Here is a 72089-nt window from a genome sequence, read left to right on the forward strand (position 1 = left end):
AAACCGGCAAGGTGTTACAGCAGCGAAGCCAACCCCCTGAGCTGAAAGTTTTCTAATACAAACAATCTTTTTTTTTATGGTTCTGGACATGCTACAGAGCTGAAACTTCACATGTACACTTTTTAGACCCCCCAGATCTGAAATCCAAAGTAAAAATCAAAAAATCTCTTTTTTTTTTTTTAAATTTTTCAATAATTGGCTTTTTTATCAAAAATGACAATTTTTAAGAACTTTTTTTGTGTGATTTTGTGTCTGGGGGGTCTAAAAGGTGTACCTGTGAAGTTTCAGCTCTGTAGCATGTCCAGAACCACAAAAAAAAAAGGATTGTATGTATTAGAAAACTTTCAGCTCAGGGGGTTAGCTTCTCTCCTCGGTTTTCACACCTTGCCGGTTTCAAAGCAGGCATTTTCTTGGGTTCTTTGCAGTCAGGAAAAACATCTGAACTTGTGTATAGTGGTACTGTGCACAAGTTCTGATGTTTTGCCTGCCTCCAAAAACTCCCAAAAAATGCCAGCAAAAACACACCTGGGCATTTGCTACAGAGCTGAAACTTCACATGTACACTTTTTAGACCCCCCCCCCCCCTCCCGATACTAAATCCAAAGTCAAAATCAAAAAATCTCTTTTTTTTTTTTTTTTTCAATAATTGGCTTTTTTATCAAAAATGACAATTTTTAAGAACTTTTTTTGTGTTATTAATAGTTAATGGGGCATGACCCAGAACCCTAGGCACTTTTTAGTGGCATTTATTGGGTTTTAGGGCTTAAAAATTGTGTTTTTTGATTACCGAAGTTCGGGTCCCATTGATTTCAAAGGGGTTCTGAAATCCGAACCGAACTTTTGGGAAATTCGGGTGTTCTGGTCGAACCGAACTTTTCAAAAGTTCGATCATCCCTAGTTGGCGTCAGGAAAATGGAAAATTGTATCAAATACTAACCGTAATTTTCCTTTCCTGACGCCAATACATGGCAGCATACGGATCCTCCCTCTTGATCTTTATGCTTTTTACGAAGAATGGGGAGGTTGCTCTCAGTCACACTTTTATAGATTTAAACAGGTCCTGTGGGTGGATATAGGGGCGGAGCTATATCATGTGTATGCTGCCATGTATTGGTGTCAGGAAAGGAAAATTACGATAAGTATTTGATACAATTTTCCATTTTTACCACCCTTCAACCACTCCTCCTGTTGCTACTGAGGCAGTGGCCAGGGGTGTACACATGTGGTGGCTGCAATGCTTTTCTTGAATGGGGCAGTGCTGAAACTGCTACCACAACTACACACAACATCTGGCAATTAGGGGGTTAAAACAGGTGGTGAGGAGGTAATACAATGCCCCCTTACTGTCTACTGCTGTCTGAAATATGAACACAGAACATGCTTTAGGTAGTAAAGCAAGCCTAAGCAAGTCCATAGACTTCTATGGGGGCTTTAAAATATAGCAAAGTGTGCAGAAAGCAAAATGGGGTATAAATTTTGAGCACAGCAAAGCAGCATAAACTCACCTTTGGGTACAGAAATGTAAGCTAACTATTTTATTTAATGATAGCTGATTTGCTTGGTAAAACGACACATTTTGAAGCAAGTTTAAATGAGGCCTAACTGATGTCATATGTAGATCAAAAGATTACAACATCAATCTGCTTTTGAATGAAATAATAAATACAATGAATGTTATGTTGTATTTGCTCAATGACACTTGCAGACATGTACAAATGTCATTAAACACGAGAGTGGCTGCATTTTGACAGCCGCTCTTGCTACGCATGTTATAAAAAACGTTTTTGACTGTCATTATGGCATCTATTAATTATTTGTTATAGCGCCGGGGGAAATGTGGCAGGGGATACTTTGTAAGTACTTAGAGGCCTTTCACACCGGCCAAACACAAACGAATAAATAGTAAGCGAATCAAAGCTTCGCTGCCATATAGGTAAAACTAGTAATGATTGACGCGGGGCCTTGGAAACATGCTGTGGCCCGCCCCCTCTCTGTGTGCGTTCTCGGTCTCCTGTCAGTCCACTGCCAGGGGCGCAAGTGAGAACTGGAGATGCCGCCGTTTGTACATCTTCCTCAGCAGGTCCCTGCCTGTGCCCTGCTGCAGCTCACCAGTCCAACCAGTTTGCTGACTTTAGCATTGCACACCACTACAGCCATGCACACTGTTCCAGGAGTTTTTAATGTAAGTGTGTCTGCAATAAATCAAGTGTTGCTTTTTTTTTTTTTTTTTGAAAAGCAGAGATTTTATTGAGAAAAAAAAAAAAGGATAAACCAACATGGTACAGGTAGAAATCCAAATTCGAACAAGAACTTTCGGTAAAGTGCAATCACAAATTAACAGGAGAACAGGTTTACATACATGCAGAGGGATGGAGCAGTACGGACAATGAAGCACTACAGGGTGCAGTCCACATGCCAGCAGAGCAGTGCAGAGAATGAAACAAAATAAATAAGTAAAATAAAACATTAGGTACATGTGGCCGAATTCTGGAGCCATCTGTCCCAAATCTTGTTGTATTTAGTGGGGCATCCCCGGTTCTTATACATAATTCTATGGTACGGCAGGACAGAGTTTACTTCCCTCAGCCAATGTTGGAAATCTGGAGGGCTCTCCCTCATCCACCGTCTAGCCACCAGCTTCCTGGCTATAAAGAGCGTGTGCTGCAGAAAGGTTTTCGTGCATTTATTCATGTCTTCATCTGGGTAAATACCCAGTAAGCACTGTTTGGGGTCTAGCTGGAGGGGGGATCCCATAGTATCATGAAGGAAGGCCACTATCTGTTTCCAGTAGGCCTGTATGCGGGGACAGTGCCAGAGTAGATGGAAAAACGTACCCGGGGATGCGTGACACATGGGGCAGTCCCGGGAGAGGCCAGGCCTGTATCTGGCCAGCCTGATCGGGGTGAGGTAAGTACGGTGGACTATGAACAGTTGGGTTAGCCTGTCAGACAACCTGGGTGACACTTTCTGGCAGGTTTCAAGGGCCTCACACCAATCCTCATCCTCCATTTCGCCCACCTCCGGTTCCCAGCCAGCCTTAACAGCGTACGCAATGGCAGTGGAGGAAGGCAAGTGTAGTGCCGAGTACAAAATAGAAATCAGGTGGCTGGGCTCAGTACTCTGGACTATCTCCAGGATTGGCAGGGATTCCAGAGGGGTCATAGCTGTCTGGATCTGGGCCTGGAAAGCATGCCTAAGCTGGTAATATCGAAACAACATGTAGTCCGGGAGTGAGTGGGAGGCTCTCAATTCTTCAAAGGTGCCTAGGGTGGACCCCCGTACAATATGTGAAAGGTAATATACACCCCTACCACCCCATATCTCCGAGTCCGGCACCGAGCGGAGCTCCTGGAGATTCTCATTGTGCCACAGAGGGGTAAGGGTATGCAACGGGGGGTAACCCATTTTATCCATCACCACCGCCCAAATGCGGCTATAATGGTGCAACATAGAGTTGGAGTCTCCCCTTGTTCCCACGCCCCTGCAGCCCCTCAGGATGACCGACAGAGGGTCACCTGTCGTGTGAGACCAGGCAGGGCAGAGCAACAAAAGGAAGCGGGTTCTGTCAGTTTTGTCAAGGTGAAATAGCTGAGATAGTTGTGCAGCTAGGTAATAAGAGTTGAAATCGGGCAACGCCACACCCCCGAGGTTGGCAGGGTTCTGTAGTTTACGCCAGGAAAGCTTGTGCCTACTGTTACCCCACACGAACGCTTTCAGGAGTGAGTCCATTTGCTTAAAATATTTTAGTGGGAGGTAGATCGGGGAATGCCAGAGAATATACAGGATCTTTGGCAGTAGGACCATTTTTATAAGGTTCACCCTGCCCATGACTCCCAATGGCAGTCTGGACCAAATTTGAATCTTGTTTTTAATCATGGGGTAGAGAGGTTGAACATTGTCCCGAATGTAATCTCGTGGGCGCGCCATGACCCGCACCCCAAGGTATTTAAAGTTATCTACCCGCTGTAGGGGTCCCGTCGCGAGAGCCGCCGCAGGCACTGGGGTGTCGATAGAAAGGACCTGGGATTTGTCCCAATTAATTTGTAGTCCGGAATAGGAGCCGTACTGTTCGATAAGGGAGAGAGCCGTGGTCAGCGAATTCCCAGGGTCTGCCAGGTACAAAAGAGTATCGTCAGCATACATGCTTATTTTTTCGACTAAGGGTCCCATACAGAGCCCATGTATGTCCGGGTGGGCTCTGATGGCAATAGCCAGTGGCTCCGCCGCCAGAGCGTATAGCAGGGGGGAAAGCGGGCACCCCTGCCTGGTCCCACTGGCCAGTGGGAATTCTTCAGAGGCCCACCCATTGGCCAGCACCCGTGCAGTCGGGGGGCTATAGAGGAGCTGAACCCATTTAAGAAAATTGGGACCAAAACCAAAACGCCGAAGGCATTCCCACAAGAAGCCCCACTCCACAGAATCGAAGGCTTTGGCCGTGTCCAGTGTCACGACCACTCTCTCCCCGGTGTTGTCATGCGTAGCCTGCAAGTTCATAAAGAGCCTACGGAGGTTAAATGACGTGTTCCTGCCAGGCATGAATCCGGATTGATCCTCATGAATTAGGGACAAAATCACCCTATTCAGGCAGATGGATAGGATTTTGGCCAGGAGCTTAACATCCACCTGCAGGAGAGAGATAGGGCGATATGATTCCGGGCACTGAGGGTCCTTACCAGGCTTCGGTATCAAGACAATCAGGGCCCTCCTCATAGTTGCAGGCATACTGAAGTCCTTAAACATAGCATTAAACAATTCAAGCAGTTTCGGTATAAGGAGTTCAGAATACTGAGCATAGAATTCGATCGGGAGACCGTCAGTGCCCGGCGACTTCGACCTGGGGAATCTGGACATAGCTTTGGCTATTTCAGCCTCCGTGAGGGGAGCCTCTAGGGGAAGCAGCTGTTCCTCCGTTAGCGTGGGAAATTTCACTGTGTCTAAAAATGAATACATGTCGGTGGTGTCCGTGGGGGCCCTAGAGGAGTATAATTGACTGAAGAAGTGGCGGAACCGCTCCGTCACCTCTCCCGGGTATGTCATCAGGGTCCCTGAGTCAGTCCGCAGGGTGATCACCACCGGCGGCCTGTCTTCGCAGTGTACCAAGTAAGCTAGCAGGCGTCCTGCCCGCTCCCCTTGTTCGAATATTCTCTGCTTCTGGAAAAGCAACTTAGTCTTGGCCCGTTCGTATTCCACCTGAGAGACCGCCCGCGACAGAAGTCCAAGTCGGGAGGCATTCGCCGGCGAGGGGTCTGTCAGGTATGCGCTATCAGCCTCTTGCAACTCAGTCACTGCCCGAGAGTACGCCTCACCGGAGCTGGCCCTAAACCTTTTTATGTGCGACTGTAGGGATGACCTAGCATGCATTTTAAACGCCTCCCACACCGCTAGAGGAGAGGCAGTCCCCCCATTTTCAGTAAAAAACTGGGCCCAGCAGGTATCCAACGATGCCTCCTCAGGTAGCAGGGTTAGCCAAATGGGGTTGAGACGCCAAGCCGGGGGCGGCCTGTCCAGGCCGAGCCTGACCACCGCCCAGTAGGGGCTGTGGTCCGACAGCGACCGAGGGGAAAATCCAACAGTCATCAACCTCGGGGTCAGGACCCGGGAGAGCAAAATAAGGTCAATGCGGGACATGGTATGGTGCGTCGGGGAATAACAGGAGTACGCCCTCTGGTGAGGAAACATAGTCCGCCAGGAATCCACCAGGCCCGCTGCCCCAAGCAACCGGGCAAATCTAGTGCTGGTCGCCTGCGACGGAGCCTGGGGGAGAGGCTGCAGCCTGTCTAGGGAAGGGTCAAGGACAGTATTGAAATCACCCAACCAAATTGCTGGTATACTTGGAAATTGGGACATATACAATAGGCCTGCTGCTATCACTGTCATGGAGAAAGGGGGAGGAACATAGAAGGCCAAAATTAAAAATGGTTCCCCAAAAATCAAACCTGTAAGAATATAAACCTACCCTGCGGATCCGTCTGGGAGTCCCGGAGCTGAAAATGTACCGTTTTGGCCACTAGGATCGCCACCCCCCTAGAGTGGGAGGTGAACATGGAGTGGTATGCCCAGCCCACCCAAGGTCTTTTTAAGGAAAGGTGCATATGGCCATCTAGGTGGGTCTCCAGGAGTACTAGTATATCCACTCGTTGTTTTTTGAGGAAGGCAAACGCTGCAGACCGTTTAAGTTTGTCTCTAAGGCCCCGGACATTCCAGGTCATTAATTTCAAGGTGGCCATCTAACCGAACAGAAAGGTTCAGGCTGCAACAGCTCCAGGCTCCCAAACTTCACCACATGATATACCTGCCCCGCAGACCGTACATCCTCCACAGCCATAATAAAAGTAACATATATAAGCGTACCGCACCATCCCTGCTCACACAAAAAGGAAAAACACAACATAAAAGTAATTATAAAACATATCATGAAGAGCACTTCCTGAAAAACAGTAACCCCCCCACCCCGCCCTGCACCAACCCCAACTCGTGCGGGCATAAAGTCCCAAAAAAACACAACCCAAGGTCCCCAGGAAATATTGTGGCTTATAAACATAAAGGGCTCGACCATACAAAATCCTGAGTAACACAACGGACACGTTAGGACCGTGTAGATAAGTAGCTAGCCACAGGCATATACAATGTATAAAAAAAGAAAGGAAAAAAATAAAGAAATCCTCGGGGACCCGGCACCCGAGCTGATCGGGTGCAGGAGGCGAAAAATCGCTGGATGGCAGATTGGGCCGTGGATGCAGCCCCAGTAGCAGAGTGGGCATCGGTGAATCCGATACCCTCCGCCGGGTTGAAAACTGGTTAAGTCTCCTCGCTGAAGTGGGTAGGAAGTCATGGTGGGAGCAGCTGTCCAAGTCGGGCAGGAAAGCAGCCCCCCCTCTGTACCCCATGCGGCAGTCTCTCATACAAGTCGCCTGACCGGATGTCCGTGCATAGGGGAGGGGGGGAAGATGAAAGGAGGGTCGCCAGGAGGGGGTAACCAGCTGCATGAAGCAATGGGGGGAAGGAGGACCAAGGAGTGTGAGGGGATAAGTCACAGCAGTGATAGGAAAAAAAGGGGGGTTGGCCACCGACCTCTAACCACGGGTGTCAAGGTGCTCCAACCAGGAGATAACCGCCTCAGGATCATCAAAAAAGTGGACGCGGTCCTCACCTTCCACCCGGAGACGAGCAGGATACATCATGGCGTATTTGATGTTCTTGACCCGAAGCCTCCGTTTAGCCTCCATGAAGCCCTTGCGGCGTTTTTGTACCTCCGCCGAGAAGTCCGGGAACACCGCCACTCTCCCATTCCCAAGCGGAATATTCCCTTTCACTCTAGCCAGGCGAAGGATGGTATCCCTGTCGCGATAATTAAGAAATTTCGCTATGAACGTGCGCGGCGGGGCTCCCTGAGGCGGCGGGCGACCCGACAGGCGGTGTGCCCTTTCAACAACGAATGTTGGCGACAGCGATTCCCTGCCATAAGTTTGAATGAGGAGCTGTTCCAGATAATTAGAGGGGTCTGAACCCTCCACTCCTTCTGGCAACCCGATGAACCTCAGATTACATCTGCGCAGCCTGTTTTCCAGATCATCCTGCTTTTGTAGGATCTGGTGGACTTGCTGCTGAAGATGGTCAGTGGAGTGTTGGAGTGGGGGGAGGGAGTCCTCCACGCTGCTGATCCTGTTCTCAGCCTCGGTCACCCTGTCCCGCAGCTGCCTCATGTCCTGCCTAATCAAGGAGATATCAACCTTTACTTCATCAATCTTTGTAGTCAGGGTCGCTTGGCATGCTGATATGGCTTCCAGGACTGTTGCTGTGTCTGCACCCGCCGCAGCTCCGACAGCCTGGGACTTCCCGGCGCCATCTTGGGAGGAGGACTCTCCGTCCTGGCGGCGGAATTTATCGAGCTTGGCGGCCGCCTCGGACGTTTTTCTCGGCGGGGACATAGCAGGTCAGGCTCCGGAGTGTCCCGGGGAGCAGCGGGTCTCGGTAAGCCGTCGCGGGGAGACAGGATAGATGATGCAGGATACAATTCCGGCGGAGCTCCAGCTACTCACGTCCTATCTCATGCCGAGCCAGGCCACGCCCCCCAAGTGTTGCTTTTAACTCATACTGACCTGGTGCCCTTTCCATTTTCTTGTTTGCCTTTCACACTGGTGTGCCTTAAAACATGGTATGTGTTTTAAAAAAATGTGTTTTTGGTGCATATCCTAGTTTGCTTGACTCTCAGCATGCACCTGTGAAACATGGACATGCGACTCAAAAAACACCAAAAATGCAACCACATGCATTTTTTATGTGTTTCCCATTGATTCCAATAGGAGGTGAGTTTATGGTGTGCTTTTAAAACAGGGCATCAAAGATGCAGCATGCACCACACCTGCAGCGCACTGATGTAAAGAGTTCCATAGGATTTAAATTGAAATATTTTTACTGAATTTTTGTGCATTTTAACCACTTCAATACAGGGCACTTTCACCCCCTTCCTGCCCAGGCCAATTTTCAGCTTTTAGTGCTGTTGCATTTTGAATGACAATTGCGCGGTCATGCAACACTGTACCTAAACCAAATTTATGCCATTTTTTCCCACAAATAGAGATTTCTTTTGGTGGTATTTGATCACCGCAAGGTTTTTTCTTTTTTGCTAAACAAATAAAAAAAGACCGAAAAGTTTTTTTGTTTATGTTAAACAATTTTGTAAATAGATACGTTTTTTCCTGCACTGATGAGGCTGCACTGACAGGCACTGATGAGGAGGCACTGATGGGGTGGCACTGATGGGGTGGCACTAATATGCGGCACTTATAGGTAGCACTAATGGGCACTGATATGTGGCACTGATAGGTAGCACTGATATGCAGCATTGGTGGGCACTGATAGGCGGCACTGTTGGGCACTGATAGGTGGCACTGATGGGCACTGATAGGTGGCTATGATGGGCACTGATAGGAGGCACTGATGGGCACTGATGGGCACTAATGGACACTGATAGGTGGCACTGGTGGGCAATAATAGGCACTGGTGGGCGGCACTGATAGATGGCAATGATGGGCACTGGTGGGCAGCACTGATGGGGAGGGCACTGGTGGGCAGCACTGGTGGGGAGGGCACTGGCAGGCTCCCTGAGCCCTAATTGCCATCCCTGGTGGCCATGGTGGGCATCCCTGGGGTCATGGGTGGGCATCCCTTGGGTCATGGGTGGGCATCCTTGGTGGTTTTAGTGGCACCCCCCAAGGGTCTTCACTGGTAATCAATGATCTGATTACCAGTGAAGACCCCCCTGTCAGGAGAGCCACAGATCGGCTCTCCTCTACTCATGCCTGTCAGGCACGAACTAAGGAAAGCTGAACAATGGCTCTTCCTGTGTACTATGTGACCAGCTGTGATTGGACACAGCTGGTCACATGGTAAAGAGTCTACGTCAGTAGGCTCTTTACCGAGACCGGATATGCGGTATGTCAGAGTGACACACCGCATCACTGATCGCCGCTCTGCTCGTCCCCGGGGGCGCATTATCCCACCGCCGTCATATGACGTCTGGTCAAGATAATGCAACCACCTTCCCACCGTCAATCGCCTATAGGGCGGGCGGGAAGTGGTTAAGCTGTATTTTTAGTGTGGCAAAAGTGCCCCAGTGTGAAAGGGGCCTAAGTTAAAGATTTAGGAGGCATCTCCTACTTTCATCCTAAAGTGGTATACATTTTTGTCAGTTTCTGTACAGCCCGTGTTGAAATTTAAAGTTATTGTAAAGTCTTGTTTTTTTATAATAACAAACATGTTATACATATCGGCCCTGTGTAATGGTTTTGCACATGGCAGCCCAGATCCTCCTCTTCTCAGGTCCATGGCCCCTCCTTCCTGTTGAGTGCCCCCCATAACAAGTAGCTTGCTATGGGGGCAACTGAGCCAGGCCCCAGCTCCGTGTATCCATTCAGACACGGAGCTGCTGTTCGGCACCGCCCCTCTTTCTCCTGATTGGCTAACTGATTTTGATTGACATCAGTGGGAGCCAATGGCACCCAGTGGCGGCTGGTGAAGTTTTAAGATGGGGGGGCGCAAGACCCCGCCCTTCTATTTTGGCCCCTCCCATTTCTCAGAAGCCACACCCCTTATAGACCCCACCCATTTTGTCCCCTGTATTTTGCTTGCGTGAACCAATTCTCCCAATATATCACATATTAAGGGCTCCATCAGTACTAGTACTACATAATAGGGAGCAGGGGCCCTATTATGGGATACACTGACAGAGTGGCACAAACCCCACAGTACAGACCCCCTAGCACAGACCACACAGTACATGCCCCTTTTCAATGTAGTGACCAGCATACATGCCCCCTTTCAATGTAGTGACCAGCGTACATGCCCCCTTTCAATGCAGTGACCAGCGTACATACCCCCTTTCAATGCAGTGACCAGCGTACATGCCCCCTTTCAATGTAGTGACCAGCGTACATGCCCCCTTTCAATGCAGTGACCAGCATACATGCCCCCTTTCAATGTAGTGACCAGCGTACATGCCCCCTTTCAATGTAGTGACCAGCGTACATACCCCCTTTCAATGCAGTGACCAGCGTACATACCCCCTTTCAATGTAGTGACCAGTATACATGCCCCCTTTCAATACAGTGACCAGCGTACATGCCCCCTTTCAATGTAGTGACCAGCGTACATACCCCCTTTCAATGTAGTGACCAGTATACATGCCCCCTTTCAATACAGTGACCAGCGTACATGCCCCCTTTCAATGCAGTGACCAGCGTACATGCCCCCTTTCAATGCAGTGACCAGCGTACATGCCCCCTTTCAATGTAGTGACCAGCGTACATACCCCCTTTCAATGCAGTGACCAGCGTACATACCCCCTTTCAATGTAGTGACCAGTATACATGCCCCCTTTCAATACAGTGACCAGCGTACATACCCCCTTTCAATGCAGTGACCAGCGTACATGCCCCCTTTCAATGTAGTGACCAGCGTACATGCCCCCTTTCAATGCAGTGACCAGCGTACATGCCCCCTTTCAATGCAGTGACCAGCGTACATGCCCCCTTTCAATGTAGTGACCAGCGTACATACCCCCTTTCAATGTAGTGACCAGCGTACATGCCCCCTTTCAATGCAGTGATCAGCGTACATGCCCCCTTTCAATGCAGTGACCAGCGTACATGCCCCCTTTCAATGCAGTGACCAGCGTACATGCCCCCTTTCAATGTAGTGACCAGCGTACATGCCCCCTTTCAATGTAGTGACCAGCGTACATGCCCCCTTTCAATGCAGTGACCAGCGTACATGCCCCCTTTCAATGCAGTGACCAGCGTACATGCCCCCTTTCAATGCAGTGACCAGCGTACATGCCCCCTTTCAATGCAGTGACCAGCGTACATGCCCCCTTTCAATGCAGTGACCAGCGTACATGCCCCCTTTCAATGTAGTGACCAGCGTACATGCCCCCTTTCAATGCAGTGACCAGCGTACATGCCCCCTTTCAATGCAGTGACCAGCGTACATGCCCCCTGCAGAGGTATGGCAGTGGGAGAGATGGGATCAGGCAGAGGGATGGTGGTGGGAGGGATGAGGGCATGAGGCAGAGAGGGATGGCAGTGGGATGGATGGTCATGGGATGAGGCAGAGCAGAGGGGGATGGCGGTGGAAAGGCTGGATGGATGGATGGTCATGGCCCATGATGACCATCCATCCAGCCTTTCCACCGCCATCCCCCTCTGCTCTGCCTCATCCCATGACCATCCATCCATCCAGCCTTTCCACCGCCATCCCCCTCTGCTCTGCCTCATCCCATGACTCATGGGATGAGGCAGAGCATAGGGGGATGGCGGTGGAAAAGCTGGATGGATGGTCATGGAGGACTGACAGGAGGACCACGAGGACTCACCGGTGGTGATGTCTTCTTCCAGCAGATGACCTCCGGTGGTCTGGTCTCCTCTCCGGTGCCGCCGTCACTCCCGTCCGGTGTCCACCCGACTCCATTGCCCGCGGTCCGGTCCACTGCTGCGAGTGACGTCAGCGGGGTCAGCGTTGGATGTCCTGGATGCTGTGATTGGTCCAGGCTGGAGGCTGGACCAATCACAGCCAGGAATCCACGAAGTGGGGGTTTCCAAGGAATCTGCCTTGCGCCCAGGTTACGCCCCCCACGCCCCCCAGAAGGCAGCCAATCGGCGCCTCTTCTGGGTGGTAACCCCACCCCCCCACCCCCTTCACATCGGCTGGCGGCGGCGGCGGCGAACGCAATTTTTTTTTTTTTTTCAAACTTTATTGCTCGTTTTGCAATCTTTTTTTTTTTTTTTATCTTTTTTTTTTTTCTTCCTTTTTTCAGGGGGGGCGGCGCCCTGGCGCCCCCTATGCACCGGCCGCCACTGATGGCACCACTGCTGTGTCTCAGCCAAACAAGAGAGAGAGTCCCGGATGGCCAAGGTACTCGTGGACATCACTGGAAAGAGAGAGGGTTCAGGCAAGTATTAGAGGAACTGAGGGGAGCTGTTGCACACAAAATACTTTTTATCTTAATGCATAGAATGGAATAATAAAAAACCTTCTGACTTTTTAACCCCTTTAATTAATTGATTTTTTTTTATGCCACTCTATAGGCTTTGTGCTCGACATACACTATTATTACAATTTTGTCAATGATTTTATGTACAGTTACTATATTAAAACACCTAATTTCTTGAGTAAAATATTTTGATCTTTCAGACAGTATCAATGCTTATATTATATCACATATAATAAATATTTCACTTATTTCATACTTCGATCAAATTATAAAAGAAAGATTAATTAATATTCTGTCTTAAACACAGCAGTACATTTTGTTTTCTCATTAGTCCAAAAGATGTTTATGTGTAAAACATAATAAATATGATATAAAATGTATAGAGTGATGAATGCATTATATTTGATAATATCCATGAAAACATAACATGTAATGGTTGACTAAAATAAATTGGGAATCCTAAGGGCTTCTAGATCATTTAATTTCAATTTCCATTGGAAGGAAAGCAACTGCTATGCAAATAAGTTCCCTTACAAATCTGCTTGATTTTTAGATCTCTCCCAAAAATTCATTAACTTTAAATTATGTCTTATATTTCCAAGCTTGCATAGAGATAATTAGTGTCTGGATGTATTAACTAGCTAAAGCAAAATTAATTTTGATTATGTGAATGTGAATTAAATCCCAGCCTATAAATATTTTCTGATGTTTCCCCAATTGTCTGATAGCTCTTGATCTTCTTGTAGATTTGTGTTTGTACAAATACTTGTCTGTTAAAGCTAAACTCCAGCCAAACAGCTAAATATACAGATGAAATACATATAAAGCAGTTGTTTAAGCCGCTAAAAGGGATTGTAGCTCTTTCCATCCACCCCTAAAACTTGCCATAATTAATCCTTTGTTTTTTGTTTCTCAGCGGGTTGATTGAAAAATATTTGGCAATTCCTCCATCCACACATTTGAGGTGGATGAGGAAATTAACTACCTCTGTTCTATTGCATTCTGACAGCCTTCCCCACTGTAGGGGAAACCCCAAAACTCATTGGTTTCAGTAATATTTTGACTGTTGAAGCCAGATTGAAAATGTAATTTATTAGACAAACATGTAGGTACACAAACATGATTGGAGAGCAATTCAGTTACATAAATTCTGTTGGCTTGATAAACATTGCTCTAGCTGGCTAGGGCACCTAATACAATGTATACATTCTGAAGTGGGTGGCACCTATCTATCTAAAGTTTCTATGAAGTCACATATTGATTGAAATGCGGAATAGTTGTTCACAAAGGCTTGTTAGACAAACATGTAGGTACACAAACATGTTTGGAGAGCAATTCAGTTACATACATTCTGTTGGCTTGATAAACATTGCTCTAGCTGGCTAGGGCACCTAATACAATTTATACATTCTGAAGTGGGTGGCACCTATCTATCTAAAGTTTCTATGAAGTCACATCTTGATTGAAATGCGGAATAGTTGTACACAAAGGCTTGTTTACTTACAGTAAACAACTGGACAGGTCTTCAAAAGCCTAGATAGCAATCTAACAGCTGGAGGTGTAAATGACTTTAGAAAACAACAGCTGTTATACAATATGACTTCTCACAACATATACATCCAATATGTCTGCATAATCATAAATACATGTTTGATAATCATAAATAAATGTTTAATAAATAAAATGGCTGTTCCCTTTTCCCCATCACCACCATCAGAATATAATGATCGGTGCTGCCAACTGCCGGTGGCACTAATCATTTGGGAAAAACCCAACAGGCTTGTTGTACATAAGTCGCTCGATAGATTGACTTGTATACAACCAGCCTGCCCATACATGCATCAAAATTTGGCCGGTCCCGCAAGGACCTGCCAAATTTCGATCCATGTATGGCTGGCTCAAAGCAGAGTTCCAACCAAAAGTGGAACTTCCTCTCATGTCCCTTGGAAGTTTGGCCACCTTCTCCTTCCCACCGCCAACAGGCCAATCTGAATGTGCAGCGTGCTTCACAAATGCGCAGTAGGGACCCGCTAGTGAAGCTGCAAGGCTTCACTGTCCCTTACCGGCAATGGCGGCAGCAGCACTCTGCAATGCCGTCATCGGTGGACTCTAAGACAGATAAGTGTCCTAATATTAAAAGTCAGCAGCTGCAGTATGTGTAGCTGCTGACTTTTACTTTTTGGAGAGGGAGGCTGGAACACCGCTTTAAGATTTACCCACTCCCCTCACACAGGTGGCTTACACCATTTACAGGTAATAAATGCAGCAGCATCCTCTTTAGCCAGTAGAAGAGCATCAGACTGATAATATAATCTTTAAAAACATTTACCTGCTGTATACCTGATTAGCTCCTAATCTTGCCCCTCTCCTTTCCAGAGTTTTCCTAACAATGTTTGGGAGTAAAAAGCATTTTATTTGATAAAGGGGTTTTCATCCTGAAATGGCATTAGGTTTTTTTCACCTCCACCACAGCTACTGGTTGTCTAGGTTTGCTTTCTACTCTTTTTTGGTACTTTTACTGCTACTTTCCTTTGCTGTGTATATGTTTATATGTATAGATTTTGTCAGGACTACGATGAAGGAATAAATACATTCCCATAATTTCATATGGATGTTTCAAACTGTAAGGGTCAAAGAGACAATGGTTAGATTTAGGACACATCACATACATTGTGTAAGGCATCCTGTGGTTATATTACTCTGTTGGAGGTATGTAAACAGGCTGTTTGCAGAACTGGGAATATACAAACCAAGAATAACTATATTCTATGGTAGCTATATAGAATGTATTTGATGAGCCTTGGACCCGTAATAAAAATCTGAAACACAGCAAACTCAACTGTTTCCAGGGTGAGAATACACCATCTTCAAACAAGGTCTAACGAGAAAGCCTTGGGGGGATGTTTACCAAGCTCACACAACACTACACTACACTTCATTTACACTGGGACTTCACTTCATCCATAATTCATACCCTCATCATCACGTCTCAGAATCTGACACTTTAAAGGCAGCCATCTTAGGGGACTCTAGTAATGATCATTGTAAGCCAGGAGCCATTTGGAAGGGTAAATATGTTATATTGATGTTTCCTGATTCATTGATTATTTGAAAATACAGATTCATAATTTCTTGAAATATTTTGATTTGTCTTCCCCTGATGAAATCACCATATTAGATTTTTCTTTAGCTTTATGTTTGTTTTTCCAATTTTTATCATCTTTTTGTGTGGCACTATCATAGTGTAAATAAATATATAGTGCCGTGCAATTAAAGTGCTCCCAATACAAAAATAAATAAATTAATAAATAAATATGAATATATAGGTATTAAATAAATAAATATATATGGCATTTACCATAAATACCAAAGTGATAAGAGCATGCTAAGAGCATGCAAAACAGTGATCAAAATAGTGAATAAATATGCGTAACCACTAAATTAATATAATAAGTCCAAGTGTTTTAAAAACCATCTGGTAAACAATATACACTCATATAAATTGATAATAGTGCTGATAATAGTGCTGAAAATGATTTCTTCCCTGATCGATTAAATGTTACATTTCCCAGTGAAAATGTGATCAAATAAACAGTCCACTTCAAATGTGACAAAAGTGTGTCAAAACATATCCTCTGTAGTGAATCACGTCTTCATCTCAAGTGAAGCACTATTCAGCACTATTATCACTTTATATAAGTGTATATTGTTTACCAGATGGTTTTTGAAACACTTGGACTTATTATATTAATTTAGTGGTTAGTTACACATTTTTATTCACTATTCTATCACTGTTTTGCATGCTCTTATCACCTTGGTAGTTATGGTAAATGCCATATATATTTTTTAATTTAATACCTATACATTCATATTTATTTATTTATTTTTGTATTGGGAGCACTTTAACCACTTTACCACCGGAGGATTTTGCTGTCTTCCGTCCAGGCCACTTTTTGCGATTCGGCGCTGTGCGACTTCAACTGACAATTGCGCGGTCGTGCGACGCCGTACCCAAACGAAATTTACGTCCTTTTTTTCCCCTAGGCAGAGCTTTCTTTTGGTGGTATTTGATCACCTGTGCGATTTTTACTTTTTGCGCTATAAACAAAAAAAGAGCGTTTATTTTGAAAAAATAACAATATTTTTAACATTTTTTTATATGAAATTCCCCCCAAAAAAGATGTAAAAAACAATTTTTTTAAAAAATTTTGGCCAATTTGTTTTCTGCTACCTATGTTTGGTAAAAAAAATCGCAATAAGCGTATTTTGATTGGTTTGCGCAAAAGTTATTGCGTTTACTAACAAAGGGAAAGATTTCTGTCATTTTTGGTGTTTTTTTTTTAACGCGTAATGGCGGCGATCTGTGATTTTTTTTGCGGGACTGCGACATTGCGGCGGACAGATCGGACCCTTGACTGACATTTTTGACACTTTTGGGGGTACCAGTGACATTACTGCAGTAATCAGTGCTATATATATGCACTGTTACTGTAAAAATTACACTGGCAGGGATGGGGTTAATTTTATTGGAGAGGGAGGGGTTAATGTATGCCTGGTGCTTACTGACGTGTAGGGGGGGAGGTGACTGAGTGAGTCATGGACAGATCGGATGTCCAGCTATGCTGAACAGTCCGATCTGTCACTCCCTGTCACTATGGAGATCCGCCCGCTGTGTTTACACACAGCGGGCGGATCTCCAGACTCGATCCCCGACGATCGGGTAAGAGCAGCGGCGATCGCCGCTGCTCCTCCCCTGGCCCGACTCCCGCTGTGAATGAAAACAGCGGGAGCGAGCCTCCGGCGGCGCGCAAGCGCCGCCCAGAAGGGGGAGTGTCTGACGACGTAGTACTACGTCGTCAGACGATAACGAGCCACTCTGCCGCAGTAATATTACTGTGAGCAGAGGTAAAGTGGTTAAACTATACATTTATTTATTCTACCTTACACTTATGAGAGAGTGCTGTGCTCGCTGCAGTTTTTAAATAGTGGCTAATCTCGTTTGCTCGCAGGAACACCTTTTTTTCACTATCATAGTGGACCATTTGTTTTATTTACATGGTTTAACTCTTACTTTTTCTGCAGGAGGGTAACTGTTAGGCTGAGTAAATCGCAGACTCTTGTCTGGTAGTTATATTTATACATAGTTTTTTTGTCCACGGGGAGAAATTAATCCTTTCATTTCCATTCATTTTGTTTAGCAAAACCCATTTGAGAGTGTTGCAAATAATTTTGTATTTTATGTAACAATTCTATTTATGTCCATCCATAAATCTAAATATTTATTATGAATACATGTCTGGTGAATAAATACTCCATATTAAGTCTGTACTGTATTCATATAGTTTGAGCTTTGTTTTTAAAAAAGATATTCGATTAGTAAGGCTTCTTTCACACGGTCCGCCTCCATAGGTAGATCCATGCTGCTCAGTGGGGGATCGATACACAGATCCCCCGCTGAGCAGGCAGGTGAAAGCTCCCTCTCCACTCTGTGTGCGGAGAGGGAGGTCTCAGAGCCCCATGCATCTCTATGGGGGAATCGGTTGAGAGTAGACCGCCTGTCCGCTCTCATCCGATCCCATCCTATCCGATCCCCTGGACGGATGGAAAATAGGGTTTCCATCCATCCAGATTTCACGGACAGGATTGGATGCGGATGGCAGCAGGTGTCTGCGGACATGTCCCATCCCCCCCATAGGGATGCATGGGGGATCCGATCAGATCCGCTTAAAAACTGACAGGCAGATCAGATCGGATCGCTCGTGTGAAAGGACCCTTAAACGACTCATTATAATTATCGTTCAGGCAATTCCTGACGTCAAATGCACAACAATTTGTTATCCCCCAATTTTTCTTATGCTCTGCTTAATATTAGGTTACTATTGATTAGTTTAGCAGCAATAATAAATGCGTTATTCAATGTAGGTTTGTTTGCTAATATGAGAATGTCAGTACTTATCTTAAACTGAAGTATTTGGTGTGCTGTCTTAAATTTGTACTATTATTTTGGATTCTGGTTTAGATCGGGGAAGATGGGGGAAATACCATTTTTTAGTTACAACACCTATACAAATTGGCTTATATTGCATGTTCCTATTTATTTTTTTATTTTTTTTGTGTACAAACAGCAGTCTCCTATTTTTTTTTTTTTTGTTTTTATAATTGTGTAGTCTAAGAGCCGGTTCACACTGGGGCGACTTGTCAGGCGACCTGGTCGCCTGACAAGTCACCGTGGGTCGCCTGCCATAGATTAGCACAGGACCCATTCTAATAGGAGCGACACAAGTCGCTCCGACTTAGAAAAAGGGTCCTGTACTACTTTGGGGTGACCTGGAGCGACCTGCATTGACTTCAATGATATGAAGTCCGTGCATGCCGCTCCGAGGTCGCGGTGCGAGCAGGTCGCCCGGCAAAGTCGGGTCGCGCCTATGTGAACCGGCTCTTAAGCAGTTCCCCAGAACATAGTAGCACAATGTTTCCAAGGCCCACACTAATGACCAGAAACACTTGAGGCATTAATCTTGAAATCCAAAGCTCCCAGCTCTGGTTGTCTACATAGAGCTTCAAACTTTGAAAAGCTTTTTTAGCCCTGGGACTCTACTAGATCCACTTTAAGCCTTTGGACTTGACTCCTTCAGTCAGGCCACTTAAGAGTGTTTCTAAATGGCAAAATTATGTATGAATCTTTGATACTACCAGATAATGACCAGAAAGATTCTGACTTGTTTCTTGATTACAGTAAGACGCCACACCCTGATTTCATCTACTTTATTGATTTGGGATTTTATCAGGCTCTGCCCAATAGTGTATACAAAATACCAGAGTTTTTCCAACCCTATGCTATTTTTTTCAGGTTTGCTGTTAAGCCTTCTTTCCTAATGGATTTCAGGACCACCTGCACCTTAGGGAGGAAACTTTTCCAGTATATGCTAAAAATAACTACATGAGCTAGACAGGCTGGTGCAAAGTGTTGATAAGGCCTAAGAATATCATCTATCATTTGTTAGGAATTAGCGTGAGTTCTGTGACAAATGCCAAAGGTCATTTCAGCATACTAAAACAATGGAAAATGTCATCTTATATTTTGCTTCATTTGTCAGGGGAACCTGCTAATGTTCCTCAGTGAGATCAAGGGTGATCACAAATCTGGCCAGACCCAACCTCTAAATAAGTTCATCAACCTGGGGCATAGAGTAAGCATCAAACGCTGTTCAGTTTCTGGAAGCCATTGGAAAATTTCAAGAAACCATCCAGCTTGGGAACCAAGACTATAGGTTTACGCCATTCATTTTTCTATAGCACCCAAGGGCTAGAATTCTCTGTAGCTCCTCTGTCATTGATTATCTATGGGTTTCTGGAATAGAATAGGACTTTAAACAGACACAAACCTTAACCCCCTTAACGGTATCCCCGAGCGTGACTTGGGGTGGATTTTCCATGCTACTATCGGTATCCCCGAGTCACGCTCGGGGTGGATGTGCAGACCGTGCAGCGGGGTTACTTACCTTCTCCGGCGATCCAGCGATGATCTCCCATTGCTGTGATCGCCGCCGAGATCCCCGCCGCTCGTCCGTCGGTCTGATGACTTCCTGGTTCCGTTCCCTGCAGCAGCAATGCTGCATGGGAGTGGAATTGGGAGGGAAATTCAAAGTTGCACCAAACACAAACACATAAAAAGGAGGTGATACAGTGTAATCTGACAGGATTACACTGTATCACCTTGGTAAAAGACACAGTGCCCTTTCAGTGCCCCTTGCCATTGTCTTTTGTGAGAAATAAAATCATTTGAAAATGGCCTCAAAAAAGCGTTGTCCTACATATGCGCTTTTGGATCAGCTGAGCGACTGCGACAGCGGCAGCGACAAGGAACTGCTTGCAGAACAGAGCGACAGTGAGTGGTGGGGAGATTTGTCATCTGACTCTGACACCGACACTGATCCAGAAAGTGACGCCGATGATCCCGCACCTGACCTAAGTGATGTGCGCACTTGGTGCCCTCTAAACAGCGATGCGGACCAGGCAGCGCCTCCGAGATTCCAATTCACTGGATCTCCTGGGGTGAAGGTTGATGTGGAGAGTGACAACCCTCTGGCGTACCTGAAATTATTTCTAACTGAGGAGGTAATTCTAAAAATCATCACAGAAACCAACCGCTACCATGAGCAGCAATCCGCTACGCTGCGTACCAGATTTTCTAGATCCAGAAAATGGGAACCGGTCAGTAAAAAGGACATCTGGAAGTTTCTGGGACTCATCATCCTTCAGGGGGTGGTGGGGAAACCGCTCCAGAAATGGTATTGGACCACCAATAAGTTGCTGGCCACTCCATTTTTTGGCACAGTGATGTTCGAATATCGTTTTTCACTGATCATGAAAAATTTACACTTCGCCAACAACGAAGAGTTTGATGAGGCCACGCATCCTGCGCACAAACTCATAAAAATCTGGGAGGTGTACCAAATGATTGTCACCAACTTCCAGAGGACCTATGTGCCAGAAAGGGATGTCAGTGTGGTCGAAAGTCTGATGGCCTACAAGGGACGCCTGAGCTGGATACAATTTATTGCATCCAAAAGAGCGCGGTTTGGCATCAAATTTTATATGCTCTGTGAGTCGTCCACCGGATATATCTGGAATGCTATCATTTACACCGGGAAAGGTACCAAGTTCAATCCCAGGTACAGCGGCTATGGGATGGCCACATCCTCTGTCCTTTCACTGCTGGACCCATTGCTGAACCAGGGATATTGCGTGACAACGGACAATTTTTACACCTCTCTGGAACTTTATGAGGTTTTGCTCCTAAACAAAACTGATGGGAGTGGTACTGTTAGGCCACACCGGCGTGACATGCCATCAATGTTTAGCAGGAAAAAACTAAAAAAACGAGAGATGGTTGCCTTTCAAAAGGGTAAAATGATGGCAATGCGGTGGCGAGACAAAAAGGACGTGTGTCTCATGAGCACTGTGCACAGCACCTCCACTGCCATGGTCCGCACAAAACACGGAACAGATGTGCTGAAGCCGCAAGTCGTGATCGACTATAATCACACAATGGGAGGTGTTGACCGAGCCGATCAGGCAATGACATTTTACCCGGTGATGCGGAAGCAACAGGAAAACGTACTACAAAAAGATTTTCAGGCATCTCCTTGAACAATGCCTTTGGAACGCCTATATCCTTTATAAAGCAAACACTACCATACCTCTTCTTCATTCTGACTTTATCTGGAAGGTGGCTGAGCAGATTTTCGTCAACCACCCGACGCCATTAGTATCTGCTAACAGACCCGGACGACGGGCTGTTGGCGTTGGCAATCCAGAACGCCTGACAGGCCGTCATTTTGTAGACTTTGTACCGCCAACCGCAAGAAAGTTAGCGCCTACCAGGATGTTTGCTGTTCCAAGAAGGATGGCAATGGAAGAAAAGTCAGAAAGGAAACAAGGTACTATTGTCCTGATTGCAACGTCGGACTTTGTCTAGTTCCATGCTTCAAACTGTTTCACACTCAGGATGTGTATTGAATTTCTTTGTTTGACAAATTTCATTATTTTTCATTGCATTATTGAATAAAATTATATTATTGATTAGATTATAATTCATGTGTTTGTGTTTCAAATTTATCACATCTGGGATGTCTACTAGAGTCTCTTGTTTTGGTAAGTTTTAAGTAAGTATTCATTAAAAATTGTAGGCCTTCAATACATAACGCCAAATTCCATGCAAAAAATTGTACCGCTTTTGGTACATAATTCCTGACATAATCATACCGCCAGGGAGGTTAAGGTCCATGACAATATCCTGTTTTATTTATTTATTTATTTTTAATAATATATATATATATATATATATATATATATATATATATATATATATACATATATATATATATATATATTATATTTAATTTTATATACAAAGACAACAAAAAGAAAAACAAGAAAGAGAAAAAAAATTACACAGTCATAGTAAAATTTCCTTCATATAATAGATATAATAGATCCCTAAAAAAAAAAAAAAAAAATAGGGATATTTACCAAACATTAGTTTCATTCATAACTACAACTGTGATATTGACATAGACACTTTATCTTTTACAAAATATTATGGAGGCTTTTGCATTCTTTATATGTTAATCCCTCGATGGACACTGCTTATGCTTCATATGGTCTGAGTGCGATATATGGTTGAACCTCCATCCAGTGTTGATCCTTGTTTACTCCTTATCCATATTGGCTTCTCCATTTGGACCCATCTGGAATTGAGCTGAATGGTGTATTAATTACCAATATCTGGTAAGCCTATTGGCATGCCACATTGACGGACACACCGCGGAGGAACACATTTAATACAGTTGTGGTGGAGGATTTCACATTTCCTACACACCGTTTTCACTTACCTCTTTTGGGACTTTATCACCTTAATTAATTTACGTTATTGTGTTTTTTATCTATTTATTAGTTTGATCTGGTCACTTTATTGCATTAGTGTGCATTATTTATATACCTGGCCTTATTAGCCGAGTTGAACATATATAATTTTGTCACCCTATTACATTAGTGTGCACATTTATATTCACTTGGCTTTGTCACTTTATTGTTTTATTATTAGAGTGCACAATTTTATATCAATTGAATATATGTTATATACTGTATTTACTTATATCTATCACACATAGCGCAGCTATATTTTGTTTATATCATAGAATTGATATGCCTTATATTAAACTTTGCTCTCATTTTAGTCTCCAATATCTGGGCCAATTTGTCACATAATTCTAATAATCTTATTTCATCTAAACTATCTGACCCCTGTTTGTGTTTCCTTTCTATAGTATGTTTTGAATCTTAAATATAAGCTTAATAAAATATTATTGTTTTTCCTTTCTTATGAGTCCACCAAGTTAAAATAAATTTCCCCTAATAATCGTCTTATGGCCTTCCCATGAGGCATAGGCTGAAGCAGTACCCGGAAGGTTATTGGTGAAGTATTCTATAAGAGTCCCCTTAACTTCAGTATATACAGTCGGGTCATCTAGTAAAATTTTGTTAAATCTACAGGAACATTTCTTACCTCGATCCATATATATTTTAAAGGTTACTATTACAGAAGCATGATCAGAGATTGTAATCTGTTCAGCTGAGGAAGATTTTATCCTATCCAGATAGTATTAATTGATGTAAAACTGATCTAACCTAGAATATATTTTATGAGTTTTGGAATAATACCTATAATTTTTAGTTGTTGGATTTATCATACACCAAACATACCCCAAACGTAAGGATTGAAGTTTCTCTTCAAAGTGTTTAATTGCTCTGTAGGAAATGAGCAACTTTCTCTTGGAAATGTCCAATGGGAGATCAGTATAAATATTGCATTTCTGCATCGGCTATCTGTTCTCTGAGCAGGAAAAGACAAGATTTGTGAATCACAATTGTAACACCTTTTGGCTTAGGATCTGATGATAGGCTATAAACCATTGGGAGAAAACCTTAGTTGTTAATTCTGGCAGAGAGGTCTGTGTTAAATGTGTTTCCTGTAGTATTACCACCTGTGGCGAAAGACGATATAATTCTTTCCACAATTTGCTTTGTTTTCCCTGTGCATTTAGGCCTCCTAAATTATACAATATCATGTTTAAACAAGTCATTAAACCTTCAATTCAAATAAAGTTATAGACTCCTAATGCCTTTATAGTGTTTTCTTCCCTCTACTATCAATTGGGAATAATTGATCTCTATCTTAATTACCATAAGCCACCTCCATGTGTCCCAAATATGCTGCAAAACACAGTGTGACCTCCTTATTTAGGAGCTGCGCCCCCTGAGGAGAAGTGATTCAACATGTCAACAGGAGCAAGTTCCCTTTTCCTGTCTATAAAAGTCCATTATTATACCTATAGCCCTATCTAGCATTCTAGTAAAATCGTATCAGTCTACATACAAACATGCCAACATTTTTATCAGTATAAATCACTAACCTGACGGAACCTCACAGAAGCTGATTATATCAAGGCATTCATTTGTACCTAATTTGGTCATGTGCCTACTCATAATAATCTATACGCCCAGGAAAAAAAAGGGGGGGGGGTAAAAGAGATGGAAGATCTTGTTGTAATATAATATGTAGTAGGCATGAGGCCAATATAACTAATTAATCTCATAAAAACATTAAAGATCTATCAAAATAACTTTTGTTTTCATTTCATTGGCTTCTATCTCCACTCTCCAGTCACTATAGATAAGGGAAATTTCTCTCTTCTTACCCTCCCTGTGTTGATTAGGCCAGTGCGACTTTGGGGGTACTTTTTGCCATGCATCCCTTCTATTTAATGATATTTTGTCCTCTGGTGATGACCATTCTGGTATTTCAATTGCTGGTAAATTAAATCTTTCTAGGAAGGGGGGGAGATCCCTTTTATCCCTAAGTAGGATTGTTATAGCATCTTTATATGCTATTAAACTAAATGGAAATCCCTATTTATAAGTCACATCAGCTTGCTGTAGGCTTTCCACAAAGGGACGGAGGGTTTTAGACATCTGCAATATGTGCCTTGGTAAGTCTGAGAAAAACATAAATTTAATCTCCTCCAAGTCTACAGAACATTTGGTTCTCATTATACTTATAATAGCCTCCTTTGTAGTGTATTTATGGAGTCTACATATGATGTCACAAGGTTTTTTTGGATCTTGTGATGGAGGCCCTGGTGACTTATGCACTCGGTCTACTTTAATAAATTCAGGCACTTATTCACCTAATATCTGCTTAAGAATTTTCTGAATGGGCAACTGCTTCTGGAAGGCCTCGCATTCTTATATTTTGACATCTACTGTGATTTTCATAATAATCTAGAATAAGGTCTTTAATCAAGGTATCCTGGGCTGCCACTTTCACTTGCTGTTGCTCAAATTATAATGTTAGGTCTTCATGACTTGTCCCCAATTACCTCTACTCTAAAGGTCAGCTGTGTTGTTTGTGGGATTTTCCCACTGCCTACTCCTCTTGCCATTTGTACCAGAGAGCTGGGTTCTGCCCGGCTCATTATCGGCTTCACAACCGGTACTGAGTATGCTCAGATAATTTCCATACATGCGCGGTTAGAGATCCGGCTGACATCATCTATCACTCAATGCGCCGGAGGGACGCGCTGGATTGGAGCAGATATAAGTGCAACACCATACCACATGGTTGTGGGGAGCAATGGCCCTCACTCGTGGCCAGTTGCATGCAGGTAATGTACAGCAGATTGAAGGCCAAGGATTCCCCCCTTGAAGGCTAAGGATCTTTCCCCTGCTGTTTATTTACTTTAATTCATCATCACTCCTTTCAGGTATCCATCCCTTATATAGTCGATTGGGGATGCTTCCTATGTGGTGAACCACCCTTAGATTATTCTGGATTCAACCTTTGGTAATGGCTTGTTATTCACTTAGATATAGAAAATGAGAACCCCTCTGTAATCTTCTTTATGCTAGATTACCTGGGGTACTACTTTAATATATACCCTTAAAGGTATATATTCTTTTACATAGGCCCTCTTGCTGAATACTAACCAGGTAATTTTTGGACAGCGTACATTGTCTTAATATCTTACTACCTCAAGTGAGCCTAATATATCACATGCCTGCATGAATTGACCCCCAGTGGCCCATATCATCTGTCTACTCATACCCTGGTTACCATATTGATGTGTATTTTTTTTTTGCTATGTGACATTATGTGTTAGTGATACCCCTGCTCTTCTATACAGTGTCCTTTTATATGCATATATATATATATATATATATATATATATATATATATATATATATATATATATATATATATATGTTACAGCATTTATAATAATTTTTTGGATACACCTGACCCACCTTTGATGTGGTGCCAAGCTAGGAATCCCATATGCGTGGTCACTCCAATCAATGAGACTCCAGGTGTACGCCTACAACTACTATAAGGTGGTATGTGTGGACCTATTGTCCTTTTCATACCTTAAAGCCCACCTGGAAACACTGTCATCATTAGTTCACTTTCAGTGCACAACCTAATCTTCACCCATTTTATCCATATAGCTCCCAGTGGCCCTTTTTCTATCCACTCCCGAACTGGGGACTCATTCTGGCATTTCTGTATGGTCTGCTTCCATCATATGTGTATCTGACATTGTGGGGTGAGTGCTTTGGTGACTATCACAGCCATTTTAAATGTGCTCAGGTAATATCATCACCTGCTTACTTAGATTGTATGATTTGATTCACTGTTTTGATATTATAGGATTGATTCCTTTCCTATTTGAACCTCTGAATAAGCAGGTGTGATGGTATTCTCCATCACTGGAGGTGAGGAGCAGATACTTAGTGGTTTGAATTGCTTCAGATGGGACAGTAATATTTGTCAACCATATCTTCATATAGAAATATGAAGATTTAATACCACCTTACACAGTGTATTCCATGTGCTTGTCTGTAAGAGAGAGACACAGACTGTCATTGGCAGACTTCCCAATTGTTTGTGTATTGGGAGGGGATGTGAATTGTGCCTGTCTCATTGTTAAATGTTAATGACCTGACATTGTTCTGTCTGCCTTAAGCTTATTATGGGATGTATATGTGTATGTGGATTGGCTGCTAAGGGGGAGGGGGGATTGTTCCACAGTGTATATCTTTGTGTACTCTGTATGGGAGTGTAAAACTCAGTTTTCATTGGATTGTGAATATCAGGGCCTGTTTTCAACAAGGTCCACCTGGGTGGTAACCTTGTGGGGGAAAACTGTATACAAGTCTGTTTCTTGTTCAATAAAGTTTAGTTATACTTCACCCTCAATCTAGATTTCTGTCTCTCATTGGGGGAATATGCTACAAGGGATTGCTATGTCCTTCATACTCCCTTGGATAATTAATACACTCTTGTAAGAAGAGCTTGTTCCTGTTCCTGATGCACTCTCTGGGGAAAGAAAGGTTCACCCACGGGAACCTGGAGCCTTGTTGTAGGTCCAGGGTGGGTAGGAGGCGGTGAGACCCTAACCAAGCTGCGGTGGTTTGTGGGGTCTGAAGTGGTTACGGTGTCTGGTGGAGTGCTTGGAGCCCTCGGGAAGCACTAGGAGCATCCGTCAACGGAGGTGCCCGGTCAGGGTGCCGGTTGATCCGTTACAGCAGGCCAACCATGAAACATGTCGAGTACTGGCTAACTGTACACCTCATCTGTTTATATTGGTATATTTATTATTATGGGTATAACATCAAACTTACAGTTAAGCCATTGTAATGGGTTATTTTTAAATCTTTGGTTTTAAACCTTTTTTGTATACTTTCTATGAATATGTAATAAAGTATTTTTATTTTCCTTGGCTGCAATGCTTTTGACAGTACCAGGAAAAACCCTTCTTCCCCCTTCTCCCTGCATCTGCCTTCTGGCTCAGAAACTGTGTTGTATCTTTCTTGAGGGCATTGTTAAAATGTGTTTTCCACTGGTGAAATAATTTGTATAATGTCCAATTTAGTGGGTAATGACTTAGTATGCTCTTTAACAATGCCCCAGTCTTGTTTAGACCAAGTTGCCCTGTGTAGGTTCCCCTTTAGGAGAGCCCCCAGTTGGGTCTAGTAGAGTAACAGATGGAGAAGTAGAGGCAGAAACAGAGACAAAGGTCTATGCACCAAATACCTGTAGGTCTTAAAGTGTGTCAGAATCTGCAGCCTCTCCCTACCCCCTACCCCTCCCCCTGCTTGGGCCAGCATTAGACGTTAATGCAGCAGACATCACTGTAGAGCAGGGGTGTAGCTGAAGCTGAAGCCTAAAGTAGAAAATAAAGACATACTGATAAATAGCAAGTGGAATTTGCATGAAAAATATACAGTATTTTCTAACACTACCATCTATAATACATTGATTCCTCTTTCCTACTGACAAGCTGATGTGTATAAATAGGGGGGCAGATATAATCTCCCTAATTAATGAACTAAGATCATATACAGACTATTGAGTCAGCCCAGTTGTGACTGATTCTCAATACTATACATAGCAAGTAACATGCAACCAGTGTTTAGAATATATTTAAAACAAAAGCTATGCTATACAGTACATGAGCAATACCAGTGATAATGGCAATTATATCTGTTTACGGATGTTTCAGGAGGTAATTTATGAGGTACAATTGGGGAAAAATTAAAAGAAAAGGCTGGTCTGTTTAGGAGTTAAATCCATAACAAGCAGTAAACCTCAATTTAGCCAAAAATGAACACTGTTTCATGAAATGGTAGCCTGCTAACCTATTCTATTGCAGGAACTAATTACATTAAGTACTGTACTTCCCATTGCCATGTGCTAATTATGCCCAAAGGGACGAAGAATATCACCTAATCCTTGCTAGCTCTAAATTTAAGATAACACCAAGTTGGATGATAAAAGCTTAATTGTTTTTGTTCACTTTCTCTAGCTGGAAAAAATATCCGCGCTGTGGACTGATTATTAGGAAAACCAGAAAATGTCTAATAAGAATGCTGCCTCCACCTAAACAGCTAAATGGGTAGATGTTAGTGTATGTGATAGTGAATGTTAGTGGGTTTGGCAATGCTTATACTGGGTGTTTTGCAATACGCAGTGTGTTGATACACCAAATTTGTGGCTCATAATGTTATAATGTGCTATACATAAAAAATATACCAATAGTTTAAAGCAAATCACAAATGCATACACATAATAAAACTTTCAGTTTGAACTATTAACAGTGACTGCAAAAGTGATGTGTGCATGCACACAATATAATAACAGTCCCTAAGTTTGATATTGCACAGAAATCAAGAAATGTGCTTTCACAAAATATTTGTGTTGATACACCAAATTTGTGGCTCAAAATGTTAATACATGCTATACATAAATATTATACCAATAGTTTAAAGCAAATCACAAAAAGTCAATGTATAAACCAATACTATGTGATTCAGTGATAAAGTGACATATGCATACAAATAATAAAACTTTCAGTTTGAACCATTAATAGTGACTGCAAAAGTGACGTGTGCATGCACAGAATACAATAACAGTCCCTAAGTTTGATATTGCACAGAAATCAAGAAATGTGCTTTCACAAAATATTTGTGCCGGTGTCTTCACTCGTGCTCCCCATTGCAAACAAGGATGTTCTGCCTGGGGGATACCGCAGCTGGTTAACCCCGTTTGCAACGTATTAATGTCCTAAAAGCTGAAAATATATTTTTAGTAAATACTGATAACAGCTGACTTTTTAGGAAAGATGCACCATATTCATTTCGGATCAAGTGGCGATCATAGAATTCAGCCATTAAAATCAGGTATGAGACCGCAGGGCTAACAGGAATATGAGAATATAGTGTGTCAGCCACGCAAGGACATTACATACAGCCACTGGTGCTGTGAATGCTGGATACCCCCTTGGTAGGGAGAGCTTTTGGGTGAGTGCGGTACACAAGGGGAAGCACAAGTGAAGACACAGGCACAAATATTTTGTGAAAGCACATTTCTTGATTTCTGTACAATATCAAACTATTGTGTGCATGTACGAGTCACTATTAATGGTTCAAACTGAAAGATTTATTATTTGTACGCACATGTCACTTTATCACTGAGTCACATAGCATTGGTTTATACATTACATTTTTGTGATTTGCTTTAAACTATTGGTATAATTTTAATGTTTAGCATGTATTAGCATTAGGAGCTACAAATTTGGTATAGGAACAAACTGAGTATTGCAAAACACCCAGTAAAAGCAGTGCCACACCCACTAACATTCTCTACCACATACAATTTCTCTAGCTGTTACCTCTATACAACCATTCAAAGCGTAATTTCCTTTTTTCATGTTCTGATCCTGTCATTGGTACTTGACATAATCCCTCCCACCCCATAAAAATCAATAGCAGACACACAATTTTATAACAGTTAATTACCTAGTGCAATAAGAAATATGGTTTGGTTACTCATTGTGAAAGAGTTTTTGGTGCCTCAGGTCAAAGGAAATGGGACTTTAAGGGCTCAGTAAAATAGTATGTTTATTAAACATATATAGGTTTGCTGTATGCAAAAATTATAATACAAACACAATAACACAATAGGTGCCAATGGGCTATAGACCCATGTGAAGAAGTGAAGATGGAACGAAAGGTGACAAAGTGAAAATGGTGACTTTTTGAAACTCTGTCTTTTTGGGCTCAGTACCCGTACCCAGCACGGGTAGCCCCAGAGTTCCCTTCTCTGGGGAATGACAAAGACTTTGGGGATCGCATCCCCTTAGATCCATGTCTCATCTCCGTGTCGGCGGCTACGGAACATCTTGTATTATGCCCACAACGTCACAGGTAAGGTGCGTGCGCAGTCCCTCGGCGCGTGCATCATGACCTCACACCGGCCCTGGGCCGGATCAGTCCTGAGATGTGCGCGCGCAACTCCACCAGCGCGCGCATCACCCCCTCACGCTGACCCGATCCCGGGATCGGCGTCATGACGCACGGCCGCGCCAGTGCGCATGCGCCGAGGAGCATAAATAGCCGGGGATTTACAACAGGGCGCCACTTCCCTCCAGCTGAGGGACGGTGCGGACGCCCCAGGATATGCTGCATTTGGATTCAGACTACACCAACCCAGCCCTACTAACTGTAAGTTCATCATCCAATCAATGCTTTATTTTGCATTGTTGGATGTACTTTCCTCACAAGTGCCCAAAATGCCTTCTTTCAAGGCTGACCAGCACTAACTTTTTCACCAGGGAATCACCAGGATCCATGACCAGGGCTCCCCCTGCTGTTTTGAATCCGGAACTCCCCTCAATGTAAGTTCCTAACATGTCTTCATACCAATATTAAAATCATTATACCTGTACCAACACAAACTACAATCTGTTCCATCACTCAGGCTTAATGTAAAGCAAGAACACACTCTCCACAGGCCTCCTTATTAACAATCGGATCACAATCAAGACCTTAACTGTAAGTGATTAGCACTAATTACCATAGTGCTCTCTAAATAAAATAAATACATTTTCAAACCAATTATCTTGATCCTATATGTTATGCTTTTAGGCCATTGAGAAGGACTCTCTCCCTCCTCACACACATCTAGTGATCTTTACGCCATGTAAGTCTGCTCAATATATATCTCCTCTTGTACTCATACCAAGTTGGCAATATCATCACTGCCTCAATCATATCTCTACAGACAGCCATTCCTCTATAAATCCTGTGTGAATAGTTTGGGAAAAGCAATGGGAATACCAAAGCCTGGGACCTGACCACTTAGTCACATGTATGTGCTTACCTTATTATTCACTATTTTTTCAAATAGTGTTATACCATATATTTTAATATATATTCACTATATATTTTCCAGATATGGTGAACTTTCCCCGCTTCCTTGATAAAGGCAATATACTAATATGCCGAAACGCGTCGGAAGTTCGACAAGACACTCTCTCTCAACAAGCTCACACTTCTGAGCCCAAAAAGACAGAGTTTCAAAAAGTCACCATTTTCACTTTGTCACCTTTCGTTCCATCTTCACTTCTTCACATGGGTCTATAGCCCATTGGCACCTATTGTGTTATTGTGTTTGTATTATAATTTTTGCATACAGCAAACCTATATATGTTTAATAAACATACTATTTTACTGAGCCCTTAAAGTCCCATTTCCTTTGACCTGAGGCACCAAAAACTCTTTCAAAATGTTTCCCCGGGACGTTGGCCACACCTACGTATCAGGGATCAAACTCCTTTTCTCTGGTTACTCATTGTAGTGTTCATCTATTTAGTGTAGTCATAGCACTAAAAGATGATTGGGGTGGAGTATCCTAGATGTGTGTGTTTGTGCAGGGAGATACTGGGGTTCTGTCTTTTGATTAGCCACCTACAGGTCACCAGCAGCAGAAGTATGCCTTCCATTGGAGAGCAGCCTCCCCATGCATGGCAGTTCTACTCCATAAAGTGTCCATAGGACATTACAAACCAGGTTATTACGGTATATTGCTTGCCAGTCACTTAGTTGAGAAGATCCTATGTAAGAAATGGATAGAAAAATTTGTATTTATTTTGACAGTTTGCTAACCGCAAGGTAAGTGACTAGCATGCATTGATGTGCTGCTAACAAAGTGCAAATTTTCCATCAACTGTTCACACTGCTGAAAAAAAAATGTGTTGCAGGAAAGAAAATCCATCAATACAGTCAGCATTGATGGGGGAATCCCAGCAGCAGAGCTTTTGTGATCTCCCGGCTGGGGGCACGGGGAGTCATCCCTACCAGGAGAACATACTGATTATTGCTAGCGAATATAGCATCCTAGAAATCCGATGGTGGTTGTACCCAAGGTGATTAATGGATCAATTTGTGTACAATCAGTCTGCCCATAGATTGTTTGAATCTGAACCTGCTGAACTGGCCGAGATTTGAACCGTCTATGGCTATCCTCCATGACACCTGGCAGACCCTTCATCCAACTGACAAAGATTTTACTTTTTTTTTCAGCTCCCCACAATAGATATTCTTGCCTAGATAATTTTTTTCTCACCCAGCAAGACCTTACTTACCTAACCAAGGCCACGATTGAACCATTGGTTTCTATATCAGATTTCAGAACACATTTTCAGATCATCATCCCATCAACATAACAATGAGATTCCCGAATGTATCCCCCAGATGAGAATATGGTGATTTGATGCATCTATTCTAACTGACAAAACCAGATCAGCCGAAGTACGCACTTGTCTCATGGATTACTTTAGAGAGAATAATACCCCGGACATCTCACAAATGACCCAATAGAAGGCACACAAATGTGCAGTAAGGGGTAAACTCCTCGCCTTAATGTCAGCAGTCAAAAGAGAAAAACAAGCACACCTTAAAAAAATTTTCTCCAAACTCAAAATACTAGAAGCAACACACAAACACACCCTAGCTCAGCAAACATATCAAGAACTAGTGAAAACCCGTACTCATCTTCAGGAATAAATAGGGTGCAAGTTGAAACATAAATACACTTTATCTCAAAAACACTTTTATGAGTTCTTGCAACAAAAATAGTCATCTACTTGTGCAAGCTTTATGATTGAAACAGGTGAAGGCAACAATACACCAATTACGCTCCCCATTGGGCAAATTACTCACCAATAATGTGCACATAGCAAAAGAATTTGAGAGATTTACAGTGTGCAAGACAACCCCAATTTCGACCACCCCAGGTCCATATACACCACTCAGATTACACCCAGACCCCCCCCCCCCCCGGTATGCACCGCCAGTTTTTATCGGACCATTGGCCGCACAACCAAATACTTGCACACCACTTTTATGACAGGGATAACTTCTTATTTAAATATAATGCAAGGGTACAGCGCTAAAGTGAATATGTGCTACATAAAGTGCTGATAATCCAAAATGTGACAGTGTGCTTAATATAATATCCGTAATCAATAGTACACAGAGGTAACCACCCCCCAGGGGAGTGGCAATGTAGTATATACATATGCCTGTCCGTCTAGTCTCCACCCCTACTGACGAAGTCATGACACGCCAGCATATGACGCCACGCGTATAGGGGGCGGAGACTCTCATGGACGAGCGGCGACCCGACAGCACGGCTCCTCACACACTTATCTCATGCCTGTACAGCTCACACAAGCTTGTATTGTGCTGTAATATGTGAATTCACATTTTTATTACTTCAATAAAAGGGCAATCATGCAGTGAGCAGGTATATTATTTTACCTGATAATCGGTTGTGCTGAGCTCTATACACCGGCTGTCCTGTGATTGGCTTCCAGTTTACCAGAACCACCTCTACTAAGGAAACATTGCTTCCTTTACTCATTCTTAAGGTGAGAGGCCATCTTGCGGCTATTGGTGGTGGTGTCACGAGCACTTAATGGATGGAGACATCTATCAAGCACCTTATATATCAGTTTTGCACCAGTGGATTTATGGGCTTTCTTTGAGCACGTTTATACGCACTTTATTATGGACCATTTGTCATATTTGCATGTATGATATTATGAGATATAATTATTTATTATTGAGAGATTTTTAATGTTTTATTATTGTGAGTTTTTTGGTACTGTTGATTACGGATAATATATTAAGCACATTGTCACCTTTTGGATTATCAGCACTTTATGTAGCACATATTCACTTTAGCGCTGTACCCTTGCATTGTATTTATATCTATTACTTTTTTAGTGAGTGAAGAAAATTTTGGTATAGCTGCTATCTATACTTTATTATCAGTTGCGCTGATTTCATCAATTTTGCACATAACTTCTTATCTAACACATCTCTAGCATCCCGTATGGAAAAAACACCCATACCTCCCTGGTCATTTCCTATTACGTACCTGGTGCAGATCGGGCTGTAGAGGGGGCTTCTCTTGCACCTCCTGTCCAACACTCCTGGTAGAGATGACAGGCGGTGTGGGGCACAGAGTGGCACGAGGACCGGTATAGCAGGTGGCACTAGCTGCGCCTTGGTAGGATACCAATGTCTGTGGATCACCAGATGAGCACCTGGAACTCCATGAAGCTGGATGAGAAGGCAGAAGCATAGCCAGAACACAAGCCAAGGAGTCGTCAAACAGCCGGGCAGCGCGGGTACAGGAACGTGAGAAAGAAGCAGTGTCAAGATACAAGCTGAAGTCGGTACACAGTCTGGCAGTGAGGTACAAAGGCATAAGACAGGAGCAGGGTCAAACACAGGCTGGGGTCACAGATAGGCAGGCAGGAATCCAAAGGAGAGAAAAGGAAAAGGCAAGTCAGCACAGGTAAACCAGAAGCAGGTCAGGGCACAGGAGAAGAGGAACAAGCTGAAAGACCAATCAGCAATGTGCTCCTGTCATTGCTCAGTTTAAATAGGCCATTTGGCATCAATGCGAGCCTGTTTGGGTCCCGCTGAACGTCTCTTACATTTCCACTGTACACTCTACTCATTGATGGACATTCACCAAATGCAAGCAAAGCCTGCTCATCCTGGGAGAGAGACTTATCATTATCCCTCTCACAGGAAGACTGGGAGCAGATATATTCAAGTATTCATAAAGGCTCGATAAACGTATCCACCCAAGAAAATGGATACAAAATCCAAAAATGCTGGTACCGCACCCCAGACTTACTACACAAATTTCACCCAGAAATCCATGAGACCTGTTGGCGATGCTTCTCAGAACAGGGGACGTTGTTGAACATTTGGTAATCATGCCCAAAGATACAACCCTTCTGGCATGAAGTAAGGTGCCTTATTTCATGTGTAACCACTTTTTAACTGGATCACTCCAATGCACAATTTCTACTACACTATTCATCTCTTCCAAACAAATCATTAGCCATGCACATGGTTAATGCAGCAAAAGTGTTTACCATTGCACTTGCATTCTCCTCACTCTCCCTCAATCAAAGAATGGCTCCAACACATACACAAAATAGCAGAAATGGAGGAATTGATACACATAACTCGGGACACATCGACTAAATTTAGCAAGAAGTGGGCATGCTGGACACACTTTCAGATGGCTGCAGAATTTTCCTATTTAACCACTTTCATACCGGAGGATTTGGCTGCTCAATGACCAGGCCCTATTTTGCAATTTGGCACTGCGTGATTTTAATGGAAAATTGCGCGGTTGTGTGACTCTGTACCCAAATGAAATTAAAGTCCTTTTTCCCACAAATAGAGCTTTCTTTTGGCGGTATTTGGTCACCTGTGCGATTTTTATTTTTTGCGCTATAAACAAAAAAAGAGCAACAATTTTGAGAAAATAACAATATTTTTCACATTCTTTTATATGAAATTCTCAAAAAAAGAAATGTAAAAATCGAAATTTTTTAACATTTTTGGCCAATTTGTTTTCTGCTACATATTTTTGGTAAGAAAAATCGCAATAAGCATATTTTGATTGGTTTGCGCAAAAGTTACTTACTACGGTTAGTTAGTTTACTAACTACGGGAAAGATTTATGGCATTTTTATTGTTGTTTTTTTTTTTTTTACTAGTGATGGCGGCGATCTGCAATTTTTTGCGGGACTGTGACATTGCGCAGGACAGATCGGACCCCTAACTGACATTTTTGACACTTTTAGGGGTACCAGTGACATTACTACATTAATCAGTGCTAAAAATATGCACTGTTACTGTAAAAATGACACTGGCAGGGAAGGGGCTAATGGTATCGGTGATCAAGGGGTTAAATGTGACCCTAGGGGTGTGATTCTAACTGTGGGGGGGCGTGGCTTGTGAAGTCATCACAGAGACATGTGATCCTATATAGCAGGATCGCACAGCCTCTGTGATAACTTTAGGGAGAAGTACAGACGGCTGTGTTTTACATCAGCCGTCCGTCCTTCTCTGTAAGCAGCTGGAGATCGCGAGTGGCCGGTGGCCATTGGAGCCACCTGTCACACGCATTAGCTTCCTCGCTGACAAGTGGGGATGGGAGCATGCCTCCGGCAGCGCGCAATCGCCCCCTAGCTCCTCCCAGATGAGGGCCGTACATGTACGGGACTTTGCCTGGGAGAGCCAGACTGCCGCTGTACATCTGCGGAGTGCGGTCGGCAAGTGGTTAATTAACGCTCCTGGATAAACTTAGGAAAACCATACACATTGATATATCCCTCTTCATTGATCAAACAGAATCATACAAAATAAATTGGACCTACAGCTCGCCCCCTTCATATAGGCCACCCCCCTTTGCTTATATGTGACCCTGCAGTGGTCATGATCATACACAACAACACCCAGTGGGAGCTAGATTTGGCACCACCCCCCCCCCACCTATGTATATTTTATGCTTCTAAATATATATGTATATTTTTATGCTTCCAAACATACATTACCCCCCCCCCACTCATCTTTTCTTTTCCCCTCCCCCCTTTTTTTTCTCCTCCTCCCATCTAGCCCAACATTAATCTCATTTTACCTTTACCTTGCCCATTTTGGGTATACCAGAACTAAAGTTGTTTTTACCTCATACCCACAATGTCCATAAGATGGTTAATACATGCAGTTTGGATACATCTCCTCTTAATTTCTTGCCTGAAATACGTACCCCCCACAAGAACCGTAGAACATCATACTTTCTCGCATATTCAACAATGACACACTTTTAAGCAACCAGGATTCCTTTGTTAGTATTGCCATATTGAGATGGAAGATTGGGTAACCAGCAGATCTATCCAAATACATATTTTTAATCCTGATCCTTAAAAACCTACCCTATCCTATTATTGTTTACCTCCTTTGTTCTCTTGGATCCTGATGAATCATACTGTGAGATGTTACCACTTATTTCTGTAACTGTTTTCACAGAGCCATCCTATATCCTAAAAGCTGTTTTCCCAAAGATTTCTATATCTTATTGTTTGACTACTCATTGTACACTGTATTTTTCTTCAATAAAAATTGTCTTGGAAAAAAAAGAAAAACATTTTTTTTTCTACAAGACCAAGATCTCGTGGAAGATATTTCCTTATTTTCACGGCTTTTACAGTAAGGCCCCTTTCACGCATACGGTCCATTTGTCCGTTTTTCATCCATCCGTTGACAGATTAAAAATGAACATCAATGCATCTCTATGTAAAAACGGATGACAGCGGATGATCATCCGTTAACATCCGTTTTCATCCGCTTCCGTTAATGTCCGTTTTTTGGAACGGATGAATGCCCTATTTGTCATCCGTAAAAAAAACGGATCGGATGAAAAACGGATGTAAATGGACAAATGGTCAGTTTTTCATAGTGGATGTAAAAAAACAGATGAAAAATGGATGGAAAACGGATGAAAACGGACGAATAACGGATGAAAAACAGATGAAAAATTTATTAAAATGGATGGAAAACTGATACATTTTGATGTGACTGAACTGATGAACTGAACGGACTATATGTGTGAAAGGGGCCTTAAGAACATATCAGCAGTTGTAATTTTTTCTAGTTGCAAGTGGTCCCTTCATTTATTTTATGGTGATCTTAAACAGCTGTATTCTGTATGTGACCATTTACAATATCTATACAAAGCAACCTTCTTCATTTACTCATTCTCGAAGTTAAATACATTTAGTTAATTTTCTTCTACGGGTGGGGTCCTCTGTATCCCTTATTTATTTTATTACCCTTCTCTATTAAATTGATTCAAGAATCGGTTTACTAATTTTTTTTTTTTTTTTTTTCTTCAGAACTCTTTCGAATTTATCTCTTTAAACAAACTCATTATTGACCAGCTTCCTCAATTGTGTCTAAAATGCATATTGTAAGCACCCAGTTACCTAATCACAGCGTGTCTAGTGCAAGCTTAAAATTTGGAGATATTTTCAAGAGATATAATTACATCACTCAGCTCGGTGTCATCTTCAAACAAAAGGAATATACAGTATCCCACATTTTACATAGTTTTAGGTAGGTTAAAAAAGAATACAGTAAACCCCCCCTCCATTGCGGGGGTTACGTTCTGGACCCAGCCGCGAAAAGTGAAATTCCGCGAAATAGAAAAACCCTATTAAAATGCATTGTAGGCATGTTTATTTTACTGTCACTGTACGTGTAGAAGCATTTTAAGGTCTTTAAACACACTTTTAAAACAATAGAAACTCATTTAAACACATAAAAGATACTAAGAGACATAGCAAGAGCTATGGAAAACGCAAAAATATTTCATTTTTTATGAATTTATATAGTAAAATAACATTACAAAAAAAAACGCGAATTACCGGGACCGCAAAAACTGAACCGCGATGGAGCGGGGGATTACTGTAATCCCAAAGCTGACATCTTGCATTTGATCACTCTGTCACTGCTGTCATAGTGATTGCATCATCTGGAACCACACTTGTTCATGAACATTAGTAGAGAATGAAGCTTTCAGATGCAACACAGTATGACAGCTAGTAGAGTGCACCTGTGCCTGCTATTAGCTGTCAAACAGGGATTTAAGTTGTGTCAGCATGAGGTTTTATGATGAAGATTAGGAGAGAAAGATTTAAGAATCTCTAAAATTAGATACATTAAAGTTGATTTCTAAAAGGAGTATAGGCTATTCAATTTTCAAGGGAATTTTTAATAACCTTAGTAACTAATGTGAAGCTGTGGTGACTTCAATCTTTCAATCACATGAAAGCAAAAATCCTTTTTTATTATTATTATTTTTTAATTTTCCCTGCATATCATTATTGTTTGTTACGTTAATTTTCACTACCTTAATTCAGCAAAGTGAACATTCACTTGCAAAGTAAAAATTCCCTTGCAAAGTAAAAATTCACTTTGCAACATGAACATGCCCTACTCCTAATATTCCACCACAATTGTTTGGAAATAACTAAGATTAGCTCTCTAGAGTACTAGTCGATGTAACCCATGAAACCAGTTGGTTTAGTCCCTTATATTTTGTCAAATTCTTTTTGAGAACATATTAAGTGGTTTCTAATCCTAAAATGTATTGGTGTTATGTGATGAAGTCAATTTCTTCTTTCTTGCTAAGCTGAATGGAATTAAATACAAGATATAAAACAAGATCCTTTTACAGGAGAAAGCTTGTCAAATAATAATCATTTGTTATCGTTCCTCACAACATTATGCCTCAAGAATTTTTAAAAATGTATTTTGTAGCTTCTTCTTGTGATGGTGTAAATATTTGTTTTCAGGGGATTGACGTTGCATGGTAAATATGAAAAATAAAACTCTGCATTCTTAACTGAATATTATTTGGCTATTCCTTTCATTCATCTGCTGATTGCCACATCCATTTTCTTTGCATGATTTGTAGCCCTTAGGGCCTTCTTCCAATTACTTCCAAACAGCATGACTATATTATTTTAATAATAATGACATATTCACAAATTTCTTGCAGCTTAAAATAATGGAGCCTTAAAATTTGAACTTATGTGTCTGCAGATAATATTGAAGTACCTACATTAGCTGAAACCCATTACCATCACTATCCATCATTTGTCTAAAATGCATTTAGCTTTTTTTAAAATTTGTGAGCTGGGTACTGATAACTGAAAATAGAATATATTATTTCACTAAATGAAGGTTTTCAGAACTCATAAAGTTGCATTGCTAAACATTATTTGTCTTTTATAGTTTGTAAAGCAGCTCTCTATAGCCCTTATACAGATATAAAACTTTATCCAGGCCTTCTCAACACATTTACAATTATACCTCAGTATGGAATGGAAGATATTCAAAATCACTAAAGTTTCACTAAAAACATCTAAAGTAGAGGGGAGTTTAGGGTTTTACTAAAAACATATAAAGTAGAGGGGAGTTTAGGCATATGATAAATCACAGAAGTTAATAAAACATCTATAGAGAGTTGTTCAGGCATATAGTATTTTACTAGACTTCTTAATATTAATAGTCCATAATTTTAATAGTCTATGAGGAGGGGTATTAAGATGTATAATATATTACATGACATTTTGAAACATCTAAACACTTAAAATATCTCAGAGCTTCCTTAGTATACCTGTTAAGGGATGGCTTTAGTGTGCTTTAGTGACAGACAGTGATGTAAACAAATCAAACACAGCAACACAAAACAGTATTTTTGACTTGTTTGTAGCTTCTGTCTTCATCATGCCCATCAGTCCTTTCTAGTTTTCTTACCAGGGTCAGGTTGGAAATGCTATTCTTCCAGAAATCCCATACTTATTTGTCCTGGCATAGTGATTTATAATGTTATGAAACTTCTGAATGAGCTGGAGAGCCAGGTAGCTAGCTCAACAATATCAGCTTATATTTTTCCTTTAGCATAAGGACAACTGTAGCTTTAAATTATAACTAACCCTCCTTCTCAACCCTGCATAATAAACCTACACTAGCACCCCCACCCAAGTTTTTTACTTACCTCTTCAATAGATGGACATCCTACTGCACTGTTTATTTGACCTCTGGAAACAATCCTTTTTAGCACTGGATGTGCCCACTGTGGGTACTGAGCCCCTATACACTTGTAAAGGATCCTTCAAGAAATGGTAAGAGTATAGCACTATACAAGAGTATAAGGGCTCAGTCAGCCAGCCAGCAACGAAGTGGTAGTCAGTGCCGAAAAAGGTTTAAGCTGGCAGTAGAATAAACGGTCAGCAGGACATGGCTGTGCTAAAGAGGTAAGTAAGGGGTGGAGGATTGTTAGTAGAGTGTTAGGATTGTATCTGTAGAGAGTAGTGACCAGTGGCAAGAAACTTCAGGCTAGGCACAGTTCTTAGTGGATTAAGAAAGTAGTCCAGATCACAAAGCACAGAATCAGAGTCAAAAGCTGGGTCGGTGAAGGCAGCAGAAAATCAGTGTTGTGTCACAAGCCAACATCAGTTGCAAGTAGCATTAGGAGGTATCACAAGACAGCAGGTAGGATTTTGTGTGAAGCACAGGTAACAGGATGAACTTAAATAGCTGGCCAATCTCCCTGATTGGCCATGTGATCAGATACAGATAATACTCATTGCAAGTGCAATTCAGTTCTGCAAAACTATGGCTATTTCAATAATTAAGGCAAAGGTTGCAGAGGCAGAGCAGGTAAATCTTACTCCAGTTAATGGTTGACCAAAGCTCAAGACTTGAAAGACTCAGCTCTGGACATCACTCCTCCCTCTCAAAAAAATGCCCACCAGATGGTCCTCTCTTTGGCTTATAGGGATATCTTCTTATGTTTCCCATGAATCCTCTTTTGAACTGTAACCATTACATGTTATCAAATACTGTAGCTTACCAAGAGGCAGACAAGAATTAAGAACTTTCCCCACAATTAAATCTTACCCTTGTACACCGACTGGGTCTGGTGGAGGGAGCGTATGTCCTGAAAAATAATTATTTTTAAAAGCTTAAAAGCTTTTAAAAGGACCACATGTAAGACAAAATGGATCTTCATTGAAGTAGGTAATTTAGTTTTGTACACTACAAGGTTAATTTGGGCCATTACTTTAAAAGAACCCATGAACTTAGGATACGAGTTTTGAAGAATGTATTTTCAGCTGTAAATGTTTTGAAGACAACCAGACTTCATCACCTACTGAATGGTTCATCTTTGACTGTCTTCAGTTTTCTTATAATGAAAAGAAAAACAGGCGCCATGTAGTAAGCCATAAAATTTATTGCACAACAAATAACATAGTATCTTACACTGTGGTAAGCTTCAATCCGTATCTCAGCGAGTCCAGCCGCACGATCCGGCCGTCCACCGGCCCGGAGGTGACGTCACAGGAAGCTGGTCTGGAGGGTTGGTTACATCGGAAGCTGCGGTGAAACGCATGCTCCCGGAAATGACGCAACGCGTTTCGGAGCATGCGCACTCGGCTCCTTTCTCAAGCGTAAAGGGCTGCCACCTAGAGTCCGGTTTAAATAGGACAGCCTTCAATCAATTCATCGTAGAAACCAGGGGAAGGGGTGGCGCAATACTCTGCGGGACCAGCTACATGACCAGCCCACTACAGGATGCGCTCATAATAGTAATGGTAATGAGACTTTTGGACTGGGGCTTTTTCTAGTGTGCAATACAACAATTATTGCAAGCAAAAACACACTATTAGCATATATAGCATATACGTTATCCAGGACGGACGCTTGTTGACATAGCTAACACTTATACCATGTTAACTAAAAAATAAAAATAAAAATAAGAAACAAAGGGAAGGGGAAGGAGGAGAATACATATATGTATATGCATATATATATCCACATGTAATTGTAAAAAAATACGCACACATATGTATATAAGTTTAAATAGGAAAAAGGGGACTGAGAAAGGAAAACGAGCTACCTCATGACACTGGTTGTAGGTTCGTGAATAAATTCACAGATTAGTACTATCCCTACCATGTACTCACGAGGGGGGGGGGGGGGAAGAAAAGGAGGCTCGTTTTTTTGTAATCCATGGAGAGTTAAAATCTTATATCATAAAAAGCACCTCAACATATTTATAACGTAAACATGTGGAATAGCTATAATATATATAAAAACTTGTTAAATATTAAAATAGTGCATACATTAATATATGTATACACCATGTGATACATGCACAAAAGGTACTGGGGGAAGGGGGGTAAAAGGAGGGGGAAGGGAAATGGAACAGAGAATAGAAATGGTTAAGAATAAACTGACTCATAAAATCGTATTTATATCTAGCTCCTCGTTCAGTCCCCCGGGCGAGAGAACGTTCAGAGCGTATATCCAGTAGGTTTCCCTACTGCACAGACGCCTGAACCTCTCAGCCTCGGAGGGACCTTTGGGAATAGCCTCAATCACCCAGACATATAGTCCCTCAGTGGATTTGTCATGGTAATGGAGGAAGTGTCTGGGGACACTATGGTGATCTTTGCCCTCCTGAATATAGCGTCGGTGCTGACTGAAGCGTGCTCAAAGGGTCCGTATGGTCCTACCTACGTAGTGTAGGCCACACGGGCATACCAGGCAGTATACCACAAATTCCGACGAACAGGTATGGAATTCATTAATTCCATACCTGTTGCCTCCAATCACAAAATCCTTCTGTCCATGCTTCACGTATTCGCATGTCAAACATTGTTTTTTACGGCACTGATACATGCCAATAACATTAAAAAAAGTTAAGGAGGGGGAAGCATGTTTTTTGGATTTCAGTTTAATAGGTGCAATTTTTGTTTTTATGTTCGGGGCCTTTCTGTATGAAAAATGAGGTTTTTCAGGAAGCACTGTTTTCAAGTGAGGATCTTGGAGCAGAAGTGGCCAATGCTTTTTTACCACCCGCTCCATCTGTCGATGGTGGTTATGAAACTGGGTTGTAAACCTCATCTGTGAGCCATCAACTCCAGTTTTTTCCGGCTTCACATTCTGTGGTGCTAAATATTGGGAAAAAGCCTGCTCTACAATAGTGTCTGGATACCCTTTTTCCAGGAATTTTTGTTTAAGGGCTGTACCTTGTATTTCATAATCTGAGGTCTTAGTGCAATTATGTCTAAGTCTACAGAATTGGCTTTTCGGGATGTTGTCTAACCAACGAGGGTGGTGACAACTCTGGTAATGCAACAAGGAATTGCCTGCGGTCGGTTTTATATAATTCTTGGCTAGTATGTGCTGGTTGTCATGATGGAGGTCTAGGTCAAGAAAAGCCAAATTATCAGGGTCGACCACAGAGGTAAACCTTAGTCCCATGTCATTGTTATTACAATGGGAAACAAAGGTTGAAACCTCTGCAGCCTCTCCATCCCAGATAATGACGATATCGTGAATATATCGTCCGAAAAACACTATATGAGAAGTATACGGGTTATTGTTCAGCACATATCGGGTTTCCCAGTGTCCCATAGTAAGATTGGCATACGATGGAGCGAAGTTGGCTCCCATTGCTGTGCCCGTAGTTTGTATGGTATGCCTGGTATGCCCGTGTGGCCTACACTACGTAGGTAGGACCATACGGACCCTTAGAGCACGCTTCAGTCAGCACCGACGCTATATTCAGGAGGGCAAAGATCACCATAGTGTCCCCAGACACTTCCTCCATTACCATGACAAATCCACTGAGGGACTATATGTCTGGGTGATTGAGGCTATTCCCAAAGGTCCCTCCGAGGCTGAGAGGTTCAGGCGTCTGTGCAGTAGGGAAACCTACTGGATATACGCTCTGAACGTTCTCTCGCCCGGGGGACTGAACGAGGAGCTAGATATAAATACGATTTTATGAGTCAGTTTATTCTTAACCATTTCTATTCTCTGTTCCATTTCCCTTCCCCCTCCTTTTACCCCCCCTTCCCCCAGTACCTTTTGTGCATGTATCACATGGTGTATACATATATTAATTTATGCACTTTTTTAATATTTAACAAGTTTTTATATATATTATAGCTATTCCACATGTTTACGTTATAAATATGTTGAGGTGCTTTTTATGATATAAGATTTTAACTCTCCATGGATTACAAAAAAACGAGCCTCCTTTTCTTCCCCCCCCCCCCTCGTGAGTACATGGTAGGGATAGTACTAATCTGTGAATTTATTCACAAACCTACAACCAGTGTCATGAGGTAGCTTGTTTTCCTTTCTCAGTCCCCTTTTTCCTATTTAAACTTATATACATATGTGTGTGTATTTTTTTACAATTACATGTGGATGTATATATGCATATACATATATGTATTCTCCTCCTTCTCCTTCCCTTTGTTTCTTATTTTTATTTTTATTTTTTAGTTAACATGGTATAAGTGTTAGCTATGTCAACAAGCGTCCGTCCTGGATAACGTATATGCTATATATGCTAATAGTGTGTTTTTGCTTGCAATAATTGTTGTATTGCACACTAGAAAAAGCCCCAGTCCAAAAGTCTCATTACCATTACTATTATGAGCGCATCCTGTAGTGGGCTGGTCATGTAGCTGGTCCCGCAGAGTATTGCGCCGCCCCTTCCCCTGGTTTCTACGATGAATTGATTGAAGGCTGCCCTATTTAAACCGGACTCTAGGTGGCAGCCCTTTACGCTTGAGAAAGGAGCCGAGTGCGCATGCTCCGAAACGCGTTGCGTCATTTCCGGGAGCTTGCGTTTCACCGCGGCTTCCGATGTAACCAAGCCTCCGGACCAGCTTCCTGTGACGTCACCTCCGGGCCGGTGGACGGCCGGATCATGCGGCTGGACTCGCTGAGATACGGATTGAAGCTTACCACAGTGTAAGATACTATGTTATTTGTTGTGCAATAAATTTTATGGCTTACTACATGGCGCCTGTTTTTCTTTTCATGCTCACTAGCGGATTTCTTGGAGTTTCTCCCGCCAGCGCAGCCTAGTATCCAGCCTTTTGTGACGGTTCCTTACAAGACTTTGGAGACATCCCCTGCATTCCTCTTACAGCGGTGAATCCCCCTGTTTCTCCTCTTGGCTTGGTTGGAAGCGCCCAACACCCTCTTCTTCAGTTTTCTTATAGGCTTCTCAAACTTCATGCAATGTCCTTCTTAGTAGTTCTGAATACTTTTGGAAAGCAGACCATAATTTGACAAGTCCATAATTGGAGAAAATGGGCTTTGAGAAATAGAGCTGTGGCAATTGTATGCAAATGTTGCTAATGGTAGGTACTCAACTCTGGATATGGCATCCTGGATATGGCAGATGAAACAGCAGAGATATTGCCCTTATGTTTGATTTGTCATTTCTAGTTGACCATTAAATCATGGATGAGAAGCAGTTTACAGATTGACTTAATTCCCCAGCATTTCCATAACCATAAAGTTAACCGATTTCCAAAATCAGATATTATCTCACAGTGAAAACCACACAATTTATACATTTCTTGAAGTTCAATTTCTGATGTGTCTTTAGCTGTAGGAATGCCATAAATGGGAAAAAAAATTGCCATCTTTGTTAGACGATCTGCTACTCTCAGGACACTTGTTGCTTTATTTTATGATGGTAGGTCAACAAGAATGTGGAGATAGACCATCATGGGTACAGGGAGAGGTTGTAGTAGAACAGCAACAAGTGTTGTACCTTCTTTTGTGCACAGTTCCTAACATGAAAGGACATAATCCTGTAAATTATAAGTGGACTTAAATAGCTGGCAAATCACCCTGATAGGCCACATAATCAGATGCTGGTGAAACTCATTGCAACTGCAATTGAGTCCTAAAGAACTGTTGCAATTCCATCAGCCAGATTTATTGTGGCAGGCAGCCGCTCCTGGGCGAACCGACGTAGCTCTACGTCTCTAGCTCTCAAGAGGCTAGGGGGTGAGCGCGCACCACCGGCGGTGGGAATGTCATATAGCAGAATGTGAAAAATATTTTTTATTTTTTTTTTTTCAAAATTGTCGCTATTTTTTTGTTTTTAGCGCAAAAAATAAAAATTGCACAGGTGATCAAATACCACCAAAATAAAGCTCTATTTGTGGGAAAAAAAGGACATTCATTTTTTTGGGTACAGCATCGCATGAACGCGCAATTGTCCATTAAAATAACGCAGTGCTGCAAAAAAGGGCATGGTCATTAAGCAGCAAAATCTTCCGGTCTTAAAGTGGTTAATTAGGGCAAAGGCTGCAGTGGAACAACAAATAAGTCATGCTTTAGTCTGTAGGGGACTTGCTTTTGAGACTGGTCAGACTCATTAGGAGTGGGAGGGGGTTCAAGGGTTTATTTCAAAATGTAAAGATAAAACTTTTTCTTTAGTTTGGATAAAGTGGTAAAGGGTTAGCATTTCTTTTTCCGTAAGGGTTAGCATGTCTATTTGCACTGGTGACCATTGTCACTGAGATAGAAAGTGTGGGGAAATGCAAAATTCTTGTCAGAAGAACAAGGGGTGGAGGGAACTCTTCTAACCTGTTCCAGTGACAACTATCTAAGAAAAGAAATCCCCCCAAAAAGTTTTGGCTATACATACAAGCCGCATTCAAGGAAATGGCTTCATCGTTTTAGTCCAAACAAATTAGTGTGTGCTGTAAATTGCCTCCAGCATTGCTCCTGTTTCTCCTTGCTAAAGGCTGCCCTTTTGATGAAGCCTAGAACAGTCACTTCCTTTTGGGAAACTCTCCCCTTCTTCTTGGTCTCAAAAAATGAAATGTCAGTTTCGGTAATTAAAATATGTATATTTCCAGCCTAGATTGTATGTCTTGGCTTAACTGGAGAAGAAGGCTGACAGAAGCTTTACAGTGCTGAATTTCACAGCCTCTCAATCAGGGAGAAAAGAAAGATATTATCACTGAATCTCTTAGATGGTAAGTTCTGATGAGCAGGGCCCTCTGATTCCTCTTGTACCAAATTGAATTGTAACTGTAAGGTCTGCCTTCATTTTGTAAAGTGCTGTGCAACCTGTTGGCGCTATATAAATCCTGTATGATAATAATAATTGTAAGTTTAACTCTTTTGTGTCTCCCTGACAGCAGAGTTTGTCATTTTATCCTTTTACCTCTCCTGCTTTTCTTTTCTTTCCCCCCAATCTGCAGAGGTGGGGGACTCGAGTCACATGACTTGACTTAAGTCAGACTTAAGTCACCAGTTTGAGGACTTGAGACTTGCTTGACTAAAATTAATAAAAGACTCACCTTGACTTTGACTTGGTATTCATGACATGACATGAGACTTGACTTTGACTTGAGACATATGACTCAAAATGACTTTACTTTTTTAAGTTATTAAATATTTGCATTTTCTCAAGATGTGTTAAAGCAAAATTAATGTGTCTGTTATGTTTCTGACACCACAGTCACTTAAAACACCTCAGTGTGTTCTGCTTTTAGGACACTGGCTGTTTAACAATGGAAATACTTAACATGTTTTTAGTGACTGTGGTGTCGAAACATGACCGGACGAAGGATTTTGAGCTGTTTGGGCATTCAAAGTGTTTCTTTAATATGCCAAGAAAAAAGCACTAAGCAGTTTTGTTATTGTTCAAAATAAAACAAAACCTTTCCTGACCACTGACTTTTAACCGATTTAAAGGTGAAAATTGGGGTAGATCAGTATTTTGGCTTGATTTGTGACTTGACCAAAATAAATGACTTGACTTGCTTGATTTCTAGCAGGGACTCGACTTGACTTGCTTGCTTTTCGTCACAGTAACTTGAGACTTGCTTGAGACTTGAAGGTTAAGACTTGAGACTTGCACGTGTGTGACTTACTCCCATGTCTGCTAATCTGTGTTGCCTCCGCACAGTCTGTGTCATTCCTGTTGCTTTCTTCCCCTCTCAGCAACAGTAAATCTTAAAGCTGCCAGCTGATCAACTTCTAGTGGCTCTGATTTTAGGCACAGTACTGATATTAGAAAGCAACTGAACATGTGCAGATCACGGTAAGAAAGGGAATTATTGGATTTTAAACAGTATAGGCACTTATTTTTAATGGTTTACATAGCTATACCTGCAAAAGGGTCCAGCCTGAAGTGATCTATCAGGACTTAATTTTCTGACTAAAGTTCTACTTTAAGGAAAAAATAATTACAAAACATCCCTGAAATGTAACTGATCAAGTTTCCTTTCTTGTTAAGGTAACAACATATAGAATACATAATGGTAATGTGGGCAAATTATCCTGAAACCAATTCTGTGTGAGCCTAAAATATCCTTTAACCACTTGCCGACCAGCCACCGTAAAACGGCGGCAGGTCGGCTCTGTCCCACGAAACTACATACCTGTACGTCGCTTCGCGGGACCACTAGTGGGGGCACGTGCACATGCTGATTGGCTACAGGGGGAGTGAATTAGCGGGTCCGGTGGCCGCAATGTCTGCCGGGCACCCGCAAACACTCCCCGTGGAGACAGAACGGTGGTCAGCCGTTGCAAATATTTAGGAACACAGGTCTTTGTGTTCATGCAGCAAGCCCATCCCCCACACAATTAGAAAGCACCCCCTAGGCACACATTTAACACTTTGATTGCTCCTGGTGTTAACCCCTTCCCTGTCAGTGTCATTAGTACAGTAACAGTGCATATTTTAGGCAATGACATTAATGTCACTGGTCCCCCCCAAAAGTGTAAAAAATGTCAGTTAGGTGTCCAATCTGTCTGCCGCAATGTCGCACTCCTGCTAAAAATCGCTGATCACTGCCATTAATAGTAAAAAAAAAATAAAATAAATCTTTCCCCTAGTTTGCAGACACAAAAACTTTTGTTTTGTGCAAACCAATCAATATACACTTATTGGGATTTTTTTTCCCAAACATATGTAGCAGAATACATATTGGCCTAAAATGATGAAAACTTTTTATTTTTAATTTTTTTTTTTTATTATTGGGAATGTTATACAGCAGAAAGTAAAAAATATTGTTTTTTTTTCAGAATTGTCGCTCTTTTATTGTTTATAGCGCAAAAAATAAAAATCGCAAAGGTGATCAAATACCACTAAAAGAAAGCTCTATTTGTGGGAAAAGAAGGACATCAATTTTATTTTGGTACAGTGTGCCATGATCGCGCAATTGTCAGTTAAAGTAACGCCGTGTCGTATTGCAAAAATGGCCTGTTCATTAAGGGGGTAAAACCTTCCGGTCCAGAAGTGGTTAACCAGTTCTTCATTTAATTTGTAGTTTCTGTGGACATGACCAAGTCAAACTAGCACTAACATCCCAAGTAACATATGGGGTATGGGACTTTTACGGTGCTTTAAATGAGTAATAACACAAACTGTTTTAATAAAAATATAAACATTTATTTATCAAATATGTATATGTGTAGTTCATCTAAAAACATTTATACATCTATGTATTGACCGTTCTTCAAATACAGGGGATAATATCTTTCACTGCGCTTTTGTTTCCAACCAGTTTCGCCGTTTCGTCTTCTTCAGGGAAAGGTGTAAAGGGTTTACTACTAATAAGAAAAAAATAGAATGAAAATCAAATATATTACACTGAAGCACTTTTTTCACAATTCAAAATTAGGGTTGAGCGAACACGGACTGTATTATTCGTGTTCGTACCGAATAATTGGATTTTTGTTACCCGAACACAGACCCGAAAACTTTACTGTATATTCGGGTAAAAATCTGTGTTCGGTCGTTTTATTTCCGGGTTTTGCATGCATTGGCGCGCTTTTCATGTCAGGCTTTCAACAGCCAATCAACAAGCGTTTAACTGGTGTGCCTAAGCCATCCCAGCCATGCCTACAAATGTATTAGTAGCTGTGATTGGCCATCTGAAGCATGTGACCAAGTCTTTATAAGTTCCAGGCAGCGCCGCTGCGGCGTCATTCTGCTGTTTAGTTCATAGACAGAGCACACATCAACGTGCTGGCTGCTGATTAGGGACAGACAGGAAAAAAAAAAAACATTTGTGTCCGGATAGAATTGAGGGACAGGTCGGAGTGTGTTAGGCAGGGCGAGTTGTAGGCATTTTAGGGCGAGGCTTCTGCTGATTTTTAGGGTCAGACAGTGTGTTCTACAAACTACAATCGATATTGCTGTGTGGGGTGGGGTTTGCAGTCACCCGATCTACGATCTTATCAATCCTTTTAGGGAGAGAGTCTGCTGATTTTTAGGGTCAGACAGTGTGTTCTACAAACTACAATCGATATTGCTGTGTGGGGTGGGGTTTGCAGTCACCCCATCTACGATCTTATCAATCCTTTTAGGGAGAGAGTCTGCTGATTTTTAGGGTCAGACAGTGTGTTCTACAAACTACAATCGATATTGCTGTGTGGGGTGGGGTTTGCAGTCACCCCATCTACGATCTTATCAATCCTTTTAGGGAGAGAGTCTGCTGATTTTTAGGGTCAGACAGTGTGTTCTACAAACTACAATCGATATTGCTGTGTGGGGTGGGGTTTGCAGTCACCCCATCTACGATCTTATCAATCCTTTTAGGGAGAGAGTCTGCTGATTTTTAGGGTCAGACAGTGTGTTCTACAAACTACAATCGATATTGCTGTGTGGGGTGGGGTTTGCAGTCACCCCATCTACGATCTTATCAATCCTTTTAGGGAGAGAGTCTGCTGATTTTTAGGGTCAGACAGTGTGTTCTACAAACTACAATTGATATTGCTGTGTGGGGGGGGTTTGCAGTCACCCGATCTACGATCTTATCAATCGTTTTAGGGAGAGAGTCTGCTGATTTTTAGGGTCAGACAGTGTGTTCTACAAACTACAATCGATATTGCTGTGTGGGGTGGGGTTTGCAGTCACCCGATCTACGATCTTATCAATCCTTTTAGGGAGAGAGTCTGCTGATTTTTAGGGTCAGACAGTGTTCTACAAACTACAATCGATATTGCTGTGTGGGGGGGGGGGTTTGCAGTCACCCGATCTACGATCTTATCAATCCTTTTAGGGAGAGGCTGGAGATAGGCAGGTGTCAGTGGTCCACATCCATTTTGCTGCTGTGTGTGGGGTGCAGTGAACACAATCTTTTTGGGGTGCAGTGAACACAATCTTTTTGGGGTGCAGTGAACACAATCTTTTTGGGGTGCAGTGAACACAATCTTTTTTGCCCACTGAAGAGGAGGGAGAAAAGTATTTTTCTATCAGTCACTGTGTGCAGCATTTTTCCTTCAGCTGTGCTGTGCTGACTCTGATCATCCACTGCTGTGTTCAGTGTTCAGTTCACATGTGCTATTATTGAGTGGTTTCAAAAATCATACACTTTTTTCTATTCCACTATTCAATATACAGCTTTGGGTTAAAAAAATTTAAATTGTGGCCTGCAGCAGAGCTGAATGATATTTGGGGTTTTTGGGGTTCATCTCATATTTCTGAAGATTTGAGGGTGCTGCCTGTTCCAAAGTCCTCCTACTCCTCATCCAGCCTTTTAGGGGTACAAACAATAGTAATTGGGGCCTAGTGTGGTTTTGTACGTGTGAGATACATACACTTTTTTTGATCATATTTTCTATTCCGCTATTCAATAAAAACCTTTGGGGATCAGTTAAATTGCAGGATAGTCTGTGTTGGTACGTGTGAGATCCACCTTTCCAAGTTTTTGGGGTTCATCTCATACTTCTGAAGATTTGAGGGTGCTGCCTGTTCCAAACTCCTCCTACTCCTCATCCTGCCTTTAGGGGTACAAACAATAGTAATTGGGGCCTAGTGTTCTTCTGTACGTGTGAGATACATACACTTTTTTTGATCATATTTTCTATTCCGCTATTCAATAAAAACCTTTGGGGATCAGTTAAATTGCGGGATAGTCTGTGTTGGTACGTGTGAGATCCACCTTTCCAAGTTTTTGGGGTTCATCTCATACTTCTGAAGATTTGAGGGTGCTGCCTGTTCCATACTCCACCTACTCCTCATCCAGCCTTTTAGGGGTACAAACAATAGTAATTGTGGCCTAGTGTGGTTTTGTACGTGTGAGATACATACACTTTTTTTGATCATATTTTCTATTCCGCTATTCAATAAAAACCTTTGGGGATCAGTTAAATTGCGGGATAGTCTGTGTTGGTACGTGTGAGATCCACCTTTCCAGGTTTTTGGGGTTCATCTCATACTTCTGAAGATTTGAGGGTGCTGCCTGTTCCATACTCCTCCTACTCCTCATCCAGCCTTTTAGGGGTACAAACAATAGTAATTGTGGCCTAGTGTGGTTTTGTACGTGTGAGATACATACACTTTTTTTGATCATATTTTCTATTCCGCTATTTAATCAAAACCTTTGGGTATAAACAATTAAATTGCGTGATAGTCTGTGTCGGTACGTGTGAGATACACCTTTCCAATTTTTTGGGCGCATCTCATACTGCCGAGGATTTGAGGGTGCTTCAGTCTGCCTCCTGCCTGTTCCGAACTCCTCCTACTCCTCATCCTGCCTTTAGGGTAGAAAAAATTGTAATCGGGGCCTAGTTTGTGTTTGTACGTGTGAGATACACCGTTTTGTAAAATTTATCCTATTCCGCTATTCAATATACACCCTGTTTGAGTGTAAAAAATTAAATTGCGGGATAGTCTGTATCGGTACATGTGAGATACACCTTTTTAAATTTGTTTGGCGCATCTCCTTCTACCGCCGAGGATTGCAGGGCGCTTCAGTTTGCCTCCTGTTCCCAACTCCTCCTACTCTTCCTCATCCTGCCTTTAGGGCACAAAAAATTGTAATCGGGGCCTAGTCTGTGTTTGTACGTGTGAGATACACAGTATTATAAAATTTCTCCTATTCCGCTATTCAATATACACCCTTTTGGAGTGTAAAAAATTAAATTACGGCATAGTCTGTATCGGTATGTGTGAGATACACCTTTTAAATTTGTTTGGCGCATCTCCTTCCCCCGCCAAGGATTGCAGGGCGCTTGAGTTTGCCTCCTGTTCCCAACTCCTCCTACTCCTCTTCCTCATCCTGCCTTTAGGGTACAAAAAATTTTAATCGGGGCCTAGTCTGCGTTTGTACGTGAGAGATACACCGTTTTATATCCCTTTTTCTATTCCGCTATTCAATATACACCCTTTTGGGGTGAAAAAAATTAAATTTGCGTCATACTTTGCATATTTGACTGTGAGATACACCCGTGCGATACTATTCAATAAACACCTTTCTAGGGCAAGATCTTAAATTACAGAAATATGAGGAGACCGTCAAATAGGGGCCGTGGCCTGGGTCGTGGTGCTGCTGGTAGAGCTCCTGTTGCAAGGAGAGGACGTGGTCGATCTGTGCCAGCTACACGCACAAGTGAAACACCTTCCTCAAGTGTTAGTAGGCGACAGAACCTGCATCAGTATTTGGTAGGGCATCATACGCCTCTAGAAGTGATGAGGCCAGAACACAGAGAGGCGATAGTAGATTGGTTTGCTGCTGACAGTGCCTCCAGTTCCTTCACATTGTCTCCCACCCAGTCTACTGCAGAAAGGTCAGAGTTGGCACCTGCAGCCGATGTCCAACCGTCTTTCACCTCACCCCCTTGCAAATCAGGCAAGCAGTCTGAGCCCCAAGCCATACAGCAGTCTCTTGTTCTTTTTGAGGACTATCAGCAGGGTTTCCCAGGGCCATCCACCTAGCCCTGCCCCAGAAGTGGAAGAGATTCAGTGCAGCGATGCCCAACCACTTATTTCTCAAGATGAGTACATGCAAGGACCATCGCAGCACGTCTCCGATGATGACGAAACGCAGGTGCCAACTGCTGCGGCGTTCAGCATTGTGGAGACCGACAAGGAGGGCAGGGGTGAAGACTGGGTGGAAGATGATGTGGAGGACGATGAGGTCCTCGACCCCACATGGAATGAACGTCATGCAGGTGACCTGAGAAGTTTGGAGGAAGAGGCGGTGGTCGCACAGAGCCACCAGCACAGCAGAAGAGGAAGCAGGGTGCAGAAGCGGAGCGGCCGTGCCCTAGACACTACGCCTGCTACTGCCCAACGCAGCAAGGGAATGAGCGCACCAAAGTCAGCTCAAAGGAGTTCTCTAGCGTGGAAGTTCTTTAGAAAATGTGCTGATGACAGGACACGAGTGGTTTGCACCCTGTGCAATCAGAGCCTGAAGCGAGGCATAAACCTTCTCAACCTGAGCACAACCTGCATGATCAGGCATCTAAGTGCAAAGCACGAGCTGCAGTGGAGTAGACACCTTCAAAACCAAGAAACGTCTCTGGCTCATCCTGCTTCCTCTTCTGCTGCAGTCTCGGCCACTCCAGCCACATCTGTAGTGATATCGGCACCTGCCACCCCGCAAACAGAGGATCTGTCAGCAACACCACCACCTGGGTCACCAACCATCTCCACAATGTCCCGTGGAAGCGTTCAGCTTTCCATCTCCCAAACACTTGAGAGGAAGAGGAAGTACCCCCCTACCCACCCGCGATCCCTGGCCCTGAATGCCAGCATTTCAAAATTCTTGGCCTTTGAAATGCTGTCATTCCGTCTGGTGGAGACGCACAGTTTTAAAAACCTTATGTCGGTGGCTGTCCCACAGTACGTCGTGCCCAGCCGCCACTACTTTTCCAGGCAAGCCATCCCTTCCCTGCACAACCAAGTGGGGGAAAAAATCAGGTGTGCACTGCGCAACGCCATCTGTGGCAAGGTCCACCTAACTACCGATACGTGGACCAGTAAGCACGGTCAGGGGCGTTATATCTCCCTAACGGCACACTGGGTAAATGCAGTGGCGGATGGCCCTGAGGCGGATAGCAATTTGGCGCATGTCCTTCCACCACGAGGATTGCAGGGCACTTCAGTTTGCCTCCTGTTCCTAACTCCTCCTACTCCGCTTCCTCATCCTCTACCGCCTCCTCATCCGGACAGCGTAACACCTTCACCACCAACTTCAGCACGGCCAGGGGTAAACGACAGCAGGCAGTTTTAAAACTTGCCTGTTTGGGGGACAAACCACACACCACGCAGGAGTTGTGGAGGAGCATGGAACAGCAGACAAATGAGTGGTTGCTGCCAGCGAGCCTCAAGCCCGGCCTGGTGGTGTGCGATAATGGGCAAAATCTCATAGCAGCTCTGGGCCTAGCCGGTTTGACGCACATCCCTTGCCTGGCGCATGTGCTGAATTTGGTGGTGCAGAGGTTCCTTAAAAACTACCCCGATATGTCAGAGCTGCTGCAGAAAGTGCGGGCCGTCTGTGGCACTTTCGGCGTTCTCACCCTGCTGCTGCTCGCCTGTCAGAGCTGCAGAGTAACTTCGGCCTTCCTGCTCACCGCCTCATATGTGACGTGCCCACAAGGTGGAACTCCACCTTGCACATGCTGCAAAGACTGTGCGAGCAGCAGCAGGCCATAGTGGAGTTTCAGCTGCAGCACGCACGCGTGAGTCGCTCTGCGGAACAGCACCACTTCACCACCAATAACTGGGCCTCCATGCGAGACCTGTGTGCCTTGTTGCGCTGTTTTGAGTACTCCACCAACATGGCCAGTGGCGATGACGCCGTTCTCAGCTTAACTATCCCACTTCTATGCCTCCTTGAAAAAACAATTCGGGCGATGATGGAAGAGGATGTGGCACAGGATGAGGAGGAGGAGGAGGAGGATGAAGAGGTAACATTTCCAAGGCTTTCAGGGCAGTCATTCGCAAGAGGCTCCGAGGGTGGGTTCCTGCACACACAAACGCCAGGGACACAATTGTCCAGCAGGGGCACAGTTCTGGAGGATGAGGAGGATGAGGAGGAGGAGCTGGAGGAGGAGATGGAACCATGTTTACAGCAGGGTGGCACCCAGGCCAGCTCATGGCTATCACTGGTGCGTGGCTGGGGGGATACAGAGGACACGGACGATACACCTCCCACAGAGGACAGCCTTTCGTTGCCTCTGGACAGCCTGGCACACATGAGCGATTACATGCTGCAGTGTCTCCACAACGACCACCGAGTTGCCCACATTCTAACTTGTGCTGATTACTGGGTGGCCACGCTGCTGGATCCCCGGTACCGTCCTTAATTCACTCACTGGAGTGCGATCGCAAGATGCGCGAGTACAAGCGCGCGCTGGTAGACGCGATGCTGCTGGCATTCCCACCTGACAGCGGGGCCACAGTGGAAGCACAAGGCAGAGGAGGAGGAGGAAGAGGTCGCCAACGCAACCAGGGCACCGCCAGCACCTCAGAAGGCAGGGTTAGCATGGCCGAAATGTGGAAAAGCTTTGTCAGCACGCCACAACAAACAGCAGCACCAGCAGCTCATATGGAACGTCTTAGCAGGAGGCAACATTTCACCAACATGGTGGAGCAGTATGTGTGCACACGCCTAGACGTACTGAATGAGGGGTCTTCCCCCTTCAACTTCTGGGTCTCCAAGTTGGGCACATGGCCTGAGCTTGCCCTTTACGCCTTGGAGGTGCTGGCGTGCCCTGCAGCCAGTGTATTATCTGAACGGGTATTTAGCACGGCTGGGGGCGTTATCACAGACAAGCGCAGCCGCCTGTCCAGAGACAATGTGGACAAGCTGACGTTCATTAAAATGAACCAGGCATGGATCCCACGGGACTTTTCCGTACCTTGTGCAGAATAGCGATGGATACCGACCTTACCCAGCCATTATTCTATTTTTGCTCTTTTTCACTCTTTTGGGGTGTACCCTCATTTAAAATTCCTGAAAAGAAGCAGTGTTGGCTACCTCGTTCCTCCTCAGGGCCAGATTAACGTAGGAGCTATTGGAGCTGCAGCTCGAGGCCCCTACCTTTATATAGGCCTCGGGTTGGCCATATTCACTGTTACCGCTCTTCTGTCACTTGTAAACACAGAAGTCTGGCTTCTATGCTCGCTTCCCCAGGCAGCTCCCTCAGAACCTCCCCACACAGCACGAAGGCCGGACAAGGAGGGACAGTTGCCGATGCATGGATGTGTTTATGGGCTTCAGAGACAGCATCCCATGTTGAATTAGGCATGCATGGCTGCACCCTTCCTCCTCTGGGTGCATGCCAAGGCATAGCCCTTAAGGCCCTTCAAAATCCTCAGCACCAAGCCCATGATGCTCTTAATCCGGCCCTGGTCCTCCTCCACCGCCGCTTCCACCTACACCGCCCATAGGTGTGCGCAGCCTATTGCATTAGGGTGTGCACCCCAAAGTTTAAATACACATGCATGTGTTTGCCTACATGTACATGGCCCCGATACATTACTCTCCCTGCTGGCAAAGAGAAATAGAGCAGAGCAGGCCTGAGGGAGATCTTTCCCATCTCCTCACTGGCAAACAGAGCGATAATGCTAATGTGCCCTAGGTGATTAGGGTGTGCCCAGGTACACCCGGCACACCCTGTGTGCACGCCTATGACACCGCCACATCCACCACCACCTCAACCTCCCTCCTACTCCATATGGGCCTCATCCTTCACAGATGAAGAACATTGTTTTATTTTTCTGTTTTTTTTTTTGTTGTTTTAAGTTATTTCCCTATCCACATTTGTTTGCAGAGCACTTGCCATGCTCTTAAATATGTTTTGCTGCCATTTGCAGCACTCTAGCCCTTTCCTTTGGTGTTTTAGAGCCATTTTAGTGCCTGAAAGTTCGGGTCCCCATTGACTTCAATGGGGTTCGGTGTCCGGGAAAAGTTCGACAAAAGTCCGGGACACGGACCCGGACTTTTTTTTAAAGTTCGGCCGAACCCGCCAAACACGGACATCCAGGTGTCCGCTCAACTCTATGCAAAATACATACATTGGTACAGTATATAGAATTACACCAATTACCATGAAAAGGCTAAAAAAATATATAGAATTATGGTAGAAGGGAATCTGTCTCCCAGGGCCGCGCACATCAGTGGGCTAGGGGATCCATCCACAACTGGATCTTCCACAGAAGGGGATAAAAGGCAACCTGTCTTTTTCTAATTGTTTTAAACAACCTGCTGATTGGATATTCCATATATATTGTTGCAGTTATTAGAGTGCCATCTAGTGGAAGTTGTAGGCTCCCTTTGTCTTCATTTGTCTGTGGACAAGTAAGTAATCAGTAGAAGTTTAACTTTGTAACATATGAGTTGTCAGTTAATGTGATTGAAATTTCCTTAGGATTTATTTAATGTGTTTTGTTGAGGCAGGTCCAATTTAGAGACAGGTGGCCTTTCATTCCCTTCTGTGGGAGATCCAGTTGTGGACGGATCCCCAAGCCTACTGATGTGCGCGGCCCTGGGAGACAGATTTCCTTCTACCATAATTCTGCATATTTTTTAAGCCTCAGTACCCTGTAGAAATTAACAGATATGCAGCTATTACAAGAACCTTTTCATGGTTGATTGGTGTAGTTTTGTTTTTGAATTTTCTATGTACTGTACAAATGTAGGTAGGTTGAATTGTGAAAAAAAGTGCTTCAGTTTATTAAATTTGATTTTCATTGTATTTTTATCTATTTAGTAATAAACCCTTTACGTGTTTCCCTGAAGAAGTCAAAATGGCAAAATTGGTTTGAAACAAAACTCAGTGAAATATGTGATTTCCTGTATTTGAGGATTGGTCAATACATGGATGTATAAATGTTTTTAGATGAACTACACATATACCTTTTTAAAAAAATAAATATTTATATTTTTATTAAAACAGTTTGTGTTATTACTAGTACTTAAATTCACTGTGCAGTAAAGCTGTGGTTTTTGGACTAGATACGTTTTTCTGTTTGATGTGGATAAACCTATTGGTTTCATAAAATTTTGCATAAAGAAAATATTAGAATTTTAACAGAAAAGATGAGACCTAGAGCATGTTTCTATTTGTGGAAAATATGCTAGTTTTATTCACTTCTACTTTCCGAATATACTCACAGATATATGTTTAAGCTCTCTTTGTCATTGAAATTACAGATGAAAAACATTAGCATTATAAAGGCATCACTCTAGGAGTGTTATTTGTTTTGTTTTGTAATTTGTTTCGTTTTTTTGTTTTTTTTTCCTAAAATTAGAAGTATGTCTTATTTTTCAAAGTTGTTCAATTGCCAAAAGCTGATTAGACAGATCATAATTATGAATAGTGATGATCCAATCAATCTGAAAAATTATGACTATTACTGTGAAATTAGAAATTTATGTAAAGTGAGAAAGCAATGCACATTGTTAAATTTTCAATAATGATTAAATTCACAGGCATAGACAGCAATGAAAATCTTATGCTAAATAAGAGTACAGTGTTATTTTTCACATTCATAACCTTGTCTTAAAATTGCTATGTTAGTATGCATACTTTGAAAAAGTCTATTTATTCAGATAGCTAGAAAATAACATGTTTATCTTTACATTTTTCACAAATACATAAGCTGGAAATTACTAAGAAAAGATTACCAGCTGCGCCTTATTTTAACTATCATCATGGTGTCCCATTCTTCAATATCCTAAACCTACAATCACACAAATAATGAAAAACATCAGCTGCAGAGTCTGCACGTGAATCCTATAGGATATTTCAATGATTAACGGATAACTGTACTTTTAGACAAAATACAGTTATACTCATAGGCATGCGCACAGGGTGTGCCAGGTTGGCCTGGGCACACCCTAATCACCCAGTGTGGCACAGATTCCCCCTCTGTAGAGCCCTGATATTTCACCACATGGCCCCCAACAGAGCTCCTAAAAAAATTAAATTGTAAAAAATAATAAAAACATAAAATGATAAAAATTAAAAACTGCTGACACTGTCCACTGCCCTCCTGACACCAATCTCTGCCCTACTGACACCATCACTATATACAGTATACATATGCACACACATGCAAATGGATTTCAGCTTTGGGGTGCACACCCTAATGCAAAAGACTGTGCATACCTATGTTATACTTTATCTCTAGAAACCACCCTGGAAAAAACAAAAACACAGACAACAACAATACAGAGATCTATACTTATCCTAATATCACCACAATAGTCTCCTCAATCCTTAAGCTCTTGACAGCAATGATTTTCTTAGCACCAGCAAGTGAACTCAGTCCCTATAGACTTCTTTAGGTCTGTCAACAAACCACCATCTCTATCCACTGACATACCCATATAAGTCTATGGGAAATGATTAAGGATAATAATTTTGATTGCTCAATAGTTTTAGGTAAGCCCCTTTTGCACCATATAAAAGTAAATGTGTTATAGATAAGCATCAGAGTGAGATCAGGGCTAGTGCAAGGATTTTTGACAACCTCATTTTGCCGCCCCCTTGGCTCCACCCTTGACCCCACCCCCTTTGCCCTGACCATGAGTGTGGTATGCTAAATGTGAAAGGATTCAGGAGTGCATTTCGTACATAGTTCAAGGTACAAGGATGCATTTCATCCAGTGTAAAAGGTTCAGGAGTGCGTTACGTACAGAGTGCATGGTTCAGGAAAGCATTGTACAGGGTTCAAGGTTCAGGAAAGTGTTGTACAGAGTGCCAGGTTCAGGATTGCGTAGTACAGGTTGCAAGGTCCAGAAGTGCATTGTACAGGGTGCAAGGTTCAGGAGTGCGTTGTACAGGGTGCAAGGTTCAGAAATACATTGTACAGGGTGCAAGGTTCAGGAGTGTGTTGTACAGGGTGCAAGGTTCAGTAATGTGTTGTACAGAGTGCAAGGTTCAGGAATTTGTTAAACTGCAAAGACACTAATTAATTAAACATCCTTACATCCTTACATTTACATTCTAAAATCTTGATTACCAGCATACAGGAGCCAAGGGAAGAATGGCAGTATCAGATGGATGTAAGATTCTGGTACCTTCGGTACCCTTCCAGCCCATTTCTTCCGCATTGCGTCCCACCTTTTCAGCTAGGTGGAACGCATATACCTGCCTATCTCTTTAAGCCGCATGACGTCATCACTAGGCGCCGCTCTGAGCGGCTATTTCAATCGCCGGCTTTCACTCACAAGGTGTTCGTGCAAACCGCTTGTTATACAGCCTTGTCTGACGCTGCCGAAGCCTCCAGCTATTTCCCCAGTATCTGGATAGACCGGAGTCTCGCTACTTGATCCTGTATCTCGCTACTGATCCTGTATCTCGCTACCTGATCCTTATCTCATTACCGGACCCCTCATCTCTCTACACCAACTAGTGATAAGTACCCCACAGGGGATTCCTTCCTATCAACTTACACTATCTACTCTTGCATACTAAAGACTGTTGCTATCTATGCATTACTATTTCTATCATCTGCACTGTTACATAGATTGCTAGCTCTTGAGTCTACTACCATCTATATCCTTGCACTGAGTTAGCAATTCCTGTACACTTCATCTGCTGTCCCCTACCACCTGTTATTTGTACACGATTGCTAACCTATCTGCATACTATCTATCACCATCTGCTAACACTCCTGAACATTACTATTGAGTGCCTATCATTGCTATCACTACTCACCCCTGTCCTTTCAGCACATCACCTCTATACTATCGTATACAACCTATCACTCCAGGAACATCTTATCTGAGTGTCTGTATATTTGCATGCTGAGGCAGGCTAGGCCACAATGATGAGTCTGGAGAGTTGGATATGGTGATTCAACACATCTCTACACGTCTACTGAGTGGAAATTCTGCAGCTGCAAATCCAGTTCACTAAACAAACGCCGTTACAATGGATAATAAATGAGAGTAGCCTATAGCAGGACATGCAGCAGTGTAAACCTTTATCCAGCACAGCCAGGGATTGGTGGGCAAGCTAACGGGGCGTGCATCCACAATAAGAGCGAGTGAGAGTCTGTGACTGGAGCTGTCAAACCAAAGCTCTGATGTCGGGAAGGGCGAGGCCGATATGCGAAGCTCTGCCCCTTTGTCCCCTACATAGAAAAAACAGCCGGCGTTTATACATTGGTTGGCGGGGAAGAAGGTGGCAGGGGGCGGGATAAACTTCTGCATGTGCACCCACAGCTGTGTATAATAAACCTGAATTATAATCAAACTGAACTATACACAGCTGCGGGGGCACATACAGTATTTGGTCCTGCCCCCTGCCACCTTCGTGTAAAGGCTGACTGTTTTTATCTATGCACCGAACAAAGGAGTGGAGCCCTGCATATCAGCCCCACCCATCCCAGACATCAGAGCTTCAATTTGACAGCTCCACTCATGGACTCACACTCGCTCCCATTGCAGTCGAACACCCGCTGGCTTGGGACTTGAGGTATGCTGCTCCACAAGTGATGGACCCTGGGGGGGGGGGGAGATAGGGAGGCAGAGAGAGAGGCAGAGAGGGAGAGAGGGTGGGCGCCGTCCCCTACTGATGTGCGCTTTAGGCCAGTGCCTGCCTTGCCTATAGTAGCACTGGCCCTGAGTGAGATGGTTTTGTACCACTATATTCATGCATAGTATGATAACTTTGAAGATACTCATCAATCCAATCAAAAGAAGAAAGACAATTCTTCACTAATAGCTACTAATCGAAATTCATATACTTGGTCCAGTAAATATTTAGTAAAAATAGTAAAATAATAGTATACAGGGCATTGTGATTTCTGTATTTTAAAAATACTTAAAAAATGTTCTCAATTAGCAAGAGCCATACCTAATCACATAATAGCCTGTAGATAGCCTGTAATAGCCTGTAGAGGCATTGTACTGAGTGAGCTGTGGCTGCGCTTGCACTCGTCTCTGCTGTCTGCTCGGACCGGTTGCTGTTGAATTACGCCGGAAGATCCTGTGGACGAGCATCACAGCCACCGTGCGTCCCAAGCCTCCATCTCACTGCGGTTTCACCCTGCTGTCCAAGCCTCCATCTCACTGACGTGACACCCCCCACTTCCTGCTGGACAGGAAGAGGAAGAGAGGAGATGATTACAGACCTACAGTGATGACTCCAAGCCCCAGCCTCCACATGGACACTGGAAGGACCCATCTTGTCTGCTTATACTTACCTTGATGTAAGTTTTTGTTACTTGTTTGCCATATTAAATTGCAGTCTTAACTCAGATGCGCCTGTTTTCTCTTTTGTTTGTTGCATGTTTGGAGATCACTTCTGCTCCCCAACAGGCTGGCCCTGAGCATTCAGACTATTTCCTCATCTCACCTTAAGACTTTATCATAGCCTTGATGTGCTATTATATGGACTATCGTTTTTATGTAGTGCTAACAGTTTGCGCCACCTGTTCCATTTCTTGCCGATTGCTGTTGCTGTGTGTGGAGACAGAATACCACCCTATCCGTGGACCCTATGATCGTTAGTCAGCCACAAGCTACACTCTGGAGTGTGGAGAGTTTATTCCCAACGTCTAGTTCATCTGGTAAGAGGCTTTTGAGTGTGCTCACACGTTGGGTGAAGGTGTATGGGAATACGCGCTAATTTTGGTTCATGTGGATTATTCACGTCATTATATATATATATATATATATATATCTGGTAAGAAGATTAATGTGCTGGTGGTGGGGATCGTCTCACGCGGATGTCATACTATTTGAATTGAGTTTTCAGCACTGTATATCATCACAGAAGTCTCACGGAACATAATTTACAAGTTGCTTTTTGCAATTTTGATGGACTTTGCTTTTGGATTTTTTTCACATATATGATTTATTTACACGTTGTGGAATTATGTTATAGGATCATGTTCTCTCATGTTTATTGATTCAGGACACATCTTGAGTTTAGCGCACCATTAATTTTTCACATAACTTCAATAAACCTCAATATACACTTATTAGGATTATGTTTACCAAAAATATGTAGCAGAGTACATATTGGCCTAAATTGATGAAAAAATTAGATTTTTTTAAAAAAAATTATTGGGTGTGTTTTACTGTATAGCAGAAAGTAAAAAACATTGTTTTTTTTTTTTTTGTTTGTTTGTTTTTTTCAAAATGGCGGCTCTTTTTTTTTTTTGTTTATAGCACACAAAAAAAAACGTTGTTTGCTCCCTTTGCAGCCCTATTCGGCCTCAGTGCCGGCTCACACTACTGCGGGTGCGCTGATCGCATGTAATATTGGATCGCACTGCTCCTTCATTACATGCGATCTCCTGTGCGGATTCGAATTCAGCCATACACTTTGTATGACTGAAATTCGCACTGCACCTGCACAAAAGACGCACAGGACCCTTTTTTTCAGCCGCATCAGGATCGGATCGCACAGTGGTTCACACTTGTGCGATCCGATCCTGTGCGAACTGTCAGATCGCACTGCGATATGCGATCAAACTGGGGGTGTCGTTAACATTTAATTGACACCCCCTGCGTATCGCATATGGCAGTGTGAACTGCCTCTTGTGTGGATGTGATGCGGGAACAGGCTGCAAATTCGCAGCCTTCCCGCATCGCACAAGTGTGAACCGGCCCTCAAGGTCAATTGGGAGGAATCACAGATTTTGCCTATTGATGCACAAGCTGAGCAGATGGCTGACCCTTCACTCCCCCCTGTCCTGGTCTTTTTGATACATTATTTAGGGATCACCATTACCTCCAAAGTCTCAGATTATATCAAACTGTATCTTTACCCCCCAACTAGCCATTCTTAAACCCAAACTATAAGCATGGGATCATCTCCCTCTGTCATTAATTGGCAGAATTAATCTGCCTAAAATAAAAATTCTACCATAATTCCCCAACTTGGATCCCTAAATCCTTTTTTAAGCAATTTGATTCCATCATCTCTTATTTCCTTTGGAACTTTAGCCCCCCCCCCCCCAGGTTCAACTAATTAATTCTGCAGGGGCACAGGTAGGATTGGCCTGTCCAGACCTTCAGAAATATTTCTATGCAGCCCTGCTTTAACATGCACATAACTGGGTAACTTCAGATGACTTCAATGCCTCTGTGGTCCTGGAAGCAGCCACACAGGTGCTCAAATACCACCAAAAGAAAGCTCTATTTGAGGGAAAAAAATACATCAATTTTATTTAGGTGCAGCGTCACATGACTGCGCAATTGTCAGTTAAAGTAATGCAGTGCCGTATCGCAAAAAAGGGCCGAGTCAGGAAGGGGGTAAAACCTTCTGGAGCTGAAGTGGTTAAAGCATATATAAAGCTTGGTATATATTTTGTTTCTCACTCGCTGTTGGGTCTCTGCAAGAACTGAATGGAATTCTCCCCAATAAACACGAGACACAAAAATGATAGGATTTTTAACCATTCCCTACTCTATCCAAAACATTTTTAAAAATTTGACTTATATATAAGTGTACTTATTTTGTGCTTTGGTTTGGATCTCACTGGCTGGCTAATATGTTTTTACCACTTGTCGAGCAGCCGCTGTAGTCATACTGCAGCAGGTCGGCTCTGTTATGAGAAACGACACACATATACGTCGCTTCGTGTAGCAGTTAGTGTGGCCGCGCGCACGTGCTGATTGGCTAGAGGGGGAGCCAATCAGTGGGTTTAGTGGCCACGATGTCCGCCAGGCACCCACGATCGCTCCCTATGGAGACAGAACGTCAGTCTACCGATGTAAATGCGGCACATTGCTGTTCTGTTAGTGATGAACACAGGGATCCTGCATTACTCCCATTTAGGAACACAGGTCTCTGTGTTCATCCAGTAAGCCCATCCCTCACACAGTTAGAAAGCATCCCCTAGGCACACATTTAACCCTTTGATTGCGGTTAAATTGAAATCATGGTGCATTTTATTTTATTTTTTTTCTGATCATGTCTGCTTTCAAATGTTTTTAAATTGCTGAAATGTTGGTGTGTTTTATAATTTTTCTGATCATACAGTATCTGAATTAGAAGTAAATAATGAATTAAATATTTGAATCTTTTGATCTGGCAACAAGAGGTTAAGATGTTTAGCAAAAAAAAAAATCTCCTGTGGTATCCAGACCTTAGCAAAATTACATTTATGCCATCCATATTCAGCTCATGAGGAAAATATTAAAATTAATCAAGATACTTTTATTTATAGATGTAAAATGTGTGTGCCTTCTTAACTTAAGACATTTTTTTCCAATTTTTCCACATACCCCTCCTGTACTTTACCTTTGTCATCGTAATTGGATAACACACTCATTTGTAGAGAATGGATTACTTTATATTAGAGCAAAAAGCACTGCAACAATACAACAGCCTATTAAACATGAAGATGAATTTTTGAATTTCGAGCAAATGAATTACTTTGCACAATAAAACGGCAAATGCAGTCTTGGGGCTTTGGTATTATTTAGCATTTTTCATCTTAAATTTTCCGTCATTGCAGAAGAAACCATTTATGTTGTATTATAATGATCCAAGGGTGGCATTCACACATTTTCTCTAATCACCCTAGTCCCTATTCTTTACAGAAAGCTTTAATGTGTTTTCACAACATTGAAATCCCAATTGTGAGATCTATCCTAATGTATACCATTGATTCCAAGCTAGTTAAGATCTGCTTTTGTTAGAGCAATTTTACTCCATTATCAAATGTACTTAAAGATTTGTTTTCAAACATCAAGAACAGAAAAAAGCTTTTCTTTATTGTACATCACAGGACACAGAGCAGGTTATAATCATTACTATCTGGGTTATGCGCCACCTATAAGTAAATGGACACTGACAGATCAATCAAACAGGAAGTCCTTCCTTATATAACCCCTCCTATACAGGAAGTACCTCTGTTTTTTCGCCGTTGTCTGCAAGGTGATGGTCACTGATGTTCTACATGTGCTCTTGGGGCATACTTGGTCCGGAACGGTTCTACTGAGAATCATGGACTTCATTTGGATCTATTCAAAGGTATTTTATGACAGAGCCCCCAGTGATGGGTGAAGGTTGGACTACTTTTATGATTCATAGTCCTGCAGCAGGAATGAAACATTTGCATTTGCAGTATTTAACCACTTGCCGACCGCTTACTATATATATATATATATATATGGCGGCAGGGTGGCTCGCACAGGCAAGACAACATATGGATACGCTGTTTGCTTGGTGGAAGCTAGGGGGCGAGCGTGTGCCCTCAGGAATCGTCATATCAGATCACATGTCTCTATGGTCATTTCAGAAGGCACGCCCCCCCACAAAGTTAGAATGACTCCCCTAGGCTCACGTTTAACCCCTTGATCACCCACAGGGTTAACCCCTTCCCTGCCAGTGTCATTATTACAGTAACAGTGCATATTTTTAGCACTGATTACTGTAGTAATGTCACTGGTATCCCCAAAAGTGTCAAAAATGTCAGTTAGGGGTCCGATCTGTCTGCCGCATTGTTGCAGTCCCGCAAAAAATCGCAGATCGCCGCCATTACTAGTAAAAATAAAAACAATAAAAATGACATAAATATTTCTCGTAGATAGTAGACACAATAACTTTTGGGCAAACCAATCAAAATCCGCTTATTGTGATTTTTTTTTTTACTAAAAATATGTACATAAATAAATAAAGTACAGCGCCAAACAATGAAAAGAAATAGAACAAAGGCAGTTGCCTGCAGATCTAGAAAAAATATGTCTTAACAGATATAAACAAATGAGACATAAGCCATTAAAAATCCATAGCCATATGCATATGGACAATCCATCCAAAGTTAAGGGAATGTGAAACCGATAGGGGTAATGATATTAATAAGTCCCTTAGTGCCACAGAAGGTAGATTGTAGATAAAGGATAGATCCCAGCTGCCAAGGATGAGACCTAATTCCACCGCTGTGCCATACATGGATGTACTCTTACCGGAAGATGCGGACCCCCCAAATGAATTAGTGGTCAGATAAGCCTGTGTGTTAATAGACAGCCATCATCCGCAATCCACATAGGCAAAACCGCGTTCCTCAATCTTGTTCAATACACATAAGTAATCCCCCTCCAAGGAGAGCCCCCACTGGTCAGGATAAATCTCAGGCAGACCTCAGAGGAAGAAAGGACTCCAAATGGTAATACGTAAGGGATGTTTATTGAGAAAACAGCAAAACTACTCACATGTCTGTACATGAATATCGGCATGTAAACAAACAAAATGGCCGCGGCGTGTGCCTGCTTGCGTCGATGTGGGCGTTCCTGGCGCGTTTCTTCATCTGTGACATTTTCAAAGGCGTAGCCCACGTCCGCAAGCACGCTATAAATATATGCAGAACCTGGAAATGACGCGCCCCGGAATTAATCAGGCGCATCCCGGAATTTACCAGTAGAAACTTGCGCTCCACCGCAGAAACCGGAAATAGGAAGAACAATGCCAACTCTGTCGATATCGCTGGATGGAAAGAAAGAAAGAAAGCAGAAAACAAATTGGCTTAAAATGTTAAAAAATTTTAATTTTTAATTTTTTTTTTTAAGAATGTCATATAGCAGAATGTGAAAAATATAGTTTTTTTTTCCCAAAATTGTCGCTTTTTTTTTTTGTTTATAGCGCAAAAAATAAAAATCGCACAGGTGATCAAATACCACCAAAAGAAAGCTCTATTTGTGTGAAAAAAAAGGACATCAATTTTATTTGGGTACAGTGTCGCAGGACTGCTCAATTGTCCATTAAAATAACGCAGTGCCGAATTGCAAAATAGGGCCTGGTCAGAAAGGGGGCAAATCCTTCTGGTCTTAAAGTGGTTAAAAAATAAAGTTATCTGACTGTCTGGTCATTTGCCCAGTGGCCACTGGGGGCAGTGTGCTCTTTGGCTGGCCAGATGTGTCTCAAGAGTATAAGGCCCCTTTCACACTAGCGGACCGTTCAGATCTGCCTGTCAGTTTTTCAGGTGGATCTGAATGGATGCCCCATGCATCTCTATGGGGCATCGGATGTCAGCGGAGACATGTCCGCTGACATCCGATCCAATCCGTCAAATCTGGACAGATGGAAACCCTATTTTCCATCCGTCCAGCGGATCAGATGGGATCGGATGAGAATGGACAGGCCGTCCGTTCTCATCCAATTCCCCCATAGAGAACAGCGGGGACCTGACAGCTCTGTCTCTGCACACAGCGCAGAGACAGAGCTGCCATCCGCCTGCTCAGCGTGGGATGCTGAGAAAAACTTGCATTGAACTGCATACTTATATGTTTACTTGCGTTGAACCACACGTGTATATGTTTACTTGCATTGAACTGCATACTTTTACAAACTACATACAGGTATGAACTGCAGAAATATCTACTTGTATAGCTGAATACCTTGGTACGTAGGTACATAACGGCATACCTGTGTACCTGCATATATGCATACTCACATGCCTGCGTGGTTGCATTGCGGTAGACCAACATTTTGGGCCTGCATTCTTGTGGGACTGCGTATTATGTTTTGACGAATATAGTTGTTACATTATATACTGTACCTGTTCTACAATTTAAATAGTCCCATAATTCTAGGCCACTGCATTTGCCTGGCATGGCAGCTATTCCTGGTGGCAGCATTGGCAGCTGCAATGGACGATGGCTGCATCTCCCTGAATGTGCCTGACCTCGTCTTAGGTTAAAGGACTAAGCAGAATTGAGCCTGGTTGATACTTGGTTGGGAGACTACCTGGGAATACCAGGTGCTGTATCCCCAAATGTTCTCTGAAATCTGCCAGCATTGGGGAACTATGCAGGTTGATCTACTGGATTCCAGGTTCTATAGAAAATTGGACAGGTTGAGTCCGGGACGAGAGTACCATTAGCAATAGGGGTAGATGCACTAGTAACACCCTAGGAACCAGTTCTCCCTAGTCTATGTTTTCAAAGAATTCGGGAGGTGGTAACACTGAAAATGGTGTTAGCTGGCCTAGCCCAGGAGGGATTGGTACACCGACATAGTAAATCTTCTGGGGAGGCTCCTTGGACATATCCAGTCCAGCCAGACCTCTGGTCTTGGGTCCTATCATCTCCGTGCTGTTGAGCATCAGGACCTGGCTTCAGGGAGCTTCCATTACAGTACTTGGAAATCCTATATGCCTGGTGGAAAGCCAGGAAGCGGCACCCACAGAAATATGTTGAGTGGGAGATTTTTTTTTTCTTTCTACAATCGGGAGGGGAAATGAGATTCACCTGAAGTATCATAAAGGAGATGTACAGCCAAACATCGTTTGGTTGTACATCTCCTCTGGATCAAAGGAGTGCAGTTCGTTCTGCCCTCCTGTGACCCATTTTCAGCCGAGAGTGGTCTGAAGTCCGCTCTCTGCTGACGTCACAGATGTCGGTCCAGGCACCGTGTCATCACAACCACGGAGTCAGGACCTGCCAGGTGCCTGGACCGACAACCGGCTCAGCCTCTCTGCAAGCCGCTGAGAGCCTGAGCCGGCCTCTCCCGGCCCCTCCACAGCTCAGTGCCCCAATGAGCAAGGAGGGGGCAGAGCAGAGAGCTGCTGACTAACAGGCAGCAGCTCTCTACTCGGGAAGCTGTCTAAACCGAGCAATGGGCAGTTTTCGATCACTCAGTTCTCAGTGCAGAGGCACCAGGGGACAGATGCAGCATCAGACCGATGGTAAGTATTAATGGGGAAAAAAGTAATCCCATGCATCCCCTTTAAGGGTCAGATTTTTCTCAATCCTTTCATACTTCATGCAGAGTGTAATGCCCCGTACACACGTGCAGATTATCTGCAGACTTTTGTCTGCAGACTTACCTTTTCTATGTAGTGCAAGGGCCTGCCGGATTGCATACAAATTGAAAGTGTTTAGGTTTGACCTCATATTATATGTTTTTGGTAAGTCTGCAGACAAAAGTCTGCAGATAATCTGCACGTGTGTATGGGGCATAACCCAGACAGTCCTGCCTGTCTGGCTACCCTTGTGTCCTTAGGGCTTGAGCTTTGTCTTGGCTGTGCTTGCAATAGCCACCTTTTAAACCAATTTGAGAAACTCTGTTAGTCCTTTGATTCGGAAGAAGGCTTTTTCTGTTGCTATCACTTCGGCAAAAAGAGTGTCAGAGCTGGCAGCTTTAATTTAAGGAGTTAATAATGTAAAAAGTACTGGTGAACTGCTATGGCTAACTATTGAAGTGTGAAAACTCCAAATAGATACAGGTATGAAATAAGTGAATGTGTGAATAGCTGCTCCTA

This window comes from Pelophylax lessonae (assembly GCF_965119305.1).
Source record: "Pelophylax lessonae genome assembly, chromosome: 1".
Classification (NCBI taxonomy): domain Eukaryota; kingdom Metazoa; phylum Chordata; class Amphibia; order Anura; family Ranidae; genus Pelophylax; species Pelophylax lessonae.